The sequence below is a fragment of the Mustela nigripes genome, chromosome 16 (assembly GCF_022355385.1).
Source record: "Mustela nigripes isolate SB6536 chromosome 16, MUSNIG.SB6536, whole genome shotgun sequence".
NCBI classification, from domain to species: Eukaryota; Metazoa; Chordata; class Mammalia; order Carnivora; family Mustelidae; genus Mustela; species Mustela nigripes.
The window spans coordinates 10119590-10191678 of record NC_081572.1 but is presented as its reverse complement, the minus strand read 5'-3'; the positions used below and the strand labels follow the sequence as shown (position 1 = coordinate 10191678).

The 72089-nt window shown below is 39.0% G+C and overlaps 1 long non-coding RNA gene across 2 annotated transcripts; it reads right to left on the bottom strand.

The window, feature by feature from the left end:
• Nucleotides 1–45070: 45070 nt before the first annotated feature.
• LOC132003802 (uncharacterized) lies at nt 45071–56301 on the bottom strand. 2 transcript variants are annotated; one of them, XR_009400323.1, is made up of 4 exons: nt 56066–56301; nt 49823–49882; nt 46681–46797; nt 45071–45565 (listed from the first exon to the last, which is right to left on the bottom strand). It is a non-coding gene; the product is annotated as an uncharacterized LOC132003802 (long non-coding RNA). The 2 variants fall into 2 exon arrangements; XR_009400322.1 differs by lacking the exon at nt 45071–45565 and having other exon boundaries at nt 46329–46797.
• Nucleotides 56302–72089: the final 15788 nt, after the last annotated feature.

Below are 72089 nucleotides of genomic sequence, written 5' to 3'. Positions count from 1 at the left end.
GGTGAACATTATTTCCATCCATATTCCTTTGGCGACTCTCCATTAGGTGGCTACACCCAGGCTGTTGTTCTTATCTATGTGACTGAGAAAGAAAGGAAATGTATCCGATGACAAGATAACCAAACTCTGCCCAGTCCATCCCCGGTCACCCAGCATTCATTGTGTCCTCCTACTATACATGGAAGACATTTGTCCTTCCTGAAAGAAGAAGATGCAAGGTCACCATCAGTCACTGCATCAAGCTCAAGTCCAAATCCTTGGGTGAAGTTCAGACCTCTAAATCGGGACTGAAGGAGAATCCTTGAGCTTACGAACTATCTTACACACACAGTATCTAGTGGTGATATATATACAGGAAAACCATATCTTAAACTCTTGTTTGGAAACAAAACAAAACATGAAACAAACAAACAAACAAACAAAAAAACCAGTGAGAGATGTGTAGCTATCACCAGTCCACAGTAATTCTGACATCCTTCTAGACACATATTATGAAAGGCCTACTCTTTGGGTGGGGAAATGTCTTCCTTTAGTCCAGAACTGTGCTCTGTGGAACTTCCCTTGTCTTCTTGATGACCTCTGCCCCAGATTCCTGCCCCAGGAGCTCCTTCTTCACCCACTATCCCCCAGGGCCTGAATGAAGTAGGTCTTGGGGCCTATACTTGGCCTGGTGAAAGTCAGGGGATGTAGAACTAATCCTAAAGCTCAAAAAGTCAGTCTGTTAAGTCCAGGTCATAGTGCCTTTAGTGATACTCTCTAATCCAAAATTCCTACGTCCTTTAACCCTTTGTTTCCAGACCTTTCCAACTGCTAATAACTGCATCTGAAATTTCTTCATAGCTCTTTCCTCAAGTCTGCTTTATTCATTTGTTTCCTCTTTCCTCCCTCCAAACAGGTCTCCGCATCCTCCAAGCTATGGGAAAGAATATGCTTGAAGGTCATACCCTTGATCTGATCTTCATCTCATGGCTATACATCTGAGTGTGTTTCCTAAGAATCTTGCTGTACTTTTGTCATTCAGAGCCTTTTTCCGTTTATCCCTATTAGCTGATTTTCCAGCCCTAAAAGTTGGTGATCTCTGCCTACCTATCCGCCTTGATTTCTGCTTCAAAACCAGGTGGTGGGTATTATAGAGGGCATGGATTGCATGGAGCACTGGGTGTGGTGAAAAAATAATGCAAGCTGTTTTTCTGAAAATAAATAAATTAATTTATTAAAAAAAACCAAACCAGCTAGTTTTTAATCTGTCCTTAAACACTTTCTTGTTATACATTGCTAAGAGTAGACAATAGTAGAAAATGGACCCTGTTACTCTCATTCTTTTCAATCTTCTATGTAAGAACTACAAGCTTAATAGTTGCATGAGGTCGACTGCCTTTTTAATTACTTAGTTCTACCCTATGTTTTGGTAATGGAAACAAAAGGAATACTGTGGAATACCGTGAACTGGTCCTCTGACTCTCCACCTTCATCTATTGGTTCCTCTCCTTTTTGCTGACTGACCTGTAAGCCAAGGATGAATTTCAGGTGTATACCAGGTTGACTCCAAAAGGCCAATTTCAGAATTAGTTCAGGTAACAGTAGGTACTACAAGAAACAAACCTTGTAATCTCAGATCTTTAGCCCTATGAGGATCTATTTTTAGCTCATATCATGGCCCGTCAGTGGCTACCTCTGGTCAGGCAGTCTAGCATGTGGTCACTTAATGCCTCAAGTTCCTTCCATATTGTAAATCTACTTTATTATAGATTCTCAGATCCTTCGCATCTCAGGAACGTTGGGGAAAAGAGAGCAGGGATCACTTGTGGGATTTTGTTGTATGCTGAACTGGAAAAGGGTGGGCATCACTTTTACCCACATTCTAGTGGTCAGAATTAAGTCCTATGGCCACATCTGACTGCAAAGGGTGGTAGGAAATATGCTCCTGCTGTGTGTGTTTCCAGTGGGAAAAGGTAATGGGTTTGGTGCATATATGCAGTCTCTGTCACAGTGAAGAACACAGATTTGAGTCCATGAGTACAAGAAGTCAGCCGAACTCTGTTAGATAGCATTGCTTAGGGCTTTATGAACTATTATTCATAGTTATCGAACATTTAGCAGCAAAGGCACTGTTGATAGCATGACCTTGATGTGCAAATGATTTAAAAATCTTGAGGTGTTTCAAGTATCATAGATGAGTTTATCATTTACTACAAGTAAATTATTGGTACTCACCAAATATCAGTTATTGGGTTAGGTATCAGGCAGATGGAGATCAAAGGATAAATTATTGTCCTCAGAAAGCTCTCTGTACCCACTTAAGCCCCCATGTTGCATCACCACTTCCTCATTGGGGAGGGTATGTGCTTTGGTGAGTGCTGTGAAATGTGTAAACCTGGAGATTCACAGACCTGTACCCCTGGGGATAAAAATATATGTTTATAAAAAATAAAAAATTAAAAAAAAAAGCTCTCTGTATTCTAGGTGAGACAAGCATGTACACATGTGATTAAAATACTCTCTTTTCTATAATAAGATTATAAATGTGCTATAGGGCCTCAGAAAAAAGGAACTGTGATGTCCTGGTCTTACAAAAAAGTAAACAGGGCCAGTGAAGAAAAAGCCGACAATTATTAAGAATTTTCTGTTTGGGTTTCTTGCTTTGCCATGTAAATATCCTACCTCATTAAAAAAGCAGGACTCCGAGCAGTGGGTTATCAAAATGTGAAACATGTCTCACTGAAGAAGTAAAAAAAAAAAAAAAAAAGGTGTTCAAAAAGGTCAGTCATTTTTTCTAGTTCAGTGTTTTGGAGTAGAGATCCTGAAATCTTAAAAATCTAGAAGCAGGTTCCAACTAAGGAAATCAGCAAAACCTTTTGGTGGTTGCCATTGTTGACGTTGAAGAGGAGCTGCAATGAATAAGTAAGTGATCCAAAGTTTGTTTTTGAGATGCCTGCAATATGGCACTTGGGCAACCTCCCATGATGTTAGGTCCCTTTTGGGTCTGACGAAGGCAGATATTCATTAAGGCCTTCACCACCAGCGGTTGGAGCCCGTCCACTTCATGCGAGTAGACAACCACAAGCATTTCATTCCATAGATCAGTACCAGAAGCTGGAAGCCTGGAATGCACACACGATGCTTTGAACCTCATAATTGTTCCTTGTAATAATAAATTTTACATTTGAACCTGTGAGTTATCAAGGAAAAAGAAACACACAGCCACTTTGGTTAAAGGATAGACTTAAAATAACAGGAATTATGGAGATGGAAAAATACCACTTTTCTCCGTTGGCCCAAGGATTTATGTTTGGGGAAAAAGTGATTCAGAGGTGATGGCCTTTCTTGGATATTAACAAAGTGTAGAGCAGTTTGCGTCCCTGACAATGGATGTTGTGTCAATTCTGGGAGCAGAGAGTTGGGGGACACAGTGGCAGGGAAAAAAAAAAGAGTTGAGCTCAGGCAGCTTAATATTTATAAAAGGGAAATTCTGGATTCTTCTTGACAGGAAAATTTATTGTGAAAGTCTCTTCAGTCTTTACTAGAGAGTGAGAACAATTGTTGTGTTTTAAACTAGAATAGGAATACGGCTGGAAGTGATATATCCATACAAACAACAGTCTTTTCCCAGCCAACTTCTTAGACTCAACTCATGCTTATCAGATTCTGAGCCTTATACAAATGAACTCCAGATGGGAGAAACAGTCAAATATTTAAACATTAGAGATCCCATGACAAAAGAATAAAGGGAAAAAAAAAAGTTTTCCTTCTAAATTTCCAAAGGGGAGAAATTAAAAGGAAGAAATTGACAGTTGGAGTTTTAATACAGATTTAAAATTTCATATGTAAAAATAAATTATTTTACATTGAAAGACAAATTACAGATGACCACAATAGTTGCCTCAAACAGGGGAAGGAGTTTGTCTCTTAAGGCTGCATGCAAATTTATAAGAAAATAATTAACTAATTATATATATTAGATATACGTCAATGTTCTAGTTAATTTTTAAGTGAACAAATAGAAATCATAGATATACAAATGAAAAATGGTCAATTATGCTAATAAAAATCATTTACTTGAGATCATATTGCACATGTTAAATTAAAATAAACATCAAAGGAAAATTGTTAAAGCTAGCAAGAACATTATGGTACTGATTTTCCTTCATTGCTGATGATGTAAATTTGTAAAAATGTTTTGGAAGGCAGCTTGAAATTTTTTTGTGTTTGGTGATTGAATGAACTGAGTTTAGAGGTGTGAAATTATGAAATAATTCTGTTTTTCTTCCACAATAGCTTGTTAATGTTTTGTGCCCCTGGACAGGAACTTCTTGTAAACTCATTCTCAGGTGTTCAAAAGTCCAAGTTGAGCTTAAGAAACAAAACAAAACACAAATCCTTCATTATGTAACCCCCTCCCCGCCCCACACACAGCTTTTTTAAAGAGAGAGAGTGAGGGCACATGTGTGCAGTGGGGAGGGGTAGAGGGAGAGAGAATCTTTTGTTTTATATAATTTTTTTAAAGATTTTATTTATTTGAAAGAGAGAGTGAGCACAGAGAGAGAGAGAGAGAGAGAGAGAGAGAGAAGCAGACTCCTTGCTGAGCAGAGAGCCCAATGGTGGGGCTTAATCCCAGGACCCTGAGATCATGACTTGAGCTGAAGGCAGAGGCTTAACCAACTGAGTCACACAGGTGCCCCTATAATTTTTTTAAAGATTTAATTTTTCTATCTATCTATTTATTTATTTGAGAGAAAGAGAAGGAGCAGGGGTTGGGGGGGAGGGGCAGAAAGAGAGGGAGAGAGATTCTCAGGCAGACTCCCTTCTTTCTCCCCACCCCCTCCCGGAGGGCAGAGCCCAATGTGGGCCTTGTCTTATGACCCTTAGATCATGACCTGAGCTGAAATGGAGAGTCAGATCCTTAACTGACTGAGCCACCCAGATGTCCCTGTGTAATCCCATTTTAAGCTTCTCCCCTGGACTCCTGACTTGAGGCTTGAGAACCTTGAGTAAAGAAGGCGGATACTTCTTTTAAAGAAGGTGGATATTATTTTCCACCTTATTCTTCCATTCTTTGCTTCTTACCGTGTAGTTTTCTTGGCCCCTCCTTGGTGAGTTGGAGTTGGGAGAAATTGGGGCTTAAAAAGTTATTTATCAATTGGTGAAATGGTAATCTGGGACAGGTGCTATATGGTAGCTGCAGATAACCTAAATGCTGGTCTTTCTGCCTGGGGGGTGCCTCCTGGGTTCTCCAAATAACCCAATGAAAACTGACGTTGATACTATCCACTGACTTGAGCCAGGCCCCAACGGGTTGACCATGTGTGACAACCTCTTGCATTTAGAATTTTCAGGTGGGAGCCAACCTCTTTGTTTTTTTAAATCCCTCACACTTCAAATTCTTCAAATTTCCTCACTTGGCCTACAGTTGGTTAAGAAGGCCTAGAGGAGAGGGGGCATCTGTGCGGCTCAGCTGGTAAGCACCTAACACTTGATTTCGGCTCAGGTCACGATTTCAGGGTGGAAGACTGAGCCCTGTGTTGGGCTCCATGCCCAGCATGGATACTCTCCCTCTGCCCCACTCCCCAACCCCTGCTACTCAGGTGCACACATGTACGCTCCCTCTCGAAAGAAAGAAAGAAAGCATAGAGGAGGGAAGGAGAAATGTCAGACTTACTGACAACTGTTCTAAAACGTTATCAATCTGCCTGATGCATTCCTATCTTGTGTTGTACAGTAGAAGGTAGGTGGGTGATACGTTAGGAAGAGCTGACCTGCTTTTTGCAACCCCCTTTGTAGGTCATGTATAAATGATCCTCTCTGAAGAGAGTCATTGTTCTCTACAAAGTAGGAGTATTTGTCACACAGCTTTTCGGTGTTGATATCCCCGCCAGCATTGAAACAATGGAAGGAGGCCCACTTAGATTTTGCACATATAAAATAATTTTTCAAGATTTTCCAAGCATTTTAAAGTGTAGCAGAAATAAGCCCCAAGTCATGTAAAAGGTATATGTATTGAGATAGCCATTATTGTGTTAATTATAAAACCATAAAATTTCAAAATCCTAATTTGGATGTATTCCAATGTCCCATGACAGGAAAATGGTTAAGGAAGTTGGAGTCTATCTATGTTAAGAGAAACCATGCTATGAAAATAATGGTAACAGACTGTGTTCTCCTGGGAAAGGAGAATTCGAGTTCAACATGAAGTGAAAAATGCAGGACACAGAATCCTATTCACACCGTGTTTACGACTACGTAAGTTACTTATTAAGAGGTTGGGCTAGGAAATCAAACAACTAGTTTTCTAATCTGCCTCTGTGACTTGTACTTTGATAACCTTGAGAAGGTTATTCAAAACCTTCAACTCTTCTCTCTGCAAAGAGAAAAGCACTTACCGTTGCCATGAGAATTACATGAGCTAATGCAAACCTCGTGTTCTGGGTGCTTACTAATTACTCAAAAGGCTCTATTAAAATCCTGGAGAGGACACACAGAAATGAGAACAGGAGTGAGGTTAAGAGGATGATATCTCTTTTACTTTTTTTTTTTTTATAATCTTCCTTTAGTGATGTTATATTATCTCCGGGATTAAAAAAAACAGATTCAAAGATACAAGCAGTAGAGGGCCAATATATTGGGGATGTCAGCCCACAGACTCTCTAAGGACAATCCTTGGATAAGAGCCTGCACCAAGTAAAGGCTTCCTCACACTTCATGGACGTATCTCCCCAGACTGAGATAACCAGGGTGCAAAAGAGTTTGCTCATTCCAATCAGTCAGCATTCTCTAGAAGGCCTTGATGGTGTGGGTATCACTCCCTTAGAATTCAGCTGTATGCCACACTGGTTCACCTTGCTGTCTTCCCAGTCCGTTATGGCAAAGTGATAAACACCCCCCCAAAACATTTCAGAAACAAACCAAGGCTAATATCCAGTTTGTGGTCACTTGATAAAAGACGGAGAATTACAATTTCCTGAAGTAGGGTTTAGTTCAAATAAGAGAATATATCTTGGCAGACATTTCAATGATTTTTATTATAGTTTATTTATTCCCTCATTATCTGGGCTGTAATCTGCGTATATCTTGGGTATTAAGCTACTTCTGAAAGTTTGCAAATAAACTCTTTCCCTATACTTTTCATGCCTTTCTTTACTGATATTTGCCCTAATAAAAACATGACATGCCTTATTTCAAACTAAGAGAGCCCACATTAAATAGCATTTTAAAAAGATGAAACTTAAAAGGCCTTAGCTGAGTGGATTTTGGACTAGAACCTTGACCCAGGAACATATAATAGATTAACCTAAGCTGGTCTCTTTAAGACTAAGGGAAACTAACTTTTACATATTGGCTGTTTGCATAGTTTGTGCAGCTACTTCTAGTAAGAATCAGTAAATTTGCCCAATCAATAATAAGGAAATTCATATTTTCCCATTTGATGGGAAGTTTAAACAATGACAAGATACACAAGGATAAATGATCAAAAATAAACTCTAAATAAAAGCATGTCAAACAAAATACTTAAGAAATCTCTTATACTGATCTTTAATTATTTAAAGAAAAGATGGTAAGTTTTGGCTGAAAAATTGTGGTCAGTTAGTTTTTAAATGAGCACAGAGTTGAGATAGTAGCTTGTTGATATTTCAGCATTTTAGAGATTTGAGTCTGATGGTATGTCAATCAATTTTTTGCTAGAAAACAAGACAAGAACTCAATGACCCCTATCTGTAAGCATTTATGTCTCACTTATGTGTCTTATAACCTCACAATCTACATCCACTGCTGGTTGACTTTGGATTTCTTCATTGGAATACCCAGACTGATGGAGTAGCTATCTGTGATATTGCCCCATGGGCAAAATAAAAACGGTGAAGCATGTGCTCGCTCCTAAAACTTCTGTCTGGATGGGATCCATGCCTCCACTGCTCCTAGTTCATTGGCTAGTTCAAGGCACATATCCATGTTGGAGTCCAGGATAGAGGAGTGACATTCTTCCTCAGAGAGGAGCACCTCAGTATGAGCCAATAAGTATTTTGAAGAATAAGAAAAGACACCCCAGAAGCTGTCCTTTTGTCTTCCTCTTAGACTTCCAGATTCCATCTTCTAGGTAACAACAACAATAACTTTCTTTTATTTATTTAAAGAAGTACATGTATCTACAATATTTACATCTTTATTGATCACCTGGCTTATTGGGTGCATTTTCTATGTTGCATATAACCTTTAGCAGCAGTGTTAACTAAACTTTCAGCCATAATATAATAAAGATCCTTCTTCTAGTGTCCGATAATATTCACCTTATTTGCCTGCCAGCCGTCACCTGAAGCTTTCCGAAGGACCACAAGTCTTCTACTGGCAGTTTCTCCAAGGTGCTCAGGCTGTCACTAACACTTTTCTCAAAGCCCACTGCCTCGTTCCAAAGCCACCGCCAAACTCTGGGTTTGTATTTTGGCAATGTCCCACTCTTAATATTAATATATGTGTTAGTTAGGCATTGCTGTGTAACAAATTACTATAAAACTTAGCAACCTCAAACAACAAACATGTATTATCTCATTTTCTGGATGATCTAGCTAAGAATATTTCCAACCAGGATGTTGAAATTGCCACCTGGTTTCTTCTTTCTGCTTTTACTTAGTAAGATGCAAAAAGAGAGAGACAAAATAAAGGAAAGGCTGTTAGATTTTCTTTTTTTAAACTTCATTTTAAAGATTCTAAGGGTCTAGCAGAGGGTTTAACACATGGGAGCAAGAGTCTTTCATAAAAATAACTAAGTAAACAAATGAAAAATTAAGCAGAATAGTTAGGGCCCTGAAAATAATCTGCATGATACTGTAATGGTAGGTATATTTGTCAAAACCAGTAAAATGTACACATCAAGAGTAGACTCTAATGTAAAGTATGGGCTTCCATTAATGTCTGTGTCAGTGCAGGTTCATTGGTTGTAACAAATGCAACATTCTTCTGGAGATGATTCAGTGGGGGAGACTGTGTTTTTGTGGGGACGGGGTGATGGGGGCAGTCATCATGCTTTCCTCTCAGTTTTGCTGAGAGTCTAAAATTACTGTAAAAATAAAGCTTATGATTTGGGGGGAACATTTTTTTTTTAGGAAAACTTTTTTGGATTTTTTTTTTTTTCATTACATGGGCATTTAAGTACTGAGCATTTGGTTTTGACTATTATCATTGTGGTCTTTGTTCCTGACAATATTTAGGTGACTCTTTAAACAGTCTACCAGGGATAAGTTTAATAATCAGAAGGACAGAAATAAGAGGATATCATTCTCTGAAGCCCATTAAAAACATTTTTATTCCAGATCCTATGACCCCAGAATGAATGTTGAGAGTTAGCTTTTGTGTATGCATGTATCAGTTTCTGGACCCCCCCCCCTTTTTTTTTTTATTAATTCTGCAATAGCATAGTATTGCTTAGTATATTCTATGGGTTGGATTTATTTGGCTCTCTCATGCTTCAAAAAAGATTATATAAGTCAGAGATGTTCCTGTGACAAGTTGGCCCATCCATACCCTTGAAGAGAAAGAGGAATCAACCATTCAGGAAAGGTGACCACCTTTTATTCCTTCCTACCCTGGGAATTTCTGCTTGTGATTGCCAGATTTCTAACTTGTCCCAGCTGAGATGCAGGAGAGCAGTAAGTCTGCATGAACAAAAAGACAAAGCAGTGACTTGTGGAAGTGAGACCCTATTACATGATAGGTATCAATAAAGAGAAGTCTAATATTTTATTCTACTCTAGGAATTTATGCAAGTAAGGGGATTTTTTTAAAAGATTTTATTTATTTATTTGACAGAGAGAGATCACAAGTAGGCAGAGAGGCAGGCAGAGAGAGAGAGAGAGAGGAGGAAGCAGGCTCCCTGCTGAGCAGAGAACCCGATGCGGGACTCGATCCCAGGACCCTGAGATCATGACCTGAGCCGAAAGCAGTGGCTTAACCCACTGAGCCACCCAGGCGCCCCAGCAAGTAAGGGGATTTAATCCTTTAGCTACATTTGAGGGGGTCTAAATCCCCTAGAAGGTCAATGTACAGCCTAGAAATTTGACTTAATGGGAGTGAATCGAAAACGGATCATTAGTGAAGAGGAGGCTTGTAACATCTGATATGACTCCACTGAACCCTATGGTTGTCTACCTCTCTGCCTTCACGTCAGGCTATTGGAGCCAAGCTGGACACTGGACTGGAAATTGTGCTGATTGTCTGGTTGTGAAGGAAAGCCTCTGGCTTCCTCTCCCCCTGATACCCTGTTAGCTATGGCAGTGCCGTCAGCTGTAGGTGTGAGTGGAGGAGGGTAAAAGACAGTTTTCGAGAGAGGGAATTCCACTGTGTATTTGCACAAACATTTCTTATTTCTTGCTGCTTCCCAGCGTTTAAGCTTATAAGACAGAATCGAGGAGACGCATCCTTTTTTCTTGTAAAACAACTGTCTCTAATTCTCGGAAGAATATAAATGAGAAGGGAAATCATTTACTGCTTGAACATTTGTTCTTGACCAAGCAACAGAGTCTGGATATGATTGAAAAGTAGTCATACAAAAATTCTGTTCTTTCTTATTGACATACAGCCTAACTAGAGATACCACATTTAAAAAACAAAACAGGGGCACCTGGGTGGCTCAGTGGGTTAAAGCCTCTGCCTTTGGCTCAGGTCATGATCCCAGGGTCCTGGGATCGAGCCCCACATCGGGCTCTCTGCTCGGCAGGGAGCCTCCCTTCCTCTCTCTCTGCCTGTCTCTCTGCCTACTTGTGGTCTGTCTGTCAAATAAATAAATAAAATAAAATCTTTAAAAAACAAAACAAAACAAAAACCTAGAGACTCTGCAAAGCATTGTGATCATTCATTCTGGTGGACCATCTCCTAGCATGACCTCAGTTAGAAGGTCATGAAATGTGTTAGAGTTGGTGGATAAAAACTCATGTCTTTGAAATTTAAGACCATTTTTTATTCCCTTAGGTAGTCTTTCTGAAATTCTCTGAGCAGACCTTACCTAGTTTGCTTCTTCATTACTTGGAAATCCTGAAGAGTTTTTCTTGGAAGTGACCAGATGGAAAAAATTAAAAATGTTTTAGGAGAGCTATTAATTCTGGGTGGATTTTTTTTTCTAGAATCCTTCTATTTTTATTTAGACATAGATCAAGAACATTTGTGAGATTAACATTCGCTTATCCAACATGATAAAGATCGTTTTTATTAGAATTTTAAGCTGTAGCTATAGGCATTGATGAGCCTTATTCTGTTCTAATGACTGTCTTAATATCTCTTTAGCCTTCTGAAGACAACAAATTGAAAATTTCCCCCTATTCTTTGCTTCAAGTGGCATGAATCTGAGGGAGCACTGATATTGTCTCCAGGACCTTTTTAGGAAGAACATTTGGTCCTATTCTTATTATTCTTAATGGTCGTTCCTTGGTAAAGAATAAGTACTAGCGGTGTAATGGGGACTTCGTGATGAAAGACTGCATTCTATTATTGGATTCCTGGAGGGAGAGAAAAAAAAAAGTCCTACAGGAGAATAATGAGTAAACCCCAAGAGATTCCTTTTCTCCTCAATATTTTATAATCACACGCCATGATCTCATCTATAATTAGATGATGTTTAGGTGTTTAAATCATCAACATTTCCATGAATGGGAGAACATTTTATAAGATTTTCATGGTACCATTGTAGATACCATGGATTGCACAAAGGAAGAGCATACGAGGTCAATAACTATACAGAAACTGTTCTCCTTCAAGAAGAAGAGAAAGAACTTAGTAGGGTGAATTTAACCTATCAGAAAGCCACTGGAGAATAGAGGGAACAGCCATAGCCATGCGATTCTAACCCTAGACTTAGCCCGTTATCTTTTACCTAGCAGATCCTTGACTTCCTCATTTGTATGATGATGCAGATGCCTACCTGGCAGGTAGGATCTGACAATTTAGTGAGATAAATTATTCACAAGTGCCTAGAACATAGTAGATGCTGACTTAAAGTCCATTATGGAAAATACAGTAAAAATTAATTATTATTGAATGAGAAGGAAGGACCCCTGTCCTCCTGACATATTTTTTTTTAGCAGAGCAAAGACACCTTAGCCCTTTGATGTGCCTACATTCTTTTTCCTTGATGATATGAATTCCCTGTTTTTGCTTTTCCTGGGATAGTACATATTGGCCTTGCATGAATTATTTGTTTTCCCAATGCAGCTTGGTACAAGTGTATTTACTGATTAGCTCATTACAGCTCTTAAAGGGGATGAATTCTGTCCAATGTCTTTGATACAATCATGTGTGTCCCAAGATGTTTTATTTTTTCTTTTTAGGTTGATAAGTGCAAGTCTGACCTGTTCTCTTCTAGTTAGCATGCACCTGCAGGAAAGGGATTTGCTAGTGTCACCTGTTTCAATATCAGATTGACATGCTATTGTTCTTACACAGAGATGATGGCACATCCCATGATGTGTGATTTTGATCATTTTTCCAGGAGTCAAATGTGTTTTGGATGAAGGATTCATATATACTCAACATGATGCTCCTTGTGGTTGTACCTTGAGGCCAAAGACACATTTTTGAGGAAGATGTTACAGGTCACATGTGGGGTAAGTGTCAAGTCAACATGTCTTTGAATGGAGGTCATCCTAAAAAGGAATTATTAGATTTTTTGCCTCTCATATGCATGGTTCCTGCAAAATTTATTTCAGTTACTTTTTAGTTGGCTTAAAATCAGTAAGCAGTTTGCAAATTATACAGGGAAGGTCCCATAGAAATAATTAATAATAATAACTGTGAATAGGATCTTTATGTTTTTGAAAAATTCCAACACAAAGGTTCACTTTCATATTCTATCATGTTTCGGTCATGAATTTTTTTATTATTATCCCTTAATGATAAACCTGATTTTGTCCCAACCTTAGAAGGATCTGGTTTTGTGCTCTGTTTTGAAATCTGAATGAAAAGGACATAATCCTTATAAAATACTTTTCACATATTTTAAGATGTGGTATTATCTATACTTCACTTAGAAGGCAAACAAGGAACAGAGTATCATTTTTTAAAAATTATGTTCACTTAGCCACCATATAGTACATCATTGGTTTTCGATATAGTGTTTAATGATTTATTATTTGTGTATAACATCCAGTGTTCATCCCAACATGTGCCCTCCTTAATACCCGTCACCCGGCTCAGAGTATCATTTTTAAAAATAACACACGGATTAAAAAAATAAATAACAATGCCAGAAAATAGGCAATTATTTGTCTAATTTATTTGGTTATGTCATTTTATTCTAGCAGTTTTTTGTTTGTTTGTTTGTTTGTTTTTTAGATGAAAGCAGAGAAGACATGATAGCAGGTCTTATAGCTTTGGAACCCTGAATTGCTCCAATTTCCAATCCTTTAGAGCAGTAAAATTTCTTAACTTGTCTTTACAGTTAAAATTTTTAAAAAATATTTTATTTATATATTTGACAGAGCACACAAGCAGAGGGAGCAGCAGGCAGAGGGAGAGGAAGAAGCAGGCTTCCCACTAAGCAGGGAGCCTGACATAGGGCTTGATCCCAGGACCCTAGGATCATGACCTGAGCCAAAGGCAGACTCCAAGCCAAGTGAACCACCCAGGCACCTCTTGTCTTTACAGTTGAATTCATACTCCAGTACTGCTATTGTGAATGTAATGGTTGATAATGGGGTCTTCAGATAATTTCTATTAGTATAGTCAATCAGATAAAGTGCAGTGTCCTCATTCTGATTAAGTAAATTCAAATGTGACATATAGGTTTGGAGTACCAGAAGTCTAGGTAGAATCCCGATAACTAATTGTTAAAAAGAAGCAGTCCAGCCAGAGGACTATTTACAGAGTATCGTACATAGGGAGATTTGGCCCACTTGGGTATGCTCAGCATCGTCAGATACTTAGTGTCAAATAGCCAGTTCTCAACTTTTTCATGCTGATTTATAGAGATTGGCATGTTCTGTTTTTTTTTATTATTATTATTATCCAAATTTTAATCTTGGAATGGCAAATCAAATTGGATGAGTTCCTGGAACTATTCTTGATGGAGCCTCAATGTTCAGATATCCTGGATGTGGTAAGGTTGACAGTGACCTTCAGAGTTGGAGACGAGCTCTTCTGGTCTAATCTTACACATGGATAATAATAATAATACCTGGAAGCAATGAAGTTACAAAGATATAAATGATCTGTTCCAACATTTGAAGACCATCTGGTACTTTTTAGTTTTTCTTCCCTCATACTTCTCTGCTAATATATTTCCTTTCAATGCAGAAACACCTTAGGATATAGACTGATGACAGTGTGAAAACTGTTTGGAACTGTAAATACTGATTTTTCTCACAGATCCCCCCCTACATATGTGTGACAATGCCTGAGAGGAAATAATTAAAAATAATATCTACTTTATTGCAACTAAGTTGACAACTTTTCATCATAGTAACTACAGCAAGACTTGGAGAGACATCTAAGAGATTCATAACATGCCCTTAAATATCAACTTGAAAGTCAGTGTGTTTGTAGCCTTTCAGTTTTGCCAAGAAGGGAACTTTCCTGAAATGTTTGTGGACTTTTCTCAGACTTGGGGTATAATGTCCTCGTTCCTGGGATCCTCTGGAAATTACTGGAACAGCTTGCAATTTTCTCGTTCTCACTCATCCAGAAAGGGAATAAACATGAATTTCTCTTATGAGGTAGCAATGGTGACACTGGAATGTACTGACTGAGGTGTTAAAGAAGTGAGGTGGCTGCCAGTGTCTTATATGTGCTCCCAGATATACTCAGTTAGAGACCTAAGACTTGTTAAATGTTCATTGGTGTGCTGATTTATTCTAAATCAAGTTTTCTCAACCTTGGCTCTGTTGATATTTTGGGTTGATAATACTTTACTGAAGGGACAGGTGCCCCGTATATGGTGATATGTTCAATAGCATTCTTGGCTTTTACCCTGTAGATGCCAGGAGCCCCCTCCCCAACTAATATAACAACAAATGTCTCTAGATCTTGCCACGGGGCCCTTGGGGACAAACTGCCCTTGGTTGAGAAGAATTGCTCTAAGTCTTCGGAAAAACAAAACAAAACAAAAAATTAAAACCAAACCAAACAGAAAGACATTAATACTTCCAAGGCTTAAGATATTACCTAGGATATGAATATCTATCTATCTATCTATCTAGATATAGACTATGTTAGAGACTGTATTATTTCAGTCATATCTATATATTTAGTATAGATGAATATATATTGTGTCTTTCATATACAGTTCTCTAAGCTCTTTGGTCTCCTCAAAGAAACTGAGCATTAGCTTAAAAATACTTTTCTTCCCTGTCTTATAATTCTTGCAATAGGCAAGACATGCATCTATTTTGGAAATTGATTTTAATGTATGGGCTGCCTGTTCATGGTTGATAGAAATCATTTTTACCTTCTCCATATCATACAGGGGATCTCAGATCTCAGCCAGGGAACAGTATGTTGTGGGCTAACTTTGTATATGCTTCTATCACCACTTTTCAATATGGTTGCTCATAGTTCAGCCTTACATATAGCTGTTTCCAAGAGCCAGCCCAACGAGTACCTCACTGGGACAGGTTTCCTGTCTTCTTCTCCCAACACTTTATTTTCTCCCTCTCATTCTATAGGCATATTGATCTTGATGAGAAAATTCACTCAGAGAGTAGTCAAGAAAGCGATATAGTGGAAACAAAGCTATGTATATGGCAAGGAAGGTATTCAAGGTAAGTAAGAAGATGGGGTTGCCTATTTATGATGTGTTAGAAAAAGTCATCCTGGAAAAATCTGGCTCTGGAGGCCAACCATTATTCACTCTGGGGGAATGTATCATGTGAAAGATCTGATTTTAGGAAATTTCCCAATGACCTGTGTTGTCCTGGGTACGTTAGTCAGAACGCAAACCAAGTTTCAATCTAAGAAGGAATGTTAACTTAATGCAGCAGCTTTCTCTGGGCCAAGTTCCCTTCTTCGTCATCTCACAAGTGTTATATTTAACCTACATTTGAAAGAAAAAAACATGTGAACATGGAATTTGGCCCACAGGTTAATTATTTGGATTTTCTGAATTCAGGAGAATTTATTTGCTGAAGCAGTTGTCCCTGAATCTTATCTTTTTAGTGAAATCTCCACATATTGAAATTCCTTTTAGACTATATGATTGAAGAGTTTGATAACCTGAACATAACCATCGAATAAAGTCACTGTACTTTTCCTCAGTGTTCCTGATCCCCTGCTTTTATGAATCAAAGTTGTATGACTGAGATATAGGTCACCCCAATATTTAGGGTTCTCTCCATCAATTAAGAATTAAGGTGATTCTTCACAACCTTGTCCAGAAAACAGAAGATGGAGGACTTTCTGACTTGTTTAATGAGGCCAGAATTACCTTGATATCACAGCTAGACAGTGTAAGCAAAAACAAAACAAAACCTACAGACAGTATCTCATGTGAACTTAGACCTAAAATTCCTAAAGGGGAAAAAAAAAAAAGTTTGCAACTTGAATCCAGCAATATTTATATATATATATATATATATATATATATATATATATATATAAAGAATTACATACCATAGCCAAGTGGGGTTTATTCCAGTTATACTGTGCTAGTTAAATATTTTAAAAATCAGTACATTAACTCTATAGATCAAATTTCAAAGAACCAGCTTTTTACTATGTTGAATCTTCCTGTTGATGTAGTTTTCTCTCCATTTATTTAGATGTCCTTTGCTTTTACCAATATTTTATAATGTTTAGCATACATTTAACATTTTCAGAAGTTTTTAAATCATAAGGCCTATATATGTGTATATATATATATAAATATATAGATAGATTTAGATTTAGATTTATACACAGTAACTTATTTTATGAGGATGTTCCCCTCTATTTTTTAATTTGGGAGAGTATATACACACATATATATATATATACATATATATGTATATATATATATTCTCTTTTTACATATAATATAAGTACATAATAAATGAGTGTTAAATTTTGTCATATATTTGGTCTCTATCAATAAGCTAAGAAACAAAAATTACATGACCATAGCAATTGGTAGGTTATAAGAGAATATACACATATTCTCCATAAATAAGAGATAGAGGGGGAATAACCTCAATTTACTAAAGAGCATGTATAAAAATCAAAGAGCTAGCATCATACTTAATGGTGAAAAGTTGAATGAGTTTTCCTAAGATCAGGAACAAGGCAAGAATGTTTGCTCCAACCATTCTTATTCAATAGGACGCTGGAAGTTCTATCCACAATAAGTCAAGGAAAAAAGGGAGAGAGATACACACATTCTAGACTGGAGAGGAAATATTTAAACTGTGACTGGGGCGCTGGGTGGCTCAGTGGGTTAAAACTCTGCCTTCAGCTCAGGACATGATCTTGGGGTCCCAAGTTTGAGCCCTGCATCGGGCTCTCTGCTCAGCAGGGACCCTGCCTCCCTAGTTGTGATCTCTCTCTGTCAAATAAATAAATAAAATCTTTAAAAATAATTTTAAAAATAAAACTATTCCTATTTTCAAATTTTGATATTGTATACATAGAAAATGCCAAAGGACCTGCAAAACAAACAAAAAACAACCCTCAAACTAATAATGAGTTTAGCAAGATCACAGGATACAAAATCACACAAAAAGCAACTGTTATTTCTATATATTTGCAAAGAATATATGAAAACCAAAATTAAAATACAAGGCTATTTACAACTACTCAAAAAAAAAAAAAAAGAAAAGAATTTTGAAAAATCTAGCAATATCTGTGCTGAACCTGAAAACTGTAAATCCCTGAAAATATTAAATGCATGCTAAAAATTATAAAACACTGATAAAAATCAAAGAACATTGAAATATATGGTGAGACAATCATATGAAGGAAAGGACTCAACATAGTAAAAACGCCACTTCTCCTAAATCTGACCTATAGGGTTAATGTGATTCATATTCAAAACTCTAGTAATATTTTCTGCAGATATGGAGAAGCTCATTCTAAAACTTATATGGCAAAGCACAGGCCCAAGAATAGCTAAAAATAATTTTGAAAAAAAAAATAAACTTAGAGGGATCATTTTGCCCAAAGTTAAGACTTACTGTATGTTTACAATAATTAATGACTGTGGTATTGAAGGATCAATGCAACAGAAGAGAGAACCCAGAACTCAACAAATATGTCAACTGATTTTTTAAAAAAGTTGCAAAAGCAGTTCAATCAAAGGTCAGTCTTTTCAATAGGTGGTGCTAAAACAAACATCAAGAAGCAAATAATGAATGTTAATCTCAACCTAAGGCTTTATAGAAAAATTAATTCAAAGTTCATAGATTAAAAATTTTAGAATGTAGGGCTAAATCAAGAGTTCTGAGACATGACACCAAAAGCATGATCCATAAAAGAAAATAATTATATTGGATTTCATCAAAATTAAAATTTTTTGCTCTGTGAAAAAGCATGTGAAGAGGATGAACATTTAATCTAAAGACTAGGGGAAAATATTCTCAAGTAACAAATATCCAATATGGGGGCGCCTGGGTGGCTTAGTCAGTGAAGCATCTGACTTGGCTTTAGCTTAGGTCATGAACTCAGGGTGGTGAGATTGAGCCCAGCGTCTGGCTCTGTGCCCCTGAGAGTGGAGCCTGCTTGGTAGTCCTCTCTCCTTCTCCCTCTGCCCCTTCCCTGTGCTCTCTCCCTCTCTCTCTCTGTCTCTCTCTCTCTTTAAAAAAAAAAAAATAGTTAAGGAAAAACCAATATCCAACATAGAACTTGTATTTAGATATATTAAAAAAAAAAACAAAACTCTCAAACCCCATCATTAAAAAAAAAAAATTCACTTAGGAGATGTGCAAATGCAATGAAGAGAAATTTTATCAAAAAGGAAATATAGCTAGTAAATAAATGCATGAAGGGATATTTGTCATCATTGCTATTAGAAAAGTGAACATTAAATCTCAATGAGATATGACTACACACCTGTTAAAACGACTTTAAAAAAAGCTAATGATTATATGGGTAACGGCCAAAGTTGGAATGAGTTGAGCCACAAAATATGTAACATGGTGTTGAATTATAGCCCAGAGTATAAAATAAATGTACATGAATCCATACTGCTATAAATCAAAGATGTAAAAAAATAATAAATGGAGAAAAGACAAAATTTTCCTTATAAAATAATACCAAATATCACATGTAGATACTCTCTCCTCCAGGAGATAAACCTTATAGGCTGATTTCTAAAGAATAGAACACGAGAGGGAAAAATATTAATTTTACACTTCGTTGGCCAGATGATCAATGTTAACATGATGGTGATGTCATGTGGAATTCATGGACCCAATAATATTATTTGATGATAAGGGTACTTTTTTTTTTCTTCTTTAATCTCTGTGGTATTCTTTCTAAACCTCATAGCCTAAGTCCAGTTACGATAAGAAACACTGGGTAAAGCTAAACTCTAGAACATTCTACAAAGTACTTGACCAATACTCCTCAAAACTGTCAAGGTCATAAAAAATTTAAAAAAGCTGAGAAACTGTCATAGACCAGAGGAGAGTAAGGGGATATGACAACTAAATACAATGTGTTATCCTGGATGAGATCCCAGAACAGAACAAGGACATTAATAGAAAAAACAAACAGCTGCTGAAACCTGAATATAGTCTGGAGTTTAGTTAATAGTAATGTTCCAATGTTGATTTCTTCATTTTGACAAAATATACCCAAGTAATGTAAGATGATAGCTTTATGGGCACTGAAACTGTGAGGTTTATGAGAACTCTCTGTACTATCTTTGCAACTTTTCTGGAAATCTGAAAGTATTCCAAAATCAAAAGTCTATTTAACAAAGATTATCTTATGATTGAAAAAAAAATATATAAAGTTTTCAAGAATAAACAAAATAATGTCTAAGAGCAAAATTTAAAATTTCATTGAGAGATAATAAAGAAGATCTAAACGAATGGAAAAGTATAACAGGTTCATTCATTAGAAGAAACAATATTATAGAGATGTCACTTCTTCCTAAATTGCAATGGTGACAGCAGAAATGTCCTCAGATTGCCAACTTGCTGACCTTTGAATAATAAAGCTAGGACGTTTAATTTAAATGGGCATGATTAGTTGTAAAATACTTTTTAATAAAAGTGGGTACGAGAAGAATAAATGAAAGAAGATGGGATTGGGAGGGAGACAAACTATGTGACTCTTAATCTCACAAAACAAACTGAGGGTTGCTGGGGGGAGGGGGTTTGGGAGAAGGGGGTGGTATTATGGACATTGGGGAGGGTATGTGTTTTGGTGAGTGCTGTGAAGTGTGTAAACCTGGTGATTCACAGACCTGTACCCCTGGGGATAAAAATATATGTTTATAAAAAATAAAAAATTATATTAAAAAAAATGTAATGATTTAATGTGCCAGTCATCATAAATATTAATTAAATGTGACCATTTCAGTTTCTTATTCATTTCATGAACAAAAATGCATGAAATGCTTTATGTATCAAATGCTTTGTAGAAACGCTCTTCAAGAATGAACAAAGTTAGGGGCATTTGGCGGGCTCAGTCAGAAGAGTGTGTGACTTTTGATCTCATGGTCATGCGTATGAGCCCCAAATTAGGTATAGAGATTACTTAAAACAATTTTTTTTAAATCTTTAAAAAAAAATAAAAGAATGCATAAAGTTGTTTATCAACTTGCCCTCTGCTCTGACAGCAAACCTCAATATTATTTGGAAGGTAAATGTGGGAAGACCAGTAAACACACACCTATGTTTCAAAGCAAATAGATGACCAGAATAAGCTGGTCCCTCTTCAGCTCTTTACATCTCCTCTGATTCTATGTAGACAGAACCTCCCCCCCAATACGTTTACCATGGAGCCAATCAAACAATAATGAGAGCAAGCCAAAGAGAGTTGATGGAACCATTGGAAAAGGGAATCAGAGGAAAGCATGCAGTTTTCAGTCCTGAAATAATAGCACTATTAAATAACTCGCCATGTTCCTGATTGGGGTAGGGGGTGGTGTAGATAAAGCCTTGGATACTATTCTTCCAACCTTTTCATTGACCTCAAGAAGCCATGATTAGTATGCCTCTCTTACAGATTAGGAAATAGACTTGAAGAGGTTATTTGATATATCAAAACCCACAGAGCTAGTTACCGGTGGAGTCAGGATTAGAATCCAAGTCCATACCATCTGCTTTATCCTCCTGAACCGAGGCTCTTGAAAGAAGCGTCTCTGTTGGACAAGAAGCAAGGGCTAATTATTTCAAGTATGTTGGCCCCCAGGGAGGCTGTTTTTTAACAAAGGGTGAAAATGGGACCTTTTTCATTTTCTCTTGGTACTAAATCCTGAAGTCATACAATCTCTAAATATAAATGCTTTGGAATTCAGTGGAACTGTGTTTCCTTATTTGGAAAAAAAAAAAAAAAAGTGTGGGGGGGATTGAATTTCAAGCCAAGTGATTTCTGGAAAGAGTCATGCATGTGAGGCAGCACTAGTACTCTGGAGGTCCCGCCATATTGGGACAGGTCCTAATTGGCGGAAAGAAAGGGAAAGATTCATAATGAATATAATAACAGGGAGAAATGGAACAAAAAAGACTCCTTTCTCTTCTCCTTCTAATCAAGAGCCCTGATAAAAGACACGCAGACACATAGCAAGAACATTCCAAGGTTGAATCACATTTATTTCCAAACCTGCTGTCATTTAAAATGTAGGTTCAGAAAAATAAGCAACCAACAATCATACAAAACCCTCTCATCTTGGGCCAAATTCTGAGCTGAACTAGCACAGGATATTTTCTAGAAGCTTATTAAATGTTTGGCAAACATTAAACGATCCTTTATTTGTTATACAATTATTCTTAAGCTCCCACAGCTTCAGTGATACTAATAGGTTTAAATAAAGAGACAAATGTGGGGGAAAATGTTAATAACCACTATTCAAACGGACTAATGTGAAACACAAGGGTGGGACCACTTTAATCACTCACTTATATTATTACAGGTGCCCACATTGATGACTTGTACTCTTGTCTTTGATCTCCACTGTAGAAAAGGCTCTGCTCCATTTCAAAAGAGATTGCCTTGTGCCCCATTTGTTGGCCTTTGGATCAAACCGGCAACAGACCTCACAGATAGAATTCCACCATTGGCCATTCATAAAGAGGTAAATTGTAAGTCCTTTGCCTTCCTTCCAAATATTTCTCTCAACAGAAAACAGTTTTTTTTTTTTTAAATCTATTTGTTAATATTGCCATCTGCTTTGGTTACGACTCAAGTTTAGAGTTTAAGCCTTATCATAATGTGTTTGCCAAAACCCTTTTATTTTCAGGTATTTAAAAAAAAAAAAAAAGTTAAGCCTGGGTAGACATTGTAGAATGTGTTTTCAAATGTTGGCCTTATGCCTTTGCTACTGATGATAATAACACGCCTATCTGCAATTTAAGACCTGATTTTAGATAAGGATGCTGCTACTGAGCCATGATTAGTAGAAGGAGGCCTTTGAATTTTCCATGGGCTTCTTCCTATTGGCATACATTTTTACTCATCGGCCAGCAACACATGCATTTTTGAGGTAAAAGGAAGGCATTTTGCCATCATGGGGAACAGAATTAATATAACTGGCACTTGTAAAAATATCAAGGGTGGCTTATTTGCACTCTAATTATCTAAGCCTGAAGTAAGGAAGGAGAAGTGATAGAGTCAGATAATCTGGGGTTTATAGCCAAGGTCCTGGGACCCAAACCATAATTTGCCATTTAGTACTTGGTTAACCTTGGTTAAGTCAGTTCATACCTCATAGACTGTTTCCTTGTCTCTTATCTGAGACCAGTAACATTGGCTTATCTCAATGAACAGTTGATTTGATACTTACAGGAATAGCTTATAAATCTTATAAATGGTAAAGCCTACATTGATGTTGATTAAAATAGTGACTGAGCCACAAGACCCAAGTTGTAGGAAATTTGGGAGGGTATTATAAAGAGTTAATAAATAATACGATACAGAAAAATGAAATACCTATTTATGTTAGCTTTCTACCACTGTATAACAAATGGTCACAATTCTTATACAATTATTATCTCACAGGTTCTGTTTCAGGAGTCTAGGCATGGCTTACTTAGCTGGGTTCTCTGGAAAGCTAAAATCAAGGTGTCAGCCAGAGCTGAGTTCTCATCTAGGGGCTTGATTAGGGATGGGTTTGCTATCAAACTCACTCAGGTTGTTGGCAGGATTCATCTCTTCATGCTTGGAGGTCCAAGGTCCTTTGGGACACATTGGCCATTTTCCAGAGACTGCTCTTAGCTCCAAGAGATGGCCACAGTTCTTGCCATGTGGCTTTTTCACAGAACTCCTCCTCCCAAACCAGCAAGTGAGAAGGTCTTTAGCAAGAGTCTGCCATGGGGACAGTTCTATAACGTGTATTCACGGCAGTGACTTCATCGCCTTTGTCCTAATTGTCATAAAAATGACATCCATCTTCTGCATTTTCTGTGGTTAGAACCAAGTCACAGATCTTGTCCTTACCCAAGGGAAGGAGATTTCATACCTAAAAGCAAGGGTCATGGGGGTGCCTTAGACCATGTCCACAGAGCTCTTCATTTTTAGGTCTTTGAAGATTGAATATACAGATCTGAACGTTTCTTCAGTTCATAGGATACATACTTCAGCATTGTTCTCCCCTCTCCCTTTTTCTAGCAGTTCCTACCTTAGAAACTGGCACATCATACAAACATAGAATATGTCACATCCCAGAGTACCAAATATGCAGAATATTCTATTCATAAGCCCAAACTGGGTGTCTGACCTTACTATTCTCCTTCAAATAAGGAATGACAGTGAGTAGGCACCATGAGTGTTGCCACTCAGCCCAGTTATCTTGTGGGCCCCTTCTTCAATCGCGATCCATCCCACTCCATGTTGCTCTGTGCCCTGGGAAGAGTAAGGAAGGAGAAGTGGTAGAGTCGGATAATCTGGGATTTATAGCCAAGGTCCTGGGACCCAAACCAAAATTTGGAGTCTTCCAAACTCCAGTTGTGTTCAGTCAATGGGAGGCCACAGCAAGGCTGAAGAGAGCAGAGTGTGCTCACTTTATCTATCCCTGAGTGCCCTCTCTATGGGATTGGTCTGGCTGCCTGTGTCCCTCCCCGCCTCCACCCCCCAACATCATCCTCTCTTCTGCTGGCAGTCCCTCTACATGGAGCTTCTACCAGTATTCAGTAACTTTTCTCATCCCTTATCCATTTAGGCATAGATAAAAACAATTTGAATGTTGCTAACCCTGAGGCACTATCCTGCTTGTGTGTGTGTGTGTCTGTGTGTTTTCTCTGAACTTTCCCTACAACTTTGCTAATAAGTCCTTCTCGAATTACTGTAAATTGAGTGTGACATTTTTTCTCGCTGGGACTCTGGCAGATATATCACCCAAAGAATTTAAGTTTTATGGACACAGGGGTTTGCACATAAGGGGTAATCAAAAAATTATTGTGGAAAGAACAAGGGGAAAAAAAGACTCTTTGCCAGTGAATGTAGCAGTTCTCCCATGTGATAATTCAGTGTTTCCTGAGGGTCGTCTTCTGCCTTCTAGAGTTCCCCCAGTAAGAAGAGTCAAGTTGATGATCCATGTTTGCTGAAAAAAATCTTCCCAGAGTCCTGACATGACAAATATTGGCTGTTGCAGAAGAGCTAGGGCATTGACTCCCTGCTTTCTCTCTGACTGTTTTCAAGAAGACAGGTATATGTAGTTGGGAAAATGCAAGCCATGTATCTTTGTAACAGAATCTCAGGGCTGATGGCTGTGTTTCATGATGTCATAATTCACATCTGTTTTTGGTGGAAAAAAGCAACAATGTAGCAGCAAAGGTTGTAATATTAAATGAGAGTGTGATAACATGGTAGATGAAAGCAAAATAAGTAGGAATATCGGATAAAGCTCACATTTTTAAAGAGCAGGCTCTCTACAAGGAAAACCTAAGGGCAAGTATGTGAGATTGTGGAATAAACACTCAAGGAAGTATGAAGTGTTTGATTTTTAGAGATAATTAAAAGGAACTTTGGCTGGATATCCAATAGTGCCTTGTGGATGAAAATGCTGTGGGATTGAGTCAATAATTCTGAAGGCTTGTTATGGCTAAATCATGGGACTATTTCATCATTTCTGGTGTCAATATTTGTGTAGTGGTGTCTGATCAATGAGATATCACTGAGAGCTCTCAAACATTTGTTTTAATCACGCAGATAGGAATTATCATAGCTTCAAATAGGAAATGGGCAGTTGCCAGACTTCTGGGCTTTGTCTACATTCTTTTCTCATATTAGTTTTGACATTACAGACACAAGATATCCTGGATGGACCAAGGACTTTAGAGTTTGAAACCCATTTCTAGACATAGAGTCATGTTGTTTGTTTGTTTGCCAACCCTTGGGCCCCATATAGTTTCTTAGTCTACTTCTTGTGCTACGAAGAAAGTAGGGCACAGCATGTCAAGTCTAAAAATCTGCTACTCTATTGACAAAGCAATTCTGAGTTTTAAAGGAAGAAGGAACATGGCTCGGGTGCTCTTCTTAAGCATCCTTTGTTCTAAGCTGTGCCCTGTATATTTGACTTTATGTACCTTCTCATGAAGTTTATAGGGAACCTATATGTCTTCTTTCTTCTACTGGCACTCAGTGAGTTACCCAGGAGAATAAATGTGCACATCGTATTCTGTGTATGAACATCTTCAGAGGACTTTTACAAATGTTTCAATCTGACTTTCAAACTCATGGTTGGAAAGAGCTGCTGGCACTTGGGGCCGAGGTACTAGGACCAGGGTCTGGAGACTTGTCTTTCAGTCCCAGCTCTGCCACCAACTGACAGTGGAAAACTGTGTCATTATCATAGTAACTCACACAGTTTTCAGAGTTTCTAATGTGTACTTGTATATTAACTTGCTCAAAATAGATATACCTCTACTAGGGTATTTTCACAACACTTCTGAATTAACCCATTCCATCCAGAATACTTATTGAACATTTGCTCTATGCAGAGAGTTAAGTGTGTACTATAAACAGAATAAGTAACATAGTTATTGAGCTTTTTTTTTTTTTAAGGGACTTATGATCTATTAAAGAGAGAGGCCAAATTCACAAAACACTTGATGTTTAACAGTGGATGATAAAGGAGGTGGGAACCAGAGTCCAAAGCCATATAAAGTCATTGTGATCTAGAAACCATTTAAGAAGTACAATACTAGCTAATATGTAATTATTTACTCTGTGCCAGAACCTGGAGCCACTTCTTCTCATAAGTCAAAGCAATGTTATTAGGTGGATGCTATTATTTGATTCATTTGCATATTAGAAAGAGGCGTGTCAGACATTAAGTGATCTGCCCTAGGCTGCATAACTTGATAGTGATGGAATCAGGAGGCTAATACAGGCTGCTGTGTGACAGAAGACTCACTCTTCTACAGATAGAATCAAGATGCTTAATGGATTCCAGTGAAAGTCAAGTATGTTCAACAAGTACCATCACAGAAGTCTTTATGCATTCTGTTTTTTTCCCATGAGAACTTGTTAAAATACAGATTCCTGAGTTCTGTCATGGATCTATTCAATCAAAATTCTGAGATTGGACAAGAAACTAAAATTTTTAAATTCATCATTTTAGTTTTTCTGGATGTTCACTAAAGTTGAGAACAAATTCAGAAAAGAATGGTTAGATTACAATAGGTGAATATGTTGAACTACAATTCAAGATGGAAAGAATATGGACAAAGGTGTGGTATCCAAAGATAAGGCATTCTGGGGGTTTGAAAGAAAATATTTATTAGGCGTGTAGGGTGTATATAGGGAAATGGCAAGATACAAACACAGGTCTTGATAAGATACAGGTCAGGGATAAAAGGTACAGCGTAGGGAATATAACCAATGTAGTCTAATAGCATTGTATAGTTACAGATGGTGGCTGTGCTTCTGGTGAGTGCAGCATAAGGTATAGAGTTGCTGAATAACTATGTTGTACACCCAAAATGAATTTAATACTGTGTTTCAACTATACTTCAATTAAAAAAAAAGTATAGGTCCACTTGCATTGAGCCTTGAGAAAAGGTCTTAGGACACTGGAATTTATGGGACATTTACATGGACCTGTTTGTTTGTTTTGGATAGGAAAATAGCCTGTTAAAGTAGAATTTTAGGCAAGTTAGTCTGGTAGCCATTTGGATGGCTGGGATGTGGATAGATCGAGAAGAGCTTACTTAAGGGAGGCTCTTGTTGCCCAGTCATGTAAAATACCACTCAGTGATACTGGGTGCTCAGAAAGGAAAGGAGTAAAGTAAAATACATTGTGTATGTGTTGGGGTGAGGGTGGGGCAAAGCCACGTAGCCTAAAGACATTTTCTAGGCTAGATGTTGAGAGAGGTTCAAAGGACAGGAGGTAGGCTCTCTAAGTGGCTGAAATGATGTAATATCCCATACAAGAAGAAGTGAATCAGAAGGAAGCAGTTGCGTAATGGCAGGTGATAGAGAGTCTGGGTTTACACATGTCTGTCATGCCAGCAGGACAAACATCTTTAGGCTCAGTAGATATTCAAGACAAACAGAAATTCAGGATGGAATTAAAAGTAAAATGACAGAGTTGAGGCATAGATTTAGGTAAGTGTTGGGCATTACCAGAAGGAGAACATTAATGGTGAGGGTGTAAATGAGAACACTCGGAGAATTACAGAAATAAACATAGGACAGAGGTTGGAGGGAAAAAAAATGCACTCCCTTCTCAAGAAGCATTGGATAGCCTCAAGTTCACCCTAGATATAATGTCTTCTTAAGCAGAGGTGAGAGAAAGAAATACATAAATATCTCAAAATATGACCAATGGCCACAACTATAACCCCTCTTTTCCAGAGCCCTTACAGTTAAATTTAAGATCAAATAATTTCTTGCTATGGTGATGGTAAACATGGAAATGGATTTTCTTCCTCTTAATTATCACAATAATAAATTCAGTAGCATTTGAAAACATCTAGAGAGAAAAGCACACATCAGATCATGACTATTTTTCCCCCCGCAGGCACTCTTGACGTAAAAGGTCCTCAGCACGTTCTCCCTGATGGAGATGAGCTCCACCTGAGTCCGCTCCTACTTGGGACCACCCATGAAAGAGTCCAAAGAAAAGTCTCACCGTTCTAATCATGAGACCTCCTCTGAAAATACCTCCTCTTCAAGAACTATCTCAAATGTATTTTCAAGCCCAGCCTGGAACTAGAACAAGAAAAGCAAGTAAGTGTCAAGGGCAAATGGCAGCTTGTCTATCCAGAGGAGAGTGGTGGCTTTTGACCTTGATGACAATGTCAGAAATGCCAAGTTCAGATGGATCCAGCTTTGGGGGAGGATGCGGGGAGGTCTTTTTTCACCAGAACCAGCTTCCCTTTCTTAGTTTCCCCCTTTCCTCTGGGCAGGCAAAAGTGTCCTTCCGGGCAATGGGGAGTTAGCTTATTTGTGCGTGGGGGTAAGGCAGCCTTTGATAAATATAAAACCCCATCATTATCTCATTTTGGTATATTCGGAGATTTTCCTAAACAGATGTCATGGAAAATTCATTGAGAAAGAACATAACTTGTTACAAAAGTAACCCACAGATTTTATCTTTCTCTTTTGCCTTAAAAGTTCAAAGTAGGGGAAAACGACCTAATTGAGATAGGCCTTACAAGAGAAAGAACTGAAGGGTAATTCATGTGGGATTGACTATGTAGTATTAAGTGAATTGTGTTGGATGGAAATTTAAATGCCCTAAATGCCTTGTGATCATGCTTGGCACTTAAAAATGTTCCATTTTCTTAAAGCCTTCGACCATTCTCGTTTTCAGTGTTGCTATTCCTCATATATTAAGAGAATACCACAATGAATAGGAAGGTGACTTTGAGCCTGTTTTTCTCAAATAATGGACCAGTTTTCCCAAAAACAATTGGAGGACCTTCCTAATGTCCCTGATAACAAAAGGATGTATTTGCAAATAGAAGACTAGGTTCAGGGCTATGCCAAATGACAAAGAGATGGGACTTGACCATCCAAGAACCAAATCCATGATTTTGATCACCAGTCAAGTGCAATTTGGACTTGTTACTAAAATCAGGAAGTATTTCTAAAGGCCTGTGTCCTGGCTGAAATATAGTTGAGGGTAAAACTGTAGCCATAAGTAGGGTGTTAGACCTAGTCATTTGAGACATGTCTTTGAGATATGATTTCTCTCCGAATCCAAGCCTGGATGATCTTGCAAGGCATCTGAGAATCAGCTAACTTATTTTTATTTGGAAATATCTGAAAAAAAATGCCCCCACCACTCTGATTATTAGAATGGCCCAAATAATGAAACATATAAACAAAAACTGGTAATATGGAGGCACGGTAAGGCTGTGGGATGGTAGCAACGTACTGGATTGCCAGTGGGAATGCAAAACGATACAGTCACTTTGGGAAATAGTTTGGCAGTTTCTTGTCATCATATCAAAAAATGGGCAGAAGATATGAACAGACACTTCTCTAATGAAGACATACAAATGGCTATCAGACACATGAAAAAATGTATATCATCACTAGCCATCAGGGAGATTCAAATTAAAACCACATTGAGATATCACCTTACACCAGTTAGAATGGCCAAAATTAGCAAGGCAGGAAACAACATGTGTTGGAGGGGATGTGGAGAAAGGGGAACCCTCTTACACTGTTGATGGGAATGCAGGTTGGTGCAGCCTCTTTGGAGAACAGTGTGGAGATTCCTCAAGAAATTAAAAATAGACTTTCCCTGTGACCCTGCAATTGCACTCCTGGGTATTTACCCCAAAGATACAAATGTCGTGAAAAGAAGGGCCACCTGTACCCCAATGTTTATAGCAGCAATGGCCACAGTCGCCAAACTGTGGAAAGAACCAAGATGCCCTTCAACGGATGAATGGATAAGGAAGATGTGGTCCATATACACTATGGAGTATTATGCCTCCATCAGAAAGGACTAATACCCAACTTTTGTAGCAACATGGATGGGACTGGAAGAGATTATGCTGAGTGAAATAAGTCAAGCAGAGAGAGTCAATTATCATATGGTCTTACTTATTTGTGGAGCATAACAATTAGCATGGAGGACAAGGGGAGATGGAGAGGAGAAGGGAGTTGGGGGAAATTGGAAGGGGAGGTGAACCATGAGAGACTATGGACTCTGAAAAACAATCTGAGGGTTTTGAAGGGGCGAGGGGTAGGAGGTCAGGGTACCAGGTGGTGGGTTTTATAGAGGGCATGGATTGCATGGAGCGCTGGGTGTGGTGCAAAAATAATGAATACTGTTATGCTGAAAATAAAAAAATAATAATTATTTAAAAAACAAAACAAAACACACACTTACTGTATGACCCAGACATTTTGCTCATTATTTACTAAAGAAAAATGAAAACTTAGGTTTCTATAAAAACCTATACATGAATGGGGATAGAAGCTTTATTCATAATTGCCAAAACCTGGATGGAACCCAGAGGCTTCTCATTTAGTGACAGGATAAGCAGACTGTGGTCCATTCAGGCAATTGAGTTGATTTACTCAACAACACTGATGAACCCCAAATCCAGTTTCCCATGTGCAGGAAAGGAGTCCCAGAAGGCTACATGCATACCGTGTCATTAGATGGATAAGGAAGAACAGATCGGTGGTGGCCTGGGGTTTGGAGTGGGGAGAAAGTGATTGCAAAGGGACAGTGTGAGGGAATTTGGGGAAGGGCTGAAACCACTCTGCTTCAAATCCCATAGAACTGTGCCACGGAGAGTGAATTTTACAAGGAGCGTGTGTGAACTAAAAATACTATTATATAGGGGCACCGGGATGGCTCGGTCTGTTAAGCATCTACCTTCAGCTCAGGTTTGATTTCAGCATCCTGGGATCGAGCCCCGCATTGGGCTCCCCGCCCAGTGGGGAGTCTGCTTCTCCCTCTCTCTCTCTTTCTCTCTGCCCCTCCTGCTCCTGCTTGTTCATGCTTGCTCTCTCTCACTCTCTCAGATAAATTTTTAAAAAATTATATATAAATAATTCCACTATAGACTAATTCTACAGTATCTCTTTTCCAAACTGGAGTAGAAATCTAGTCACAGAGGGTCTGCTAACATGTTCCCCAAAGAGACGTTAATACTAGGAACTGCAGAAGTACACTGGGCTTGCTTCTTCATTAAATGTATCATTCTGAGCCAAAGTGCCCATTTGGGGGGATTTTTCTGCGTCCTTTTATTGGACTCTATTTCTTATGCCTATTTTCTGTAGCTCCTGCCTTATGCACCTCTGATTGTTTTATTTCTTCAACTCGGTGATGATCAATAAATCCCCAGGTCTCCAGAGACAAAGGCTCGTACTTCCCTTACTTAATTCAGCAAATATTTTTTCAGTGTCTACCATGTCGCTAACATTCTTGGAGGCCCTGGGGACTCATTAGCTTAAATGTGTAGAATTTATCCTCCACTCAGCAATTTTGATTTCATATCAGTAGAGTCAAAAATATTTGTCTTCAACTTGTTTACGTACCAGTTACTGCAAACTTCCAAATTCAGCTGAATTTCAACTAGTAATTAAAGTCAATGTTGAAAACATCAAAAAATAGTATGAAAACAATATCAATTCAGTGGTCTCAGTCATTTCTAGTATTGTTCTGATTCATAATTTGAAAGAGCTCGTTGTGTCCTCTACACATTGAGATTCTGGAAACTAATTGGTATTCTCACTTAGTAAAATTTAAGGTGATAAACAATAATTTATTCATTTGAAAGTAACTTGGAGGAGTGAGACGTGTCCACTAAGGACACTAGGGAAGAGCCTTCCATCTTTTCGGAATAGACCATAAATATGTGACAGATAGGGAGTGTACTGGAATTAGGAGTTTTCTAGAACGTTGAGAAAAGATGTGCAAGAAGGGATCTTTCCATCCCAGATGAGAGTGTGTCCAGGGATTGATAAAAACATCAACAGGATTTATTAATTTCTGTAACAAATTACTACAAACCCAGTGGCTTAAAACAACATAGATTTATTATCTTAACAATTTAGGAGATCAGAAGTCTGCAATGGGGTCCTCTGGGCTAAAATCAAGTTGTTTGTAAGGCTGCATTCTTCTCTGGAGGCTGTAGGGGATCATGTCTTCTTGCCTTTTCAATTTCCAGAGGCCACCTGCATTCCTAGTCTTGGGGCCCCCTATTTTCAAAGCCAACAATGGCAGATCAGGTCCTTTTCACATCATATCGCTCTGATGCTGACTCTTCTGCCTTCTCTTCCATATTTTAAGGACATTCTGATGATCGTGAGCACACCTGGATGCCCCGGGATAATGAACTGATGAACAACCTTAGTTTCTTTTGTTCTCCTAATTTTCCTTTGCCATGAATGTCACATACTTACCAATTCTGGGGATTAGGACATAGCCATGTTGGAAGTACATTTATTCTGATGACAATAAGGGTAAAGGTTGCCACTCCAAGGCCACCTGGGTGGCTCAGTTGGTTAAGCATCTACCTTCAGTTCAGGTTATGATCTCAGGTCCTGTGATGGAGCCCAACATTGGGCTTCCTGCTCAGCAGGGAGTCTGCTTTGCCCTCTCTCTGCCTCTCCACCCCTACTCCCACCCTGGCCTGTGTGCATGCTTTCTCTCTCCCTGTCCCCTTCTCTCTCAAATAAATAAGCAAAATCTTAAAAAAATAAATAAATAAAAATGGCCACTCCTAAAAATAGCCACACCCTGTGATAACCTGTAGAATTAGTCAAAATCCTAATTCTAATCACACAGGTAAAGTTAAAAATAGTGTCTTCATGTTGACTGGCTTCATGAGCACCCATTATTTTATACTGTACAAGATACTTATATTTTTTTAAGATTTTTATTTATTTATTTGAGAGAGAGAGAGTGATAGAGAGACCATGAGAAGGGGGAGGGTTAGAGGGAGAACAAGACTCCCTGTTGAGCAGGGAGCCCAACATGGGACTCAATCTCAGGACTCTGGGATAATGACCTGAACGGAAGATCATCACTTAAGCAGCTGAGCCACCCAGGTGCCCTTATCCAAGACATCGTAAGACACTTCCCATGTAGGTCACCCTTCAAAGAAGTAAAAAATCCATCAGACAGAGGGATACAGACAGCCTAGAACTGGTTATCTAGTCTCCTCCTTCTCAGGCAGCTCATCCTAAGTAACATCACCACCAAAACAAGATGCTTGGCCACAAGCTCCATTCTGTTCTCGATCTAAGCCATGTCCTTGGGTTTATTCACATGTGGAAACACTATTTCTTTGTGTCAACACTGATAAACTGATCTAACACTGTTCCTGCAAGAATTTCAAGGCCCTCTAAGTCTAGGGGAAAACCTAGCTTTGCAGGTTTGATGTGTTTCACCTATGAAAGGATTTCCTGGTTTGGGGGAATATCGACCAGTTTTTGCTTTTTTGATCTTAGTTTTTCTAAGTAGTGATTTGGAACAATGCAGATGAGAACCATGAGGCATCTTGCTATTTTACTTTTCTGTAAAGAATCCACAAAAAGATGAAAGCTTCACAATAAAATCCCAATTACATAGGTTTCATATGTAATTTCCTAGCCAATTACCAGTTTCTCTCATCCTGAGGGAGACACTTGAGGACCTTTAAACTGTCAGATTCTTTAATTTTGTGACTTTAAAAAAAAAATGCAAAGAGAGATCTCATGCGTTAAAAATGAAAAATGTTTATAAAATTAACTCAAGGTTTTGGGGCTTTCTGTATCCCTGACCTCATAAATATTCTCATGTGCTAAGTGTATGGGGATCTGAAACATACAGATTAAAGTAAATATCCACAATTCAACAAAAAAAGAAAAGGCTTGGCAAAATGGGATGTCTAGGAATTGATGAGGAAAGTGAAGATCACCATGGACCACCAACTTTGAAGCATTGTTCCAAAGTCTGACAGATATGTGTCTTAATGTTGGCTTTACCAGGGAAGATGCTATAATTTAACCACCAAAAAATATGTTTTTTTTTCCTAATTCTATAGAAATAAAACCTCTGTACAGTTGTTTTTTTCCAGGCTCACACACATCTAGAAGAACACTCCCTTTCCAAGATTTCCCTGCAGTTCATGTGTCCCAATAGACACATTTCATGTGGCCCCTAGAAGGACGGGCCCTATTCTTTCTCTCTTCTCATTTCCCTCCTCCCAGAGCTGGAACAACATCTTGGACCAAGGGAGGTATTGAGAATGGGTGGTGTAGCAAGATCGAAAGATCTTGAGGTGATGATGAACCAAGCCATTGTTTCATCTTCTGAACCTCAAGACCAAATTTAACCTAATTCAGGAACTATTTTGAAGATATTGATAATCTGAACCGGTGGCTGTGGGACCCAATGAAGTAAATGTATGCCAATCATCTAGCATAATGGCCTGTCCACAGAAGGTAAAATAAATGTTAATTACCTTCTCTTTTCCATGACAATGAAACTTCTAAAGCCCTTCATCCATGGAAGCATCTAAGTGGGTTTGATCTTCAAAGTTAGTGGCAGGAAAACCATTTTTGACTCTGAAGATGAGATTCCTCTAGAAAGGTAATAAAAAGATTTGTTGCCTAAATCATTCTTTTGTAATTAATTTATGCAACATGCATTGAGTACTGATTATGCCCCTGCACTATGCTCAGAATTGTTAATCAATGTTAAGTGAGATTTAGATGTTGTCTATGGTGAGCTCAGATTCTATCAGAAAAGGGGCAGAGAAGCATGATTAAGATATAGTGTGATGAGTCCTACCATTTAAAATAGTCATACCAATATTATGTGAATAGAGAGAGCCACTTGGTCTGCCTAAGGAGGTTGGAAGATTGTGAAAAGGACAACTTTTTCAAAAGACAGCAGCATGTCAGGGCAAGAAATGCATAGTGTATTTAGTGGGTAATGGAATAGTTTTACAAGGCACAAGGTGTTGGGAGATAGAGCTGAATAGCAGGTTAGCGTCAGAATGTGACAAAAGGTAGTGGAGGATAGGGGCACCTGGGTGGCTCAGTTGGTTAAACAACTGCCTTCAGCTCAGGTCATGATCCTGGAGTCCCGAGATTGAGTCCCACATCGGGCTCCCAGTTCCATGGGGAGTCTGCTTCTCCCTCTGACCTTTTCCTCACTCATGCTCTCTCTCAAATAAATAAATAAAATATTAAAAAAATAAAAAGATAGTGGAAGATATAACTGTATGTGATCTATTTTGAGTCATTTTTGCATCTGATGCGGAGGAAGCCTTGGGCTTCTCTTTCTGTCTTCCTTTTTGTTTTTATATAGATAATTGCTTGTTCCAGCATAATTCGTGAGAAAGAGCATTTTTTTTCCTCCAGTGAATTACCTGGGTTTATTTGCAGAAAATCAATCTATTGATCTATTTCTGTACTCTCTGTTCCGTTAATCTCTTTGTCTTTATGGCAATAACATATTATCTGAATTATTGTAGCTTTATAGTAAGACATACAATCTGGTAATTTAAATAGTTGAACTTATTTTTTTTCTTCTCCCCCCTTTTTTTTGCTTATTATTCTATTATTATTATTATTATTATTATTATTATTATTATTATTCTTTTCAAGCCTGTATAAATTTTAGAATCAGTTTTTCAATTTCTCGGAAAAATCTACTGGTGTTTATATTGAGATCACATTGGAATCTATGTATTAACTGAGTAGAAAATTGACATTTTAACAATCTTAAACCTCCCCATGCATTAAAATAGAATAATTCTCTATTCACAACTGATAAATAAAATGAGTTGATCCTGGAGATTTTTTTATGGGAATATTTTTGGTTAGGAATTCAATTTTTAATAGATACATGGTTAGTAGAGGTTTATTAATTTTATTGCGTTTTTCAAAGAACCAGCTTTTGGATATGTCTATTTTCTTTCTTTTTTCATATTTCATTGATCTTTATCCTTATATTATTTCCTTTTTCTACTGACCTTGTCTTATATTAACTCTTGTTTTTCTAGATTCTTAAGCTGGAAGCTAGATGACTGATTTTAAATATTTCAATGCTTACACATTGGTTTTAAGTATTAAGTCCTTAAACCTCAATTTTAAGCATTCAAAGGTATGCATGACTCTCTAAGAACTTCTTCAGCTGCATCTGTTGATTTTTGATATATTATCATATTTTGATGATATATTAACATATTTTGATTATATGCTTTCTTTATGATCCATTCAAGATATTTTCTAGTTTTCATTATTGGATCCATGGGCTACTTAAAACACTGTTGATTAATTACAAATATTTGATTTCTCTAGACCTCTACATATTTTATGGTTATTGCTTTCAGTTTGGTTTAATTGTGGTCACAGAACATGCAAAGTATGATTTCAAATCTTTGAAAGTTATTAAAACTAATTTTATGACCCTGCATGTAATATTTGGCTCGTGCGGATCCAATATATAGTTTATCTGGTAAATAGTTCACGGGTACTTGGAAATATTGTGCAATTGTCAGATGCAAGGGGAAATCATAAGGGATGATCATGGAATATCATGAACAGCTTGATGCCAATAAATCCGACAACTTAGGTAAATTGGAAAAATTCCTTGAAAGGTGCAGACCACCAACGCTAAGATAAGACAGAATAGGAAAAAATCTGTATGGATGTAGTTCTTTATATATTCTGCATTTACACAGCGTTTTCTTTCAGATAAATGAATTATGCATGTTTTCCCCCGAATCGTGGCTTTCTTTTTCATTTTTTTCCCTCATGCTGTCTGAACAGAACATTTTTACTTTTGGTGAAGTCCAGTTTTTCAAGTATTTTTTCTTTGATGGTGAGTGTTTTTGCATCCTGTGTTGTCTACTCTAAGGTGGAGAGGATGATCTCCTGCACCTTCCTCTAGAGGTGTTTTAAATTTAGTTTTTACATTCATGTCTGTATTTTACCTTGAATTAATGCTTTTATTAAAAGATTTTATTTATTTATTGGACAGACAGAGATCACAAGTACGCAGAGAGGCAGGCAGAGAGAGAGGGGAAGCAGGCTCCCTGCTGAGCGGAGAGCCAAATGGGGGTCATGACCTGAGCCCTGGGATCATGACCTGAGCCAAAGGCAGAGGCTTGAACCCACTGAGCCACCCAGGCGCCCCATGAATTTTTGTATATAATGTGATGAGTCCTAGTTTTCTTGAGGAAAGGTGTTCTGTTCATGGGGGTCTCACCCCATGTAAATTCCTTCTTTCAAAGATCCAGTGCCGGCCACCTGGATGTCTCAGTGGGTTAAACCTCTGCCTTCAGCTCAGGTCATGGTCTCAGGGTCCTGGGATCAGGTCCTGCATCGGGCTCTCGGGTCGACGGGGAGCCTGCTTTCCCCACCTCTCTCTGCCTGCCACTCTGCTTACTTGTGATCTCTCTCTGTCAAATAAATAAAATCTTAAAAAAAAAAAAAAAAAGATCCAGTGCCTCTGAGTTTCTGCTCTTTTCCATCATTCTGTGGTGTCTTCAAACTGCTTTTATATTTTGCTCGATTTGTAATTGTCATCTGCAAAAATATTAGTCCGTCCCATTACTGGGCTCAGGACTCCCTGAATCTCTTCTGAGAACCATATGTCAGACTATGCTTTTAAAAATGAAAGGATTCAATGTCTCTCCCTCAACAATTCTGGAAAATTTTCAAGCTACTCCTTTTAAATAGATCTTTTATTTTCTATGCTATTTTATCCTTTTGTAATTCCTAGCAGACAGTTTTAAACTTTTTTTATTCTATCTCTTTGTTCTCTCCTATCTTACATTCTGATTTCCCTTTCTCTGTGTGCTGCATTCAGGATAATTTCTTTGTCAACCCTCCATTGCTAATTCTCCTTTCAACACCAGTTTAATTTTGTCCAGTGATATTTTTTTCTTTCTTGGATTACATGTTTTAATTACGGTCTTTCCCTTCCCTCCCTAAATCTACCTATTTTTTTTTCCTCATATTTCCATTCTTCATTTTATATCCTTGATTATTGGACACTTCAGTGTGTTATTGGCTTTTCATGTTATTCTGTCATTTCAGGTCTTCTGTAATCCTCTTGTCTGCTGGCCGTGCCTGATGAATTATCTGGGCAGTATACCATTTGTGATTGTAAAAGCATCTTCAACAAAGTTGATTTTTTTTTTCCTCAGTGAAATTATGTGCTTTTAGTTTGCGCTGCCATTTGTATCCAGGGTTTCGAAGGGTGGTGACCTGTTTTTACACTGATTTATCATCTCAGGCATAGAAGCACCATGTAGGTAACGGACATTTTGCTCCATGACTATGTGTGGTGTTAGTCTGAGTTACTTGATTTCCAACAGAAGACTTTATTGTGTCCTACCATTAAGAGGGACAGAGGTAGGGGTGCCTGGGTGGCTCAGTGGGTTAAAACCTCTGCCTTCAGCTCAGGTCATGATCTCAGGGTCCTGGGATTGAGCCCTGCATTGGGCTCTCTGCTCAGTGCGAAGCCTGCTTCCTTCTCTCTCTCTCTCTGCCTCCCTCTCTGCCTACTTGTGGTCTCTGTCTGTCAAATAAATAAATAAATAATCTTCCAAAAAGGGGGGGGGCAGAGGTAGAGATGTAAAAGCTTATTACCATACACCCAGGCCAGGGTATGGACTTATGTAACCCACCTTTATAGCAGGGTCAAAGCTAGACCAGTCCCTACCTGATGTAAGGCTCTCAGTTCTAAATCTCATTCTAACTCAAGTCCAATGCAGCCTCTCCTGTTCCTGTGTATGAATGAAAATATCAGTCCCTAGTCTGTTCTGGTGTGGTTCCTGAGGTTCCTAGGTCATCCATATATCAGCTTAGGCTTCCTGCTTGAGTTGTCTCTACTTCTGGAACGTGGGGCGGGGTGGGGGTGGATTTTCCTTTTTTTCTTTGGAGGATCACCTATTTGATGAGTTAAATATCTCTGTTGTAGTGAGAAGAGAGTTCCTAATCCACATTATAATTTAAGTTCCTATTGGCTTCTATTATTTTTTTTTTTATTCTTGAAGGCATTGAGAGGGTGTGTTTGATTTATGTGTTTATCCTTTGTAGGACTTAGTGCAGCGCTATAAAAATCCATTCGTGCTTAATACAAATAGAATGAATTTAAAAATGAATGAAAGGAAGCGACTTTAAATAATAAAAGTTGAAAGGGAGAAGACTTTAATATTGTAAATAGATGAATTCAGTCAGTCAGGGACCAAGAGATGACGGAAGGCATTACCGTCCTCACTAATGGATCAACAAGCACAATGTACTGCTTCATTTCAAAAAGAAAAAAAAAAAGTACCATGCTGGTTGCTGTCCACAGAAATTCTGCCAACATCCTGGTGGTTGCCGGTTTATAATTTTATGGGTTTACAGAGGATCAAACACTGTATTATTATGTTTGGCTACTAACTCAGGTCAGCAGTTCAAAGGGAGAGGAGAGGGGAGTGGAGTGGAATAGGTAGGGGGGAAGGGGGAAGCATGTGTACGTGGGTGTATTTAAGATAAGAGATGGGGGGCGCCTGGGTGGCTCAGTGGGTTAAAGCCTCTGCCTTCAGCTCAGGTCATGATCCCAGGGTCCTGGGATCGAGCCCCGCATCAGGCTCTCTGCTCTGCAGGGAGTCTGCTTCCTCCTCTCTCTCTCTCTGGCTGCCTCTCTGCCTGCTTATGAGCTCTGTCTGTGAAATAAATAAAATCTTTAAAAAGATAAGAGATGGAACTTACTGAACGTGAAGCCGTCTTTACTGAATCTCAGTGAATTTCCTTTCCACAGATGATAATTAGTATATATTCAGAGCTCTGTTTTGTAAGAATTGAAGCTTTGACAATTACGTACTATTTAAATTTTGACGAAAGAAGAAATTAATAGGTCGTTTGCTTCATGTGTATCTTTTCACAGCGATTTGAAATGAAAGGTTTTTTTGTTTTTTGATTTTTTTGTTTTTTGAAATGGAAGATTTTTATATAAATGAAGAGAAAACCAGATTATCAAACCTATCCCAAATCCCAAATCCCTCTCCCTTCAAAATAAATCTATCTACCTAAATATAATTCATGGGACTATTGATACTAAGTATCACAAGTATCATTTTAGGCATTTAAACTCGACATTCAGTAATTACAGGGTCCTCTCAATACCCAAACTATTTTAAGACCTTCAACAATATTTTCTCAGAAACGAACTTTAGATTATTAATGTAAGAAACTCGGCCCCTTAACCATCACACCTTCTGGCGGGGCCAAGAGGAAATCAAGTTTGACTTCTCAGCCACCGTTTCTTTCCCTCAGATTCAGAAGGGGCTGGAAGAGGGGTGGGTAAGACAGTTAGGACAACAACTTTGTTTAACGCACAGAAAACTGATTATTCCTGGATCTGCTGCCTCTTCCTCCTGTTCCTTTCCCACAGTAAGTGTGTAGTTGGGTCAGCTTTATCATTAGCTGGCTCCAAAAGAAATGGGAGAGCATCATGCACCAACATTAGAAAAGCCCAGACACAACACAGCTGTTTAGTAGTTTTATTTAAGATAAATGTGCATCCCTACATCTGGGTGGTTTAGTCAGTTAAACATCAGACTCTTGGTTTTGGCTGAGGTCATGATCTCAGGGTCATGAGTTCGAGCCCCATGCATGGGACTCTGCACTTAATGCAGAGTCTGCTTGAGATTCTCTCTCTCCCTCTACCCCTCCCCATCCCCACTCATGCTCACTGGCTCACATCTAATGAAATAGATGTGCTTAGAAATAATTTGTCAGTTTATTCATCACATTACATATTCTGTTATTCTCTCATCAAACAGGTATTTAGGGAATATTTATTTTGTGTTTCCAGGCACTAAGAATGCGGCAGTGGAGAAGGGAAAGCAGAACCTTTGCTTCAAGGAGCATACCTCCTGGCAGGGAGGAACCGTAGAGCCGAAAGCAAATCATGTGAGTGCTCTGGCTAATAGAGAGGGGAGAAACAGGGAGTGGCTGGCGTGTACTGCAAGAACTATTTAGGGCAAGGGAGTCAGAGATGGCCTTTCTGAATACAACAGTTATCAGATATCTGAAGACTAATAAGGAACCTGCCTTTATGAAGGTTGAGAAGAGGCATTAAAAGCAAGTAAATAGGACAGGGCTCTCCGCTATCCTGTTCTGTGTTCCGGGACAGTAGTACCAACGGCAGGCCGTGTGCCCCCTATGGAAATACTTAACAATGATAAACCGAGCTAGAAAACTGTTCGTATAATAGTAGTATTATAGTATAATATTTTCTACCCACCCACCTTGACAAATAATCCTTCCTAACCACCTCAAGGCGCCCTGCTTTGAGTTTAGAATTCTTGGACCTTTGGCCTTCCTCCCTGGCAACCCCATCCATGGGCCCATTTCCCCTTCTCTCCACACCCCTGGCTGCCTTCTGTGATGGGAGGAGCCTCCCCCCTGCTTATGTGCAGGTCCCCCAGTCCACACATCCAGCGCAGCTCCCCCTGCCCTTTGGCACTCACTTGGGTTCGTTGGAGAGTGCTCCTCAAGATAGTCAACCGATCTGACTTTACGAAAAGTCTCTCAATCCTTTTGCTGGGAAAGAGCCCAACGATTCTGAACATGAAACTCCTAAGCTGTGACTGAATTTGGGATATTTCAGAAAAATCGAAAAGGCCAGTTAGCCTAGAACAGAGTAATAAACAAGAAGGACCGTCATGGTAGATGACATGGGAACATGGGAGCCAGAAAGCACGGGGACTTTCGGCCATGCTGGGTAGTTAATTTTTCCCCGAGGTAGTGAAAAGTCATTAATTTGAGCATCATTTGCTACGCTTCACATATATCTTACATTAGCATTTTTAACCTGTTATAGAAAATGTTCCAAAGTCCCTGAGTAGTTTGTGGATTTCTTTCTTTTTTTTTTAAATTTTATTTATTTACTGGACAGACAAGAGATCACAAGGAGGCAGAGAGGCAGGCAGAGAGAGAATAGGGGAAGCAGACTCCCTGCTGAGCAGAGAGCCCGATGCGGGGCTCGATCCCAGGACCTTAAGATCATGACCTGAGCTGAAGGCAGAGGCTTTAACCCACTGAGCCACCCAAGTGCCCCTAGTTTGTGGATTTCAAGGAACAGTTTCCAGTATAATGTCCCCTATTATTCTTCCCCTCCCCCCTCTCCATAAAAGCAAGCAAACAAACAAATACCACAAATACTCCTACCAAACCACCCCTAGATGGAGAAAGTAAAAATAGCTCCATTTCATGGACAAGAAAACTGCAGCTCCCTTTTCTGTAGGGCAGCGAGTAAGAAATGATTTGGAACATGGAGACTGATTGGGGGTCTTGCATCTCCCACCCATTGGCTGGGCAACTTTGGATGAGTTAACAGCTCTACCCTTGATTTCATCTGACAAATCCTCTTATAAATGGTGATAATAATACTATTTACCCCATAGTGTTATTGAAGGAATTTCAGGGAGGTAACATGTAGCATTTAATGCATTTTACAGAATGCCTAACACAGAATATATAGTCCATAATGGTTTGTGGTCATTAGCACTGCCATGACTATCACCACCATGACTATTCCTTATGCCTACAGTAAGAAACTGAGAGAACTTAAAGTTCGGCTTTTCTGATTCAAAGACGAGTGCCCTGGTAGCCTTATACTATGGTCCTTTCAGGGAAAAACAAACAAACAAACAAAAAAAGAGGCAAACAAAATTCCAGCAGCATCATTATTTGCAAACAGCCACCAATATCCACCATCAGAATATGGAAGGAGGTAAAGCGAGGGCACTGACATCTCCTAATTTTGTAAAGGCAAAGCTATTTCCTTTTCTGTACGGTCACACTCACTGGGCAGCTGGCCTGGAATCAGCAGCTGGAAGAAGCTCTGCAGTGTCCACACAAAGGGAGTGTGGCAGCTTTGAAAATATAAAACAACGAGCTACAAAACCCAAATGTCATTTGGCTTTTGGCTTTAGGGCCAGAGGTTCAAAATCCCTCTTTCTCTCTCTCTCCCTTTCTCATTCCTTCTTTTCTCTCTCCCTCTCTCATAGACAGACACACACACACATTAGACATGCACACACAGTTTTACCAGTTTTACCCATATTGTCTTCTTGCTTGCACCCACGTCAGTGCCCTCCAGCGGGTATAGACAATCTACTCAGAATCAGTAGTTAATGATAGGGGAGTGAGTCAGACCTGCAGTTTCAACAGGATCTTAAATCGCTTGCTCTATAAAACGTATTCTGTATTCCGTCCATGGCAAGTTCATGGGTTAGGAAACCATGATCAGGTGGGTTTGCTGAATAAAATATGTCATTCTCAAACATTGTACCTGGACACTTCTAAGAAAAGTCCTGGCCCTTGTGGGTGGTGGGAGCCTGGAGCTCAGGCAGACTGGGATCAAATCCTGGCTTCCTTGAAGATATTTCTACAAGTTTCTGTCTCTTTGCCGTAAGAAAGACTACCGTCGATCGTTACTTTTGTAATTGTTACTATTTATTATGATAATAATTACTTGAAATTAGAGCTGAGGGACTCTGGGGAACCCAGAATAATTCACATCTACTCAAGAGGAAAATATGACAAAGATTTTTAAAGTGTTAGTTGTTCATGTAGGTTCCCCAGAAAGAAAAGCCTGAGGCCAGGGCTGTGTGCTTGTCGATTATTTGGGGAAGAAATCTCACACAGGAGGGTTGGAGGACTGGAGAGAGTAAAACAAAGATGTCAGGAAATCCAGGTAGGAGGCGCTGTCAAGCTGCTCTCCCCAGAGCTGGGAGCCTGGTTGCCTGTCCCCATGGGCTTCCTCTGAAGAACTGCATTATTGAATTACTCATTTGAAAGAAAGAAGAAGAGCACTTTTGTTAACTAGCTTCCCTCCTCTGAGGTTCCAGTGTTGATCTATGGAACAGTCATGCTTTGGAGCTTCCAGGATGCACATGTGCCGGAAGGTTCTTGTAATCACTCCGCTGTGTGGGTGTCGGAGAGGCCCCAGGGCATACAGTGAGAGATACTCATTGCAGCTGAACCCCGAGGCTGTGGGGGCTACACTGCTGGCAGATAGCAGCTGGTTACCGAAGCAGAGTCCCAGCAGAAGAGGAGCCAAGAGAACCTAAGGTCCAGGCCAAGGGGAATCTTCAAGCTTGTTCCCTAACTGTGGGTCAGTAATGGCAGCGGGTTCATAGCTAGCCCTTAGTAGAACTCCAAACAATGTAAAAGGGGTTACAAATTCAAATAATGATTTGTTTTCTTGGGAGATAGGGAATGGAGGCAAATGCCTTGTTTTTCCTCTTCTATCTCATGTGGACTCTTTTTTTTTTTTTTTTTTTTAAAGATTTTTTCTTTATTTATCTGACAGAGATCACAAGTAGGCAGAGAGGCAGGCAGAGAGAGAGGAAGAAGCAGGCTCACTGCAGAGCAGAGAGCCCGATGCGGGGCTCGATCCCAGGACCCTGGGATCATGACCTGAGCCGAAGGCAGAGGCTTAACCCAACTGAGCCACCCAGGTGCCCCCTCATGTGGACTCTTAAAAGCTTGGCACTATACCCATTTGCGGTGAGATAGGAATTCTTTGTTGGAAGAGGGGCTGCTTTGTGCACTAGGGGAATATCCCTAGCCTCTCTATCCACCAGATTCCAGTAGCCCTCCCCCAACTGCCATCCCCCCCTCTCCTCCCCAGGTTGTGACAACCGAAAATGTCTTCAGAGGTTACCAAATTTCTCTAGGGGATGGGCCATTGCCCACCCCTCCAAGCCCCCCACTGAAAACCTCTCATCTAATAGAGCTATGATGTCTTTCCTGCTTCCGTTTTACCCCATGTCCCCCCATCCCTGACCCCATGAATGTTTACGCCCCATGCCACAAGCAGCCCATACCTGTGACCAACACCCTTCCCATCAAGACCTGTACCAACAAGATTTTTCTCCGCAGCTCTGTTTACTAGAAGTGCTATTAAAAGCAACTTGATAGGGCCAGCACAACTGGATGTAATTAAGAACAGTTAAATAAAAGAATCTTTTGAAAAAAGGATAAGGGAGTACTCAGTTTGCAACAATGAGGTATGTTTCATAATATTTTTAATGTGTTTTTCTTCATGTTAAAATGCTCCTCATTAAAAAAAAAAAAAAAATGGTTAAACAGTACTCTGGAGTGTTTCCTTTGGTAAGTGTATACCAGACCAGCAAATTAATGAAGATAATAGAAGTCTGTCCAGGAACTATTTTTTTTTTCTTTCAAATGTTACATCCTTTTTAAAAATAAACTTCTAATTTTAGAATAATTGTAGATCTACAGGAAAATTATGGATATAGTACAGATGGCTCCTCTGTACCACATACCCCCTCCTATCATTACCATCTTCTATTAACATGGTACATTTGTCACAATTAATGAAACAATACTGATCCTTTTTTATTAACTAAAGTCTATACTTTATTCAGATGTCTTTACTTTCTCCTAATGTTCTTTTTCTGTGCCAGGATCCCACTGGGACACCACATTTATCAGTCTCCTTGGCAACTCTTGATGGGGACAGTTGAGAGCATCTTTTCTCATCCTGGGCTCCTAAATTCACAAGCACAGGGTAGCCCTTTAGGGCAGGGCATCAAGGTGACTATGGATGAGAAAATTTTCATTCTCATTGTATGCCAATAATAATGGCAAAATAACTAATTGTTTCATGTTATCATGTATCCTGGGCAAGTGCTTTCCATGCATTATCTCACTTAATCTTCATGACAACCCTGGAGAGTAGGGACTGGTTACTCCATTTTCCAGAAGGAAACACTGAGACACAATGCATTTAAGTAACTTTTTCATTGTCCCATAACTAGCAAGTGAGACTTACTAATAAGCAGTATCTGGAACCTATCAAGTCTCTTATGAGGTCTGATGCTAGTGCCTTTTTCTTCTCCTTGTTTCTTTTCTTTTATTTCTTTTTTTTAAGACTTTATTAATTTATGAAAGAGAGAGAGAGAGGAGGAGGAAGAGGAGGAGCAGAGGGAGAGAGACAAACAAACTCCATGTTGAATGCTGAGCCTGGCTTCATCTCATAACCCTGAGATCATGACGTGAGCCGAAACCAAGAGTTGGATGCTCAACCGATGGAGACCACCTGGGCGCCCCTCTTCTTGTTTCTAGCATGTCCTTAACATCACCTTCCTTGATGAAACCCATGGCTCTTTATTCTACCATAGCTTGTAACTTACTTAGAAATAGAGATCCGTTTTATTCATGTCTCTATCCACAAAGCACTTAGTTCAATGCCTTATGCATTAAAGGCATTTGCTAAAAGATTATTGAATTGAATTTTTTTTTAATTAAAAAAAAAAATAACGTAAGTTATTCTCGCCTCTAAGCTTGATCCGAACAGCTCTGAAAATGAGCTGGAAGAATGCTCCAGGGAGGATAAGAGCTAAAAATACCTTCTCATTAAAGTAATGATCAGAAATACCAGTGAGCTCTGGGAAGAGAAATTCTTCAGGTCTGCTGGCTATATACAGCCTGGGGCGGAGGTCTAACTGTAGGAAGCAGTGTCCTGTCCAGGGCGCTTCCCTTGCCCACACTGGAAAATGACAAGGTGTGGTGGAATGTTCTAGGATCATTGGGGTCCAGAGACCAGGAGTCCAGTGCCGAGCAGGCCAGGCATTGACCCTGTGACCTCCAGAAAGTGTCTTCATCTCTCTGGGACTCCAGTTGCCTCACCTGTAAAATGCTCTTGAAGGAGCTTCAGCAAACTCTTAACGATTCCTCCAGCTGTAACATTCTATGATTTTTAGGTGCAATTATGTGAGTCCTGGAAGCCCTGCTTATCCACGCAGCCTTTTTGGAAAAAGGGGAAGGAAAAAGGAAAAGAAAAACACTTCCATAAAAGTATTTATAGCACAGCCAGTGACTATGAATCACAGCATAATTAATTCTCTTTTATAAAGTTGCCTTGTTCCCTAACTTACTTAGTTGCAGCCATTCCCAAGCCCTGCTCAACAGCAGCTCCATTGACGGATACGGCATTTTCCTTGTCTCTTTGCACTGCGTTAAGTTCAAAGCATCCAGGCTAATCTCTGAGTTTCTGCCAGTTCTAAATTTCGGGAACTGCATGATAGTAATCTTCTGTGACTGACTGACAGACCCAGTTGCCGAAGGATGTGAGATAAATGTGATCTATTTTGACTTTAATAAAGCTTTGGATTAATTTCCTCACATCAGTTTTGTCCATCAAGTTTTATTATTAAGTGGTTTACAATTTAATGATGACTGGCCTAGAAAAATTAGCCACGGGCTGGTTTGAAACCGCTGCATGCTGATCCCGTGGTTATTGTAGATAACAAATACCCTTTTTCTGCAAATGTCTGTGACCCGCCATTTCTTCCATCTGATTCTTTCTGGCACACCTTTCTGATGATTTATCTTTTTTTTTTTTTTTTTTAAGATTTTGTTTATTTATTGGAGAGACAGAGATCACACGTAGGCAGAGGAAGGCAGAGAGGAGGGGGGAAGCAGCTCCCTGCTGAGCAGAGAGCCCTATGCGGGGCTCAATCCCAGGACCCTGAGATCATGATCTGAGCCAAAGGCAGAGGCTTTAACCCACTGAGCCACCCACAAATCAAGACAAACCTTGATTTGTCTTCTTAATAACACCTTCTACAATAATATTTTCTCATCAAACACTTTTCTCTAGCCTCAAATTCTACTCTAGGAATCTTCAAAAGGAGTTTAGGAAGTTACCTAAAAGTATTCATGCTAGAGGGCTTGAGATAATCTTGATTCTGTTTTGCAAAGTTTCTTCATTTATTTACTGGATGTCTACTTCCAATTTGGAGTTGAGAAACCACTAATCAGTTTCCTTCCTCTGAATTAGGGAAGTGAGGGATGAGGAGGAAGCTAACAAGAGCTGATTTTATGTTGACAAATTCTACTGACTGGCCAAAGGGAGGAAAATTGTACGCCTGAGCCATAGGAATGCATGAGTGTTCACTCTTCCCCTTGAGTCTTATCTCATGTCATGTTTGACTTCGGATGGGAACTGTGTAATAAAAGGTAGATTAGTCCATAGTTTAGATTTCCTCTTTGACCTTGAGCAAGGAGGTTTACCTACGTGGTACCAATTTCTCCATGGGTAGAATAAAGAACTAGGATGGGCTGGCTTTGAAAACTTGTTCAATAGAAAGGTTCAGGGAGCAATCTGGATTGATCCATTTTATTAAGGTCCAAGTTGGTTCATGTCTAAAAAAAAATAGATCATTATGGGTCATTTTCAAATTTCCTCCTTTTTTTTAATCCTGATTTTGAAAGACAAGCCTTTGGCATATCTCTTTGGGATCATACTATATAAAAGATATGATCATCAGGGTGGTGAATTTACCCAACAGAAATGGTGTTATGCTTTCCTCACCTGAGAGTGGCAGAAAAGTCTGAGCTGCACTTAAAAGTCTAAACACTTTGGAATCAGAATATAATCAGCCTGCCATAAATGTTCCTGAGAAAGATAGTAGCAAGCCAGACAAGAAATGGAATTCTTGGCAGAAATAACCACTTCTCTGAAAGCCAGGTTCTCAGCATCCACTTGACCCCAAATTGAACACATTTTAAAAGCACTCAGGGATCTCCAGCTTTGTCTGCCATTTCATTGCCTTGAGCCAATCCTTAGCCCTCAACACGCCCTTTTCTAGTGTGGGGTCTTTCAATCATATTTTCAGTTTGTAAGCAGATAGCCATATAGCTACAGAAAATGTTTGAGGCCCTCTTTCTTGTTTGAATGAGATTCTATTATGTGAGAGAAAAGTTTCTCTTTTTTAACTTTACATCTCATAAAGTACAGCTTATACATTTATAAAGAAACCTTGAGGCGCCACATAACATAGCAATTTAGGGGTGCCTAGGTGACTCAGTAGGTTGAGCTGCCCTTTGTGGGGGTCATGGTCATGACCTCAGTGTCCTAAGATGGCGCCCTATTGGGGCTCTGTGCTCAGTGGGGACTCTGCTTCTCCCTCTCCTTCTGCCCCTCCCACTCTTGCACATGCTCTCTTGCTCTCTCTCCCTAGAATAAATAAAAATAAAATATTTTTAAAAAGATAGGCATTTAAAACTGGGGGTCTCCTGTGTTATCTACCACTTCAGTTGTACCCCAAGAGGGTATACCTGCACTACAGTGAATCTGATTTCACAATGAAGCTCCAAGTCTAAGATCTTAGAATATTGGGGGAAGGGGTTGAGGGATGCCCAAATGTTATACATAGAATTACAAAGGAGGTGGAATTACCCAGCAGCTCATCTGTCGCATTCTTTGTGTAATGGAAAAGGGCTGGCAGGTCTCAGTATAGTGCAGACCACTTCATTTTCAGAGCTAAGTATCTTGTTTTATCCTAGGTGGCTAAGCCACAATGAACAGTCATGGTGATCTCTCTCCATGTGGCTTCTCTCTCATGATATCTTTACCTGCTGAGATAAGAAATCTGTCAGGGAGAAGCCATGTGTTCAACATAGCCATTTTTTAAATTTCTACTCACTACAAAAATGAACCTTAAATAAGACTTGTGGAAGAAGGGACGCTTGGATGGCTCAATTGGTGAAGCCTCTGCCTTCGGTTCAGGTCATGATACCAGGGTCCTGGGATTGAGCCCCGCCTCGGGCTCCCTGCCCAGTGGAAGTCTCCTCTCTCTGCTCCCTGCTCATTCTGTCTTGCTATCTATGTCTCTTTCTCTCAAATAAATAAATAAAATCTTTTTTTTTTAAGGGTTGTGGAATAAGATAAACATGAATTTGAGTTTGGTTTTGCCTAATGTGCTAGCTAATTCCAATGTTTAGTCTTGTGCAGTTGCCCTGATCTAGAGGAGAGATCATTATTTACCTTGGGTGTGTTGTTGGTTTCAGTTGTCTTTTCTATAATGTATGCATTGTCTTCCTGGAACTAGAGAAAATAAGAAAAATCACACAGAAAGGAGAAATAGGGATATAGTTCCTTGTCTCAAAAAAAAAAAAAAAAAAAAAACAAAACAAAAACTCCATAAATTCTAAAACTCAACCAAGTTAAACCAAAAACCCTCTCCTTTTGCAAAACAGACACATGGGATTGGAAACAGAATGAGAATTATTCTCACACTGTGTACCACCATTGATACAAAAATAGAGTTTTCATCATTTATATCCTGTGATTCTTTAAGGCAAGTTTTTATAACAGTAGCTCTGTTTATAATTCTATTAATGTTGCATCCCTTTAAATGGTCCTTACTTTCTGTCGATTCTCCTTTATCAAGTCAGGACTTCATTGTGTGCCATTTTCCATAGGAAAATAATTGCACATACTACTAAAACCTGTACATTTATAAATGAGATCACGGGACTTGCATGCAGACACTCAGAAGATAAGGTTATAGAATTTCCTATTTTTTAATCAGCAGATGACTGCCTACCCAGCCGAGTGATAAAAGCATGGTAGGAAGAGAATGGTTAAGGGTTCTTGGATCCATCCCCCTGGTTAAAAAATATATTAAAACCTTCTTTATATTAAAGATTCTATGGAAGAAAAAATATCGAGTGCTATGTTTTAGAAGAAAGACACTTACAGACTGTGTAACCTTGGACAACTGTATGACTTTCTAAAGCTAAAATATCTGCCCCCAATACCGTCATCCCAGAATTCCTCATTAACTGAAGTTGACAATAATTCCTATGTTTTTGTGAAGATTAGAAAAGGATAGCATGTATGGTGATGTACCCAGTGAAGATTGGAACTTTGATCTCAAGTAACCATCATGTGTGGAATCTATCCAGGTTTCTGCCTTTAGGGGTGATACCTGTTGATCTGAGAGATTTCCTAGAAATGTGCGTACAACTCATACAGGTATCAGTCTATGGTTCTTATGAGGAGAAACCATTGGATTTTGATGAAACAGAGATGTGAGCTGTCAGGGGACATGACCTTTTCCTAACCACAGGTGTCATGAAATCCTGTGGGTTGGGTAGGGCTATGTGGAAAATTTGTGTGAGAAAAACAGAGAGGTATCCTGGTAACAAAAGGAAGGACTGAGGATTTGGTTCCTCTCTGAGATTCCCAGATAGTGAAATGAGCTGGTTGGACCAAGATGGACGGCCCTGATGAATGCTTCGGGTCAAGGAAGGGTAAAGTGGTTCTGGCTCTGTGCCACTGAGCATTAAGGCATTTTCAAGAGAAGGAGTGTCCATGACTGAGTATTTCTCCAGTGTTCCTGCCTCATGGTCTAAGAGCCGGTCATCATGGATTCTCCACAAACTATGTAAAATTCCATTTTGAATTTCCTAAAACCCATTCCCTCTTTGTAAAGCAGACTATTACTGATACATCTTATTGTCTTCCAGAGTGTTCTCAGCTCCCAACCATCTGCAGGCAGCTTCTAGCTTGTTTGGAGTGGGCTGGGAAATTGAGAGGTTTCTCAGTTCTGGTGTGGGAAATGGAAAGAATTCAATTCTTGGTGGTCAAAAAAGGGGGGGGGTGGAGAAAAACACCAAAAACTGGGGAATGACTCTTCGTATCACTGAGAAAAACACTGGCCTGGTTCTTTGGCCTTTGGTTTCATGAATAGGCTTGTTAAGGATCCAGACAGCATCAGAGCCCCTATTCCCTTGGCATCATGTTTTACCTTAATTTATTCTCACCATTTTAAAAAGGAAGGAGTGGGAGTTTAAGAGAAGGATAGTGGGATAGTCCCACTTCCCCTCTGGGCCAGTCCACCCTCTTGTGCCCTCCAGGATAAATAATTGCACAGGTCCCAGGTTTTTCATGGGTTTCTCAACCGGAAGACCCCACCAGGCAGAAGCTCTCCCTTGATTCTTCACCGCCATGCTCCATCTTTCTCCAGCATGTTGAGGTCTTGGTGACATGTTGGCCTACTGCCAGATAAAGACTTTGTGTTGGCGAGGAAAGATGAAAGTCTCTTATCTTGCGTGATTAGCTTGGGGATGGTATTTGGTGTTCTCCATATAACGCCTATCTTGTTAGACATGGATAACACCTTACGCTTCTCACTACATTTCCATCTACATTATCTAAATTGTTTCTGGGACAATCTTATACAATTGGTGGTATTATGCCCTTAGTATAGATTCATTATTTGTTCTCCAAATAGAGTTGAGCTATATGCTATGCTAGGCAATGAGGAGATAGTTTTAAAGGAGCTGGGTTCTTTCCCTTAAAGAAGATGATGAGCCAGTGAAGGACAAAGATAAGTAAATGGACATTGTATTATGGGGAAATAACTACATGGAAGAGAGATAATGTTTTAAGACTATGGTAGAGACCCTGTTGATATAAACCACTGGGCCTTTACTATATCAGTGCATGCTGGTCTGTCTTCCACCTGCCAGCACCTTGGTCTCTTTAGCTAAGGGGGCTTTCCTTTGGTCTCTCAGGCTATTCTTCCCTTGACCTATGACTGGTAGACATTATTATACACATATTTCACGTCCCTTGCTCCTCAGATGGCTAACATAGGTGCATGCTTCCTATTGTTTTCTATACTTTCCCAGTTGGATCGAGCTCCATAGGCCAAGTAATAACTGTCTTGGTAACACTCTATTAGTTCCCCTTTCCTTCTCACTTTGGTACTTTCTGTATTCCTGGGATCATATTCCAAATACACGACTTGAAGTCTAACCCATGTCTCAGAGTCAGCTTCTAGAAGAACCCAAATAAGAGAAAATGATCAAATAAGCATCTTTTAGAGATAACACATCTCTGTGATTTCTAGTTAGAATATATATATTTTCCCATTCTTTAATTCATTCATTTATTTAACAAAATCTGAGTACCTCTTGCATACTTGGCAAGAGTCCTGGATATCTGGGAGGAAGAAAATAGACATAATTTTTTACTTCAAGGGGGGTCGGAGTCTAGTGGCAGTATGCCAATAAAAATAAACATATAGGAAGAATCTTTGATGACTTCAATAAGTAAAACAAAGGAAGTCAGAGCTTTAGGAGTCATTTGGAGAAAAATAAACACTTCATTTTATAAATGTAGACATTAACATAAAGAGAAGAGGGTCCCAACACACCTGGCTAATATGAGGCAGAGCAAGGACAGGAATGCAGGTCTGTCTAGTCTAACCCTGTATTCTTCTTAGTATACCACTATAATATACTATACTCTTTCTGGAAAGATAAGAAGTACTTTAACTACTTAACTTTTGTGACTCTTATTTATGTCCAGAAAGGTATGTGATCACATGGTTACCACCAAATAGTTTCAAGTGGAGTTAAGTTCACTACAGAAATAAGTAGGTAAGGAAATAATTTCTTCCACTTTTTCTTAACCCCCCACTCATGGACCAAACTCAGCATTCTTAACACTTAAATAAATAAATAAATAAATAAAAAGTCCTATTGGTGTAGTTGTAATGGATTGGATTGGAAACAACAAATAGTTTCAAATACTCTTTACATTCTTGTCTTCCATCCTCGATCTCAGAGAAATCTCGTCTTATAGTTTGGGCTTTCTCTCTAGAGCTGGATATGATATGCCATGGAAGGAATGTTGAGCAATTTATCTGGGACTGGGTTGGCAGCACTTGGTCCCCCATCTTCAGTAGCTATTCACCAGGCCAAGAGGTTGATGTGGGTCCTAAGTTGTTGTCTGCATAGGCAGGATGTATCCTGAGGTGGTCCAAAGCCAAGTCCAGGGTTTTGTAGTGTTGCTCTCCTCAAAAACAGCCTGCTCGTATACTGTTCCATCTCCCTTCATGCTGTTGCAAGTGTTGGGTGATTTCTGATGATTTATTTACCCATAAATCAAACTAATGGAAGTAAGTTCTGATTCTTGCTATCCAATTAAGGCATTATGGTGATTGGTTCTTGGTATACGGTGGTAACTTTTGCTTTGTTATTAAGGTATCTGCATTCTATAGAAAAGGACCATGTGCTCTCCTTTCATGTTCTCCTACGTTAGAAAAATCTAATGAGTTTTTTATACACCTTCATCTCAACAAATATCTGTGTTCCTCAGATTCCTAGCATCCTTTACATTTATCCCCTCCCCTAGGCCTCTAGCAATTATGAACTCCATTGATTATAATTTCAAAGCTCCATGATAACTTGATATATAAAGCAATTGATATTCACAATCTGCAATCTCCCAAATGAATATTTATTTCAGTACTTCAGCTGCAACATCTAAAAATGAAGGTAAATAATTTGACAAGGACCTCAAAAGGCTGGCATATTTTCTTTCAATTGGGAAGTATGTGACTTCTTAAAATAGCTCGGGCTCTTTCTTCATGGAACTTACATGAATGCCCCTATTGATTTTTCATGAGATTGGAAAGGGAAAGGGTTTGGATTACAACATTTTGGGCTATTTTTAGAAAGTATTTAACAATCTAAAGATGTAGTTAGAGATTTTTTTTTTTTTAAAGGGAATGCTGTTATGTTGTTCATGTGATCCCTAGTTAGTAATTAAGGGACTCACACTAAAATGGTCATCGTCATCAGAAAATAATATTGTCCAAGTTCTAGTCAGTTCTTGGTTAAAACAGAAATGAATAAGCCAATTCTGACTCACTTCAGGAGAAAGATGATGGTTCATTCAATTTGTAATAGCTTTTGGGTTCAAGCTAGAGAACCAGGCTCGGGCAGACGTCAAGGGAGGAAAAGTCCCTCCAAGATGTCCTGATGTCCAAGAAGTCCTGATGTGGACTTCAGGATATCATTGTTCCCCAGGTGAGCTTCGTTAAGGCTGCCCAGTGCTTCACCTAGGACATGGGTTGTTGCTCTGTTGTACTGCTCTACGTCCAGACCTTGACTGCTATGCCTTTGGAATCCCCACAAGTTTTCTGACTTTCTACCTGTACTACCTGTGCTTCCTGTTATGCCTTGGGAATCCCCACAAGTTTTCTGACTTTCTACCTGTACTTCCTGTGCACTTATGGGCCAAGTACAGGTCCCAGCATCTGGTTGGCTGAGCTAAGTAACCTTTCCAGAGTTCAGCTTCCAAGAGACAAAGACTGGTTGTATTGGATGCTCCTTTCGCTTCGTGGTTGAAAGTGGAATTCCCTCCCTGAACCTATCATTTAGGTGACCAGAGTCCTGGTTGCTGGAACAGTCAGGATTTAAGTCTGCCACTGATATGTGATGATGAATGGTGCTCCGCTCATTCTAAAGTGTATCCAGATTTGGATGATGTTATGGATTCAATGTTTGTGCTGCCCCCGACCCCCTTTCATAGGTTGAAGTCCTAACCCACTGGTGTGGTGGAATTGGTAGGAAGGGCCTTTGGGAGATGATTAAGTCACGGGAGTAGAGCTCTAATCATGAATGACATTAATGCCTTTATTTGTTTTTTTGAAGACCTTGGAGAATTCTTTTTTCTCTTCCGCTATGTGAGGAGATAGCCTTTTATGAGCCAGGAAGTGGGTTCTCACCAGACACTAAACGTGCCGGCGCCTTGATTTTGGACTCCCCAGCCTCTGGAACTGTGAGAAATCAGTATTTGTTGTTTAAGCCACCCAGCCTATGGTATGTTGGGGACAGAAGCCCAAATAGACTAAGTCAGATGATAAATGACATGCTTACTCTACGGATTCTAGGATTTCCCCCCAGATTAAAAGGGTGATTAGATACACTAGGAAATCAGACTTTATACTCTTTTACTAAGATACAAAATGCAACCAATGCTCCCTGCCCCTTTTCTCATGAAGAAATGGGGATGAGACATACTTTTCAGTATCCCTACCTTTTGACATACTTTCAGGTTTAAGTCCTTTGAGGAGAACAAAATGTCAATGTAATAAGTGAAAAGACTGGCTCTCTCCACAGTCCAGCGATGCACCTCGATCATAAGGACTTTTGTCACTGATGGGCCACAAAGCAGAGAATATATCTACTACTAACCTTGCATACACAACTCTACCAAATGAACTCCTCACACATGTGTCTACTGTTGTGTAACATCACTGATTTGTGTGCCCAAAGCAAGAGGTAGTCAGGTATGAAACACCACTAGAGAGAGTAGCTAGACTGACTTATGGTTTATACTGAAGCAAGCCTAGTAGGATCAAAGGATAAAAGAAATTTCTTTCCCTCCAATCAATGATTGGGATGATGATCAAAATAAACCACTTACCAGTATGGTGTTAAATGCCATCTTTTTCATTTTTCCTAGTTTTCAGCCTTTTTTTTTCTGGGGTATTCACTGACGTTTATTACTCACTTACCCCTGCCCCCATCTAGACGACAAATCCTCTGATGGTCCAGGCAACTTAGGCTGGGTAGTTTTTTTTGCAGTAGGAGACCATGACTCGATCATATTTGTTTCTCCCTTTGCATTCAACGTGTGCTTTGTTTGCAAGACACTCTCAAAATCACCAATCCCACTAGAATTAAAATTTGTCCTGCACATAAAAAGGCTGAAAATGTCTGTTGAATGAGTGAACATGATTCTGAGAGAATAGAGCCATTTGGAAATTATATATATTTCTGGATGTAGGGTCTTCAGGAACTTACCATGCTAAGTCCCACCAAGAAAAAGATTGAGGAACCTCGAGGGATTTATATGTATTTTGTGCTGCTAATATAATGCAGTGAATAGGGAGGAAAACTGTCTTCTTCCTCAAGAACCTTCGTAGCTTCCTGGAAGTGACTATTCTGAGTTTGTCTTGACGACATGATATCTTATGCATTTTTGATTGTCAAAGATGAAAAACCGTGGTCACTATGACTTATCCCGGCGTTTCGGTTCCCTGAGATGACTTTGTTCTTCATCAGGGAGAAGTAATAGCCTGAAAATAGATGCCTCCACAGAGATCAAAATAGGTGAGCTCTTTCACAGGGGAAATGGCTTTTGCTCGAAGAAATGTTCTCACCATTTTAATGTTTTTGATTGTTCTTTCTCACCTTATTTCACATAGGAAGACATTTTCTTTAATTACCGTAATCAAGTATGCAGCTTATAGGAAGTGACTCAAAGGAAAAAGGTGTCGACTCCTGAGGGCTGATAACATAGAAGCTGGTGACCACACAGGAAGGCCTTCAACATGGAAACACAATGTTAGTTTTGTGCCAGGATCCCATGGCCGTATTCCCTTATATTTATAAGACTTCATGAAGTTGCTTTCAAGGTAGGGTTTCAAGATGCATTACTTGTATGTCATTATAGATGTCATCTATATGTGTATATGTATGTGTGTGTATATATATATGTATATGTATATATATGTATATATATATAGATGTCAAGATGTCATCACTTGTATGTCATTATAGGGTGCTGTTCCATCTTGACCAAATGCATACTTCTCCTCTCTTTGAGTCAGAAATGAAGAGGTGGGTATGTATTCATTCACTGAAGAAATTTATACCCAGTGTCTACTATGGACAAGGCATTATGTTTGGGTCTAGAGATATAGAATTGAACAAAAGGGTGTTCGTTTTCAGTGCTGGGATATGAGGGCAGGGGCAAGAGAATGAGGGGGTGACAGATAATAAACCAATGGAAAAAATGTATAGTATAAAAATGGTAAAAAAATAGTATCAGGCTATTACACATGCATTAAAAAACCTGAAAAGGGGAGAGGAATAAGACTCTGTCAGCGAAGTCAAAGATATCAATATTAAATGGACAGTACCTCTGAAGAGGTACTCTGTGATCAGAGGGCAGATGTAGATGTAGTCAGAGAGAGACCATGTGGATAAGTGAAAGTAGAATTTTCCAGACAGTGATGTCCTTAAACTTGCTGTCCTGAGGAATATCCTTGTGCAAAGGAAGGCAAGGGGCTCAGACAGTGTGGGTGAGTGGTAGAAGATGAAGTGAGAAAGGTAGCAGAGACCAGACCACGTGGTTGTGTTGGCTTTGCTGAGACCTCTGGACTTGATTCCAAGTGTTTATCCTATGTAAGTAAGTGTGAGATCTCTGAGACACCAGCTTCCATGTTGTAGCAACTGCCTCTTCTATCCCTTTCTGTGGCTCCTTTCCCTTTCCTTTTCAAATGTATCATCCTTGAAATTTTATTTTACATCTTATTTTTACCTACACAGGAAAAGGACCTTTTTCTGGTATCGATAATACGTTTATTGATAATATGACAGCCACTGCACAAAAGAAAATTTCCATTTGATTTTTTACAATCACCTTCTGGGATTCTACTCAGGTTAATTAACTAGTCACAAAGTTGGAAAACTGGGACCCCAGCTTAGGGTTGACTGACCAAAGAAGTCTGTGCCCACTGTACTCCGCCATACTGCCAACTAGATGCTCCATGACTCAAGGATGATGTGGGTCCTTTTACCTGAAAATTGTGGGATGGACATCACCCTCAATTCCAAGCTCCATCAAAGGGTCCTGTCATAAAGCCAGTGTCACTGTCTTTAAGTTATTTCTAGCTCATGCTGTGGGAGCCTCGATTTCTGTGTTGACTGCTAGCAGGAAAATCTAAAGTCAGTGGCTAGAGTTGGACCTTCAAGGTGATGGTGAAGATAACACCCATCCAAGAAAGCTTGGTCTATGGCCTCTTGGTGCCCGTGCTGCTCACACACAGGTGAAGATGGTGTGGCCAAGAGTGGAATCGAAAAATGTGCCACAACCAAGGCAAAAATAAATAAACCAAACTATGGAATTTCAAGGTCCTTATACCATGTCGGAGGTTTAAGATTCAGTGATTCATCCCTATTTCCCCTAGGTCTGCTAGTCCCTGATTCAAGTACATATTACGAAAGAAAAACAAAAACAAAAACAAAAACGCTGATATAAATGAAGGAATTGGCACATTCGGGCTGGGAAGTGAAAATACTATGTCTCACTGTCTTTGTGTCTTGGATTTTGGTCTCAAAATACTCTGTTAACAGCTAAAGAGTATTAATGAAGAGACACATCTGCAAGAAATGTCTCTTCAATCGCACCTCTTAGAGAGATGTAATTGTTTTATGTAAATGTTTTCCTCAGCATGACTAATTGGTATTGATTTGTTTATCTAAAACGTCTTCTGAAGCACTCTCCTACTTGTGAAACCAAAGGATGTATCGCAGAAGCCTGTGGCATTCAGAATCAAATAAAGCAAGGTTTAAACCTTTCTTCCCTCCCTAAATGGTGGTATGTACTTGCCTCGTGGAGCCAAGTCTCAGTTTTGTAATCTGTAGGTGGGTACAAGAACTCTTGTAATTATCCAGTATATATCATTCTGTGAGATAATGCCTGTGAAAGCATTTAGTACATTAAAGAGTCCACAGATAATAATAGTAACCATTACTGGGATGCCCTGTACACATGACGGACGTGTATTGTTATTCTATGAAGCCTGTGATTATCCAAGTTGGTGACTCAAAAAGAAACTATAAATTGTTGCTAACACCCTTTTTATTATATTTTTTAAAATATTTTCTTTTCCAACCCCAGTTATGTGATTATGTGCTCATTCTTATCATCAGTTTAATTGAAAAATTAGGGAGCCTAAAAAGTCTGGATATGACAAGGCCAAACTGACATGTAGAAAAATTATTTTCTTCTGGAATTAAAATTCATCATTAGTTCTTCCCACTCTTATTGCAATTAAATATTGATCATCTATGAATGGACATCACATGCATATTAGTAGCTGACTAATAATCAGAGCTTTAGAAAATCTAATTTAGTAGAATACTGGGCATATTGTTAGCATCGAATTATGTAAAGATTAGTCCGTATCATTGTTTGCTGCTATTTGACAGTGGGCCAAAATAAGCTATACATGTTTATAATTATATTTAACTATATATGTAGTTATATATAATTTGTCATTTTATCCTATGACATCTACCGTGTATACCGGTAATTGCTCTGTGGATAGGGATGGATTTGGGGAGAGGGGATAGGATTCTTGGAAGACACAGAAAAATTGCAAGTTGTCTGTTACTTGTCCTCTGTGTGTTCTCTACTCCCCATTGTACATTGTCTAGTATAAAGTACCATATTCTAGACTGTGTGTGTAGAGGTAAGGCTGGGACTGGAGATTGGAGCAGAGATGTATAAGATGTTTGCAAAACTACTGTTTCATGGACCGTTGTCAGGGCCCCTAGGTGGCTCAGCCCGTGAAGCTTCTGCCTTCAGCTCAGGTCATGATCCAAGGGTCCTAGGATCCAGCCCCACATCGGGCTCCCTGTTGAGTGGGGAGCCGGCTTCTCCTTCTCTCTCTGCCACTCCCTTTACTTGTGCCCTCTTGCTTGTTCGCTCTCTCTCTCAAATAAATAAAATCTTAAAAAACATAATAAGCAGTTGTCAGTTAACACGAAGGGCCTTGAATCTTAGCACAGAGACCAATGACCTCAAAGGGATCTTCTATGTCTTCTAGTTAAATATTTCAAATTTGGGAAGTATTGTTCTCTTTTGTCCCCTAATGGATTTTTTTAAAAAGATTTTATTTATTTATTTGACAGAGAGAGATCACAAGTAGGCAGAGAGGCAGGCAGAGAGAGAGGGGGAAGTAGGCTACCTGCTGAGCAGAGAGCCTGATGTGGGGCTGGATCCCAGGACCCTGAGATCATGACCTGAGCCGAAGGCAGAGGCTTAACCCACTGAGCCACCCAGGCGCCCCTCTAATAAATTATTTTTAAATATTAAATGTCTACTTAGTCGAACATGAACTAACTTATTACCTTCAGCTATCTCATTTAGTCATATAATTAACCAACAAATATTCATGAGTTGCTGACTATATTGATGGTGTCCAAGACAGGAGCCTGCATTGCAGACACTGTTGTGAGCAAATTTGACATGTATGTTTCCTCCTGCCTTTTCTCCTACATCATATTAATTACGAGTTATTGTGAATATCCACACAAGGGAGACACTTTGATGTGTTGCACAAAAACAACACGTGACCCCAAAGATGAAAAAAAAATAGTTTCCTCCCATCATCAAGAGAAGAGGTCATGTTTTCTTCCCTATCCTATTTTGCGAAGAGGAAATGGGTACTTGAATCAGTCTTAAGTCTTTTCATTTCCTTCCCAAAATGGATATTAAGTGAGAAAAACAAATAAAGAACAGAAGCCACAAGGATAGCAACAAACAAGGTAGGAGTCTTCTGGCTCAATCCAATGCAATAGCCTATAGGAGAGGCAAAATGGTGACTGTTCAATCTACTCTCTCTCTAGTAAGAGAAGAAACACAGAGACAAAGAAGTGGTCATTGTCTGGAGTATAGACTGAGAAGAGAATGAGAGAAGAGGATAATTGTCTCCCTATTTGATTCATGTGAACAGTTTTCTTTTCTTTCTTTTTTTTTTTTAATTTTCATAAAGACACAACAGAAGTCATTCCCCCATTAAGTTTGAGATTGTTACTAAATTATCTAGATAATCTCTTCTACTCTGTTTTGCTGTTGGTGAATGTTTGACTTATTGTCCCAAATACTTGAGGATGGCCATGTTCCAAAGATAAATAAAAATAATGTCGGGTTTATGCACGCTTTTTAATAGCCATATTATAAAAAGATCACTTCTTTCCAAAACAAGTGTAGCAGTTATGCTTTCTATTTTTAATTTGTACTTAACACTTGATTTCAGTTCTCACCATTCATGTGCTCTGTGTTTACTTACCTCACTCTGACAAGTCTGTTTCCCTTTCTGTTTTATGGAAACTTTCACCATCTGTTCCTGATGCTATAATAGCCTTCCATGAGGTTTAGGTTTACAGCAATACTGACAAATTGGGAGGGCTGGGGCAGAGAAAGTAAAGGAAAAGTAACAGAAGTGAACTGTGCCAGTTGAAATTTAAGTTAATTAATAGAAAACTTTTAGGGCAGTGAAGCATTTTTATTATATACTATAAAATGAAGCTTGTGTTTCCTAAAAGCGTATTTACTGCTTTATTTACTATTAATAGTCTATTTTTAAAAAGATTTTATTTATTTATTTATTTATTTGAGAGAAAGCAAGAGTGAGCATAAGCAGGTGACAGGACAGAGGGAGAAGCAGACTCCCCACTGAGTAGGGAGCCTGACATGGGACTCAATTCCAGGACCTAGGATCATGACCTGAGCTGAAGGAAGACGGTTAACCCACTGAGCCACCCAGGTGCCCCTCCAATTAATATTCTTAAGTCCTTCTCTATTTGCGGAGTGCTTAGTCTTTGAGAGTTTTACATCATCAGGTCATGTGTAAATGAGGTCCATTTGGAGGAAGAAGCATTGAGACCATTCTTACATTAAAAGGAAACGAACTCATGTGAAACATTGCACCAAGAAAGTATATGAATGGGTAGTAAGCCTGTGAAAAGATTCTCAGTGTCATTAGTCATTGGGGAAATGCAAGTTTAAGCTACAGTGAGATACTATTTCACACCTACAGGATGGTGATTTAAAAAAACAGAAAAAGGGGGGGGGGTAGCGCCTGGGTGACTCAGTGGGTTAAGCCTCTGCCTTCGACTCAGGTCATGATCTCAGGGTCCTGGGATCGAGCCCCACATCGGGCTCTCTGCTCAGCAGGGAGCCTGCTTCCTCCTCTCTCTCTCTCTGCCTGCCTCTCTGCCTACTTGTGATTTCTGTCTGTCAAATAAATAAATAAAATCTTAGAAAAACAAAACAAACAAAACAAAACAAGACAAAAAACAGACAGCCAGACAATAGTAAGTGTAGAGAATCAGGAACTCCCATACATTGCTGCTGAAATGTAAAATGGCTCAAGAAGTTCAATGTTAATTTCTCATATAAGCCAGAAATTCCACTCCTAGGTTTCCACTCCTAGGTTTCAACCCAACAGAAATAAAAACTGATGGCCACACAAAAAACACATACATACATGTTCATAGCAACATGATTCATGACAGACAAAAGCTGGAAACCCCTCAAATATTCATTAACTAGTGAAAGACTGAATAGAAAAAGATGTTTCCATACAGCAAATACTGTTTGGCAATAATAAGAGAAAGGACTGACACAGCCTATAATGTAGATGAACTTCGAAAGTACTATTCAAAAGGAAGTAAGCCAGACACCCAAGACCACTTGCAGTATGATTTCACATACATGAAATACCCAGAAAATACAAATTTAGAGAGATGAGAGAAAGAAAGAAAGAAAGAAGGAAAGAAAAAAAGAAGGAAGGAAGAAATAAAAAGAAAGAAAGAAATGAGTGGATACTTGGGCAGGAGGCAGAAACAAAGATTAACTGTAAAGGGTTAGGGGGAATCTTACTGGGGTAACAGAAATGTTCTGAATTAGGATCGCAGTGACAGATTGTCAACTGGGTGCATTTATGAAAAAAGCATCCAATTACACACATAAAATGGGGCTGCGGACTGCAGCGGGTTTTCCGTGCAGGTGTTCTCGTATGGCTTCAGTATGGAAGAGGGAGATTGCCCTCCCATCTAGGCAAGAGACTTGCTGGGAGTTAGTCCGTTCTGGGTCTCTGTGCCACCTGCTCCCACTATGAAAACTTTATGACCAATAAAAACAGGAAGTAGGCCATTCCCAGAGCTCAGGTTTTATATTTTCCTGCCCCAAAGGACAACATAAAACCCATGTTAACCTTAGATTTTATATACTTCAGGTGTTCAAAACAGGGTACGTTGGGATACGGGGAACTTGAAAAAGGGGACATGTGACCCCGGCATCCTGAAATCAGGTGTGGGCAGAAAGAAACAAGACACCTGGTAATTAAAGCAAACCCAAGGCCAGATGAATAATAAATCCAGCAGAGAAGCAGGGGGAAGTGTCACCAGTGAGGGCCCGCAGTGGGTTTCAGTGGGTGACCCGTTGTCCTTAATGGAAACTGCGTATGTTAACATTCAGATGCCATCTGAAAAATGAAAATCGTCCTTCCTTTTCACTCCGTGTTTATCAGGGCAGCAGCTTTGGGATCTCTTTAGGATAGGTCAGGCTTAAAACAGCAACACTGTTCATTTTCTTTAATATGTATACACATGTGAGTGCCATTTCTGCAGGACCCTCTGCTAGAGGGAGTTATGCAAAAGAGTATTAAATGTAATTTTTCTTTTTAAGGATTTGCAGCCTCGTGACAATATGAGCCAAGCAGATACAAAGACAGATATCTGTAATAAAACGGGAGAGCAGATGCCAACAGCCAGGGGAAAGGTGAGTGTTAGTTCCTAAATATCTATCAGACTGGTTACATTGAAATTGGTTGGAAAATAAAGTAACAGCTTTTCTAGCATTTACTCTCCACGTGGTCACAGCCTGGGCATTACCTGGAACCTTGTTAGAAATGTAACACTTCTAGCCCTATCCTGGACCCACTGCATCAGAATCTGCCTTTTTAATAAGCTTTTGGGACCATTTGTGTGCACATCAAAGTTAAGGAAGCGCTAATCTGAGCTGTGGAATTAGACACTCCAGGAGTAGGATCCTGGGAACATGCATTTTGGAAAAGCTCCCCAGAAGATTCTGGGATCTAATTATCTAGGGGAAGTCCGTGCTTACTGGAGACTTGGGACATTGCAGAGACCCTGTACATAAGTAGGCTGGAGTCGGGTCTGGAGAGTTGATGGGGAGTAGGGAGTGAAGCCAGTTCTGTGTAAGCAAAGGGATGGGGGCCATAGTGATTGTTTCTTGTAAAGTGAACTCTCCTGTAGCCTCTCCATCCTCTCTGTGGTCCTGTTTCTGCCTTCCTATGAATGTTTAGAGACAAACATGCATCAATTTCATTTTCCTTTTTTTTTTTTTTAAGATTTTATTTACCTATTAGAGAGAGAGCACACGCACGCACAAGCTGGGGTGGTTGTGGTAGGGGACAGAGGGAGAAGGAGGCTCCCTACTAAGCAGGGAGCCCAAGATCATAACCTGAGCTGATGGCAGACCTTTAACCAACTGAGCCACCCCGGTGCCCCACACATCTTTTTTTTTTTTTTTTTTTTTTTTCTCTTTCTTTCTTTCTTTCTTTTTTTAATGGGAAGAATAACTGTTCCTGTTTTGGGTTGTAGCAATCCTTCCAATGTCCCTTTATTGCTAGATTCCATTCCCTCTACTTTCCTCTAAGACCTTGCCCCAACAATGACCCCCTTCTTCCCATATCTTCAGTCTTTCCTTCTCTATGGGCTCCTTCCCCTCAGTTGTAAACATGAGCAAATTTCTGCCATTCCAAACAAAACCTGCCTTTGACCTCACATCTCCCTCCTGCTACTGCCTGTCACCCTCCTACCCTCCACAGCTTTGAGAAAATGAAAACTGAGTTTCTTTCATTTGTTGGTTTTACAAAAAGAGATACATATTCATTATGTAAAATTAGAAAATAATATAGTCATAGAGAGCAAAAGAGAAGGCATAACCATAATATCAATAGCTAAAGATAATAATCAACATGGTTGTACTTCTAATATATTTCTATGCATGAAAGTACTTTAAAAGCATAAAATGTATCCTAAGTTCACACTATTTTATAATGTGAAAGTTACATTTTTAATATTATGCACCTTGAATTGTCATTCAGTGACAATGCCTTTTAATTTGCAATGTCATTCTTCATGGTTGTGTAGGGTTCAGTGGGATAGCTGAATATTATCTTGAACTTACAAGGCACGTGTTTCTCCCCATGCACACACACCTTCCCTGGCATACTCTCCTACTCTTGAACCTGCTTGTTAATTCTCCTCCCAGTGCCACCTGCCAAAAGATTCTCTACCTACCAATATTAGTGTTCTTCGCCTGGGTTTTTTACTGCAGAAACAAAGACAGAATTATAAAACAGACTTTCACAACTCATGGTATAGGCACTAAAGATACTAGCAAGAAAAGGTGTGTGTTCGTGAGTCTTTCAGGGATCTGAGAAAATTTGTGCCACAACTGTGGGCAGCGTATCCAAGGTCACCATGACTAGGATTCCCAGGGGCAAGATTGAAAGGGGGGTTCAAACGGATCAAGCTTGGGTTCTTCACCTTTTGAGTTGAATCCAGGGATAGAAAAGATGGAGAGATCCTGGATTCTATGATCTGAGAGTAGAGGGGCACTGGGTTCTGTGTTCCCAGAGTCCCAGGACTACCATGACTAGGAGAGTAGAGCAGAAGCAGAGCTGTATACCCCACGAAGCTTACTATGGCCCCAGATTGGTTTGGGAGGAGGATTAAGTTTACCTGTGCTCTTATAAATGGCACAGGGATTAGATGAACAAGAAAGGGCTGGAGAATGTAAAGGGTCTTGAGCCAAGGGCACATCTATCAACTGCCAAAGCAGGGAGTGGTATGATCACCCATCAACTTTTGCACATTACAGTCAACCTCAACTCCTCTTGTACTTTGCTTTGGGAAGCAGTATAATTTAGTGGTTGGGTCTGGGTTATACCACCCTACAGACTTTGGCTCAAAGTTTTGTCACTTACCAAAGCTATGTAACTTTGACCAAGTTACTTGACCTCTCTAAGCTTGCTGTTTAAAAAAAAAAAAAATCCTACTTCATAGGATTAAGTGTGGATCAAATAATATATAGTTATTATCCCTACTTCTATATAATAACTCATCAAATGGTAGCTGTTCTTTTTATTATTATTTGCCCAACTGGTGAAGGAGACTTGAAGATTCTATTTTCTAAACCCACACTCTTCCAACTGGCAGCCACAAATGCATAGGACAGTTAATCACTTGAAATGCAGTTTACCAAAATTGAGATGTGCATTAAGTTTAAAATGTTGGGCTTCAAAAAAGTACCGAGAGAGAGAGAGAGAGAGAGAGAAGAAAAGAAAGAAACTGCCTCGGGAAAAAAAATGTTGTCTTGATTGTATGTCAAAATGATAATACTTTTGGTATATCTGGTTAAATGTTATTAAAATTAATTTCATTTGTTAGTCTTATTTTTTTTAAGTAAAAACTTTCAAACCTACCATCTACACTGTTGCCTGGCTGATACTTCTAAAATGTTAGAAAATCTTTTCCCCCTACCTCGAGGGTAAATCCAGTCTCCTGTTGGCACACAGAGCCCCTGGGGAGGGTAGTTTCTACCTCTCTAGACTTTCCCTGGACAGATTCTCATTTTCCCCATGGGAACCAGCTGCTTCAAGCTGTTCATGCTTCTAGGATTTGGACATCATTTCCTTTTAGTCACCCTGTCTACCCAAAGAATTCCTTCTTTATCCTTAAGAAGTATCTTGTTACCTGTGTGAAGTTTCCCCCACCTCTTCTTTTTTTTTTTTTTTTTTTTTTTTTTTTTTTTACATAGCCTCTCTCATTCTCTTTCTCTGTTACTGACTACTCCATTTGGACTTTGGGTTTCTTAAGAACAGGGATTGTAATTTATTAACTGTCTATATCTACCACAGGTATCATAATATCTGTAACATACAGAGTCTACAAAATATTTAAAGACAGGTAGGATAGATCGGGGGGGGGGGGAGCTTTAAAAAAAAATGAGCACGCAAACCATAAAAGCAACAACTAAACATTCAGTATTGTCTATTTGTGTATTTGAAAAAAAAAAAATGTCTGAGACATACCAGTTGGCTAAGTAAATAATGTAACATCTTTCCCTAAGATAATGAATGCATTTTGTATCAGAACTAGTATTCAAGTTCACAGCCAAGTTTGATTTTCCCATTCCCTAGTTCAGCTAATGGAAACAATGATAAATAATACATACACCTCTTGAAACAGGAAATTCTTTAATAGATACTGTAGAAATAGATCAATTTAGTCTTTGGCATGATCCTAATCTTCTCTAAATAAAACAAAACAAAACAAAACCAAAAACGAAAAAACAAACCAGTGATTACTTACGTTTGTTGGAAATTATATTGTTTTATGATTTCTACTACGAAACTCTCATGAGTGACTCCGTCTATAAGGCCTCGAGGTATGCTCTTTGAAAGTTTGCAAGCCTCTTTCCTTCCGAGGTATTGTCTCCATAGATTGTCTCTTGTCTGACAGAAACCTGGCCTGGGAATTACCCTTGCCCGTTGGGAGAACACTGAAACCGCTATCAGGTGCTAATGATTTCTGAACCAGACAAAAACAACAGAGAGACGTGAATACGGATTTCTGTGCTGTCATCCCCTTCCTGGTGATTTATTAACTGGAAGGTACTGCTTGCTTTCCAAGGAGGAACAGTTAGGGAAGGTCTACACTCATCTCTGCAATTTCTTAAGATCCTAAAAACAGATATAAATTAGGGATAGTATCCTGACCTAATTTTCCAGGCGAGGGTTACCCAATAGGTCAGTCGGCTAATTCCAGATTTTGATGTACTGTGAAAAAGTATGGTCATTGGATCAAAAAGTCAGCTGGGGGAAGAGGGGAGTTGGCCTTTAAGGGGAGGATAGATGACAGATGACATCATCATTGGCGGTGGCCTTGCTTGCCTTTGGGGACCAAAGTTTCATAAATTATCGCAGATTAATGTTTGTGCAGCACGAGTTGTATAGAAGAAAAGAGATATGATGCACTTTGTAGGAATTACCAGTACTAGGAAAGAATTTACCACAAAAAAAAAGATATTTCTGTTGAAGTGAGTCTAAAATCCTAATACAGATGCATTCCATTTTAAAACTGACTATTGTGACATACCAAGGCACAGTTTTTTTTTGTGCCAGAACTTTACTATGATTAGCATTGTTATTGGTAATTAAATATTGTGCTAATAGATAAGAATGAATATAATTTCTTTCTCATTTAAGACGGCCAATTTCGCATTTAGCCTTGTTAAAAATTCTGTATAAACATAACTTAATTGACTGGCTACAACAGGCATCAGCAAACTTTTCCTGTAAACAGCCACATAATACATGTTTTTAGCAGTGTCGGCAGTATGGTTTCTGTAATAGTTGTTCACCTCTGTCCTTTTATCGTGACAGCAACTATGGACAATATGTAAATGAAAACATGGCTGTGTTCCTATGAAACTTTATTGATAAAGACAGTGGGCTGGTCTCAGTTCCCAGGAAGAGATTGCTGATCCCTCTGCTACAGTATAATACAGTGTACTATCTCCTAGATACACCTGAATTTACTCAACCTCCTTCTTACTGCGGGCCATTGAGATTACTCCCCAAATCTCCTTACTCTACTAAAAAAATTTAAATAAACATCTCTATGATTAAAACTTTCTGTGCATTTCCATTGCCCTTAGAATAGATTCCTAGAAGTGGGATTTCTAGGTCAAAGGCTATAAATACTTTTCAGACTGCCTATTCTTTTGCCACTTGTGGGAAGTGTGAATTGGTGTGTCATCTCTGGAACACAGTTTGGCAATGCTTAATTGATGCCTCCCTGAGATCTTAGTAGTTCTAAATATGCTTGTTTGTAAAGAAAGGCAAAGAAAGAAAGCTGTGTGGATTTTATGTTTAAGAAAAAAGGGGGAAAAATGGTATCTTGGTGAAATAGTTGTGTGTGTGTGTGTGTGTGTGTGTGTGTGTGTGTATGTGTGTGACTGATGACAGTAGTTCAACTTTTTTTTCAAGTTTATTATCCATTTACATTTATTCTGTTACAAAATTTCCATTTGTATCTTGACCCATTGGTTTGTTTTCTCTCTCTCTCCATTTTATTTTTTCCTCTCCAATTTTATTTCTGTTAGATACATTTTAGGTGGTAAAAATCTAAAAGCCCATGTTCTAGAGTCCAACTGCCCAGATTTATACCTTGACTCTGCTACTTCCTGGTCATGTGACCTTACTAAGCCTTCCTATGCCTCAATGTTCATGGCTCTAAAATGGAGTCCATAAGAATATCTACCTTATGTCATTGCTCTGAAAAAAGAATGTAAAGCCCTTTATGTGTTGTCCAACACATAGTAAATGCTCGGTGGATAATTGAAGGCACAATTCTGTCATTAGTTAGGTGCTCATTATGTATCTGATAATCAAATGTTTTTTCTTTTCTCTTCATTGTGGTTTAATTTTATAAATTTCCCTCAGCGTTATTTGGCTGTAAGTTATGAAGACAGGCTCTAAATTGATTGGTTTTCCAAATAGCTGGCCAATTATCCCAATTTTATTCTTTTATTACTGAATAGTACATTCCTTCTTCATTAGTTTGTGCTGTGACCTTTATCAAATATTTTGCTTTTTCCCATTTTAGTATCTGCCTTTGGGAAAGCTAGTGTCATAAGTTTATCTGTTGGTTTATTCTAGCTTCTTCACCATTGGCTTAATTATTACGGCTTTATAACGTTGTAACACCCAATAATGTGACTAACTTGCATTACTCTCATCAACCAGGTTTTTTTCTTAGACATTCCCGTAAGTTTACTCTCCCAGTTGCATTTTTGGCCATGTTGTCAACTTACAACAAGAATTGCTGCTACGTGAATTCAGATCAGAAGCACATGCTACTTGTGGAATCATTTGAGAATTAACATTGTGATAACCATGATTCTTCCCATACTGGAGCACAATGTATATTCTCATTTATTCAATTTTTCTTTTCTATGTTTCTCTTTTCTTAAGATTTTATTTATGTATTTATTTTTGAGAGAGTGGATCCAAGGGTGTGGGGGAGATGGAGAGGGGGAGGGACAAGCAGACTCATCACTGGGCATGGAGCAGAAGCAGGGCTCAATCTCATGTCTCTGAGATCATGACCTGAGCTGACTCAGTTGGTGGTGCCAGCTGAGCCACCTCTTCTTTCATAGGCACCCCTCTTCTTTCATATTTTTCAATGGCATTGTGCCACTCCCCGTATCATGAAAAAATAGTTTATTGAAAATTAATTGTGTGCAAGGCATTGCTCTAAGGACTTCCCATGTATTAATATTTTTTAACTCCTAAGACTATAAGGGAGAGGTTTATCATTATCCTCATTTAACAGTCGTGACACTGAGGAACGTGGAGGGCAAGTGATTTGTCCCTAATCATTAGGTCCAAAGTCAGAACCAGAGCCTGTCTCCAAAAGCCCATGTTCTTAGATTCTGTGGTATACCCATTACGTACATTAGATATTAAGAAAATTGTTAGATTATCATAGTGGCTGTATGAATGAGGTCATTTTTCCTCTAAAATATTCCTTTTAATTGGTTACTGCTAACATAGGAAAAATAGTTGCCTATTATTGATAAACCCTTATAATTTGTAAGCAAAAATCTACTTTGAGAGACTTAAAAAAAAAAAACAGAAAATTGGATGCAGATTATGTGGCAAGGAAAAAAAAAAGAAAGAAAGCTAAAATTGAGATATATCCACTAAAAAACTTGGTTTGTTGTTGAATTTTTTCTTGTGAATTGGGAAAAGAATAATTTGCAGCAGAATAACCTGGGTAGTTTGGGGGGAAAAAACAAAACAAAACAAAACAAAACAAACCCTTTGTCTTGAAAACAGAGTTTGAGAAACATGACCAGTGATAATTCTCTATGAAAAGGTCCACGAACTCCCAAGAGAAAGAATCTGAGTTTTCCTGTAAGTTAGCAATCTCTCCTATGACTTCCTTGATGTTTTTCATTTGTTCTTCATAAGAAGAAGTTAATAGTGTACTACTGGCGTTTAAGTATTTTACTACATCTACTAGAGTTTTTCATTCTCTCAATACCTTGTTGTCCTTCCTGAATGTTATGAGCAATCTGTCTGTACCACTTTATGGACAAATTGGGCAGCTGTATGCCTTGCCCCCACTTCCCCCAGACGTACATGTGTGCAGCTACACAGGTGTGAGGAAGTTGTAGTCAACTGTTGTCCATCAAATAATAGGCTATTCAGGACAATTAAAATATCAAGCATTTGGAAATAATCTTGCCAGAGAATTTCCTGACAATTGGCAATTGCTACATGAATGTCACTCTCAGGGAAAGGAGAGGGTTTCTGATTTGAAATTAGAGCCCCAGAAGATAAGGATCCTTACACAACCGAAGAATCTATAAGAACAGGGGGTTTCTAAAATTCAAGGTGATCCATTGGCCCATCAGTCTCATTAAAGGGGAAGACTTCTCTCTCTGGTTCTGGCTGCTACCCTTACAGGTTAAGGGTGAAGTGAATTGTGCTATATTCAGGAACAACAATGAGGAAAACACAATACAGGCAAACTCAATGAATCACTTTCCTTGGACTCCAGAAAATGTATGTGTGATTGCTTTGTTAAATATAAGCCCATCAGCCAAATTGAATGGTACTTGCTAATTGTTGTTGCCACTTTAGCTGTCCTCCTTATTCTTCTTCATCCTCATCTTTGTCTTTTATAAAGTAGCTACCTTTGCCTTTACATCCAGCATTTTTTCCCAGCTTTTTTCATTGGATTCCTCATCTTCTATTATACTCAAC